The sequence below is a fragment of the Panicum virgatum genome, chromosome 5K (assembly GCF_016808335.1).
Source record: "Panicum virgatum strain AP13 chromosome 5K, P.virgatum_v5, whole genome shotgun sequence".
In the NCBI taxonomy this organism is placed as follows: Eukaryota; Viridiplantae; Streptophyta; class Magnoliopsida; order Poales; family Poaceae; genus Panicum; species Panicum virgatum.
This window is the reverse complement of record NC_053140.1, coordinates 12730015-12798778: the sequence shown is the minus strand read 5'-3', so window position 1 is coordinate 12798778 and position 68764 is coordinate 12730015. Positions and strand designations below refer to the sequence as shown.

At 42.4% G+C, this 68764-nt stretch overlaps 3 protein-coding genes, 3 long non-coding RNA genes, 2 other non-coding genes and 1 pseudogene across 16 annotated transcripts; 5 read left to right on the top strand and 4 right to left on the bottom strand.

The window, feature by feature from the left end:
• Positions 1-18833: 18833 nt before the first annotated feature.
• On the bottom strand, positions 18834-20708 carry LOC120710528 (taxadiene 5-alpha hydroxylase-like). The gene is made up of 2 exons (XM_039996190.1): positions 19763-20708; positions 18834-19654 (listed from the first exon to the last, which is right to left on the bottom strand). Exons 1-2 carry the CDS (start codon positions 20706-20708, stop codon positions 19155-19157), a joined length of 1446 nt encoding a protein of 481 aa, XP_039852124.1. The 3' UTR covers positions 18834-19154.
• A 10893-nt stretch (positions 20709-31601) lies between these two features.
• On the bottom strand, positions 31602-36056 carry LOC120706421 (bifunctional phosphatase IMPL2, chloroplastic-like). 3 transcript variants are annotated; one of them, XM_039991064.1, is made up of 10 exons: positions 35568-36056; positions 34574-34652; positions 34384-34478; positions 34254-34303; positions 33828-33952; positions 33656-33722; positions 33483-33572; positions 32438-32549; positions 32061-32165; positions 31602-31968 (listed from the first exon to the last, which is right to left on the bottom strand). In XM_039991064.1, exons 1-9 carry the CDS (start codon positions 35902-35904, stop codon positions 32095-32097), a joined length of 1026 nt encoding a protein of 341 aa, XP_039846998.1. In that variant the 5' UTR covers positions 35905-36056; the 3' UTR covers positions 31602-31968; positions 32061-32094. The 3 variants fall into 3 exon arrangements, with proteins under 3 accessions (XP_039846998.1, XP_039846999.1, XP_039846997.1); XM_039991065.1 differs by having other exon boundaries at positions 31602-31947; XM_039991063.1 differs by having other exon boundaries at positions 31602-32165.
• Positions 36057-39164: 3108 nt separating this feature from the next.
• LOC120706420 lies at positions 39165-44903 on the top strand. 7 transcript variants are annotated; one of them, XR_005688294.1, is made up of 9 exons: positions 39165-39912; positions 39970-40051; positions 42667-42716; positions 42844-42931; positions 43197-43353; positions 43485-43540; positions 43616-43742; positions 43831-44371; positions 44481-44903. It is a non-coding gene; the product is annotated as an uncharacterized LOC120706420 (long non-coding RNA). The 7 variants fall into 7 exon arrangements; XR_005688296.1 differs by lacking the exon at positions 39970-40051 and having other exon boundaries at positions 42798-42931; XR_005688292.1 differs by lacking the exon at positions 39970-40051 and having other exon boundaries at positions 39168-39912.
• Positions 44904-50403: 5500 nt separating this feature from the next.
• On the top strand, positions 50404-51659 carry LOC120706417. The gene is made up of 2 exons (XR_005688289.1): positions 50404-50636; positions 51338-51659. It is a non-coding gene; the product is annotated as an uncharacterized LOC120706417 (long non-coding RNA).
• A 1214-nt stretch (positions 51660-52873) lies between these two features.
• On the top strand, positions 52874-58912 carry LOC120706416 (formin-like protein 7). The gene is made up of 2 exons (XM_039991061.1): positions 52874-53470; positions 58373-58912. Exons 1-2 carry the CDS (start codon positions 53092-53094, stop codon positions 58423-58425), a joined length of 432 nt encoding a protein of 143 aa, XP_039846995.1. The 5' UTR covers positions 52874-53091; the 3' UTR covers positions 58426-58912.
• Positions 57457-57896, top strand: LOC120706419. The gene is made up of 2 exons (XR_005688290.1): positions 57457-57671; positions 57743-57896. It is a non-coding gene; the product is annotated as an uncharacterized LOC120706419 (long non-coding RNA).
• A 270-nt stretch (positions 58913-59182) lies between the features above and the next one.
• On the bottom strand, positions 59183-62246 carry LOC120706415 (annotated as a pseudogene).
• A 1209-nt stretch (positions 62247-63455) lies between these two features.
• Positions 63456-63526, top strand: TRNAC-GCA. The gene has a single exon. It is a non-coding gene; the product is annotated as a tRNA-Cys (tRNA).
• A 2882-nt stretch (positions 63527-66408) lies between these two features.
• On the bottom strand, positions 66409-66482 carry TRNAD-GUC. The gene has a single exon. It is a non-coding gene; the product is annotated as a tRNA-Asp (tRNA).
• Between the last annotated feature and the right edge of the window lie 2282 nt (positions 66483-68764).

Sequence of the window (68764 nt, the reverse complement as noted above, 5' to 3'; positions counted from 1 at the left end):
AGTTATCTAGACTAAATTTTAAGGCCCTTTAATACACCTACCTATCAGGCTCAGCTTTTGGTTCTTCATCTTGCAGTTTCACGGATCACTTGCTATTGGTAATTCAAAAAATTCCAGAGAACATTCAGCTGGACAATATTTTCATGGGAAACCATATTATTTGGGGAGATATGGAACCGTGTTTTTAACATGTAAGGGGTAGACAAACAAAGGGACCCAAATTGGTTTCACGATTTCTATGGAAACCATTATTTTTTCTATTGTTTTCGTAACATTTTGAATGAATCAGTGCATCAACTACCTCTGTTCATCATCTTGGCATCGCAGGGGAATTGAAGGGCCAGGCCTGGCTGCAACGAATCGCGACCCGATCGAGCTGATCGGTGCGGCATGCATGTAGTGTTGTGTGGCAGGCTGGCAGCCACGACGGTTAATTAGAGCGGGGACAGGGAGGATTAGATATTTTTTCTGGAACACGAGAGGATTAGATAGTTGCACGACTGCTTACAGGGAGACGAAAACACGAGACGCACGCGCAGAGGTGCATTTCTTTGCGTTGAGTCACAAGAACGTGTCATGGACTCACACTCTCACAGTGTAAGTGGCAAGGGAGAAGAGCTGGAGCGACCAAAGCTCAGCTCGGAGAGCTCCTTTTTTCAGTTATCTTTTCAAGCATGATTGCGTAGCAACAATCATGCGAAGATGCTAGGGTTATTAAAAAAATACAAGACTTGCTGAACAAGGTTTAAAATAAAAAAAATCTGACTACTACTAATTCCTGTCATGTTATCCTTACACATTAGTTATTGCAAAGTTGCAATACAGTGACCCTCGCAATGCCGTTGAAAAACAGCCTGTAAGCTCTACTTTGTTGCCATCCTCAGCTTGTGTCGTGACAATAATTGATGTCGTTATCTGATCATCTTTATTCATCTGCAGTGCAAGATGATATCCAGTCATCTTTACAATCGGTTGTAAACCTTCGTAACATTTCAAAGTTTCTCTCAACTTACACGATGCTATTATTATAGAAGTAACGTTCATCATTTATCATGGACCTTGGAATTTAATTATTAAACCATTATTTAATAAGCCTTTAGCCATTATTGTACCAACAGTCTTGTCTTAGCTTGTCATCCGTGAGCTGGGGTTTATTAAACCATTATTTAATAAGCCTTTAGCCATTATTGTAACAACCAACAACACGATCATGATCAATCCTGAGATCAGATCCACGACTTAATTAGAGGCCCTCCACAATGTGCTAAGTGGTGCCTGAAAAAAAAAGAAAACTAGGTCCCACCTCTACTACCAAAAGGGTTTGTAGGGGTGGTGAAAGGACCTTGATGTCGCCTAGAGGGTAGGGGTGAATAGGTGCACCTATAAATTTTCACTCAAACACAGCGGATAAAATTGACTGTCTGCCAAACCCGGAACTTTCGGGTTTCAAATCCGGAATTTCCAGATTTGGGCTAGACAGTAGGTGAACTCGGAACTTCCGGGTTTGTCTATCTGGAACTTTCGAGTTCACTCAGAACAGAGTGAACATAATAAAAGTAGTGCTAATAAATGAATGTAAATTCAAACCCCAATTGTAGAGTTGTAGAGTCTGATCAGAGAAGTTCCTTGAGCAGGTTCACGCAGATCCTGCACATAGGAAACAACAATATCTCAAAGACACAAGTGTCTAATGGAGAGCTCCTCAAATCCGTAAAACAAATGTAAATGCAATGAACACAAGGATTTGTTTTACCGAAGTTTAGATTCACCCCATGCACCCACGTGTGAATCCTAGTCTCCGTTGAGGAAGCCTATATCGACCCCAAGGTCAAGCTATTTCCTCCTTCCACTATATGACCATGCGCCCTCGTGGCACAAGATCGGTGCTGCAACAAACTTGCCGCTGCTCACCACAATCCTTGGGAGCTAACCGGCGACGCCTAACCGTCTAGGAGGCTTCACCTCCAAGAGTAACAAATGCGAATCACACAAATCACGGCTAATCTCAAGTGCTCAAGGTTTGCTGTGCTCTCTAGTGCTCTCAAGCATTCACTCTCTCAACCCAACTCAAGGATATACACTAATCACACAATCTCACAAAGAGAGGTTGGAGAGAGCTCAACTATGGCTACCAAGCTTCTGGGACAACCAGCAATGAACAGAATAAAGCCTGGAACAGCAGCCCACAAAGGAGGGGGCTAAGGGGTATAAATAGCTAGTCACAACAAAACTAGCCATTATATGACAGTTAGAACCCGGAACTTCCTGATTCTACAACCCGGAACCTCCGGGTTTTCAAACCAACTAGCCGTTAGTGCCACGTGTGCCAAATCTGGAACTTCCGGATTCCAAATCCGGAACTTCCGGATTTGCCCTGGCAGCAATGTTAAAATGTGCACGTGAGACTTTTGTGTCTCTCTTAACTCACATGGGTTACTTGAGCACTGAGACTAAACCAAAGATCATTGTGATGCATCCCTCTTGATAATACGGCATACCTAAATTCAAGATCAAAGATAAATTACATTTCAACTTCTTGAGCTTCTCTTTTTCATCCTATGCCGTGTGTTGATCAATCACAATCTGAGGTGTGCATCCAACTTGGCTTCTTTACTTTGAGCACATATTCCTTGAGCTAGTGACCTTGAACCTTTATCCTTGAATGAAATCCACTTCTAATTCAAGTCACCTTCCTCTCAACAAGATTCTAGAAAGATTGATACTTGCTAACATGAACACCATACATGACCAAGATTCTCCAAGTTGAACCCAAAGAACGTTTCGTCACCCTAGCATTGGTTCCTTGGTACAACCACAATTGTCCTTCTCCAATCTTAGTTCCTAGAAACCCATTTCCGAATTCCAACTCTTCATCCTTGCATCACATATAGCTTCATGTAGGCTTGTATCACATTTAACTTACAATGAAATCCATTTTGATCATCAAGCTATTTTTCTTCTTCTAATGAATAATGCTTCTCAATGTGAAATTCTCCTTGTCTCTTAGAATTCTTGGACTTGATCATTATCGGTTTCCTTGCTCATGCCAAGCTTTTACTTACATAGCCTCTAGAAACTTGCCTTTCGATCCCATCCATTTATTCTCAAGAGTCCTCTTGAACTCACATTGATTTTGCCATTACAATGAACATCATTTCTTTCATGCTTGCTTGATCATCAACTATCTCATACATTCCTTATGACAAGTTTCTCCAACTGTGAGACTATGCCTAAGCATACACTTTTGTCTCATTCACAATACCTTGGCTTGTCATTTTGAATTCCACTTACATCAACAAGCTTCATTTGGATATACGAATAAATTCTTTATCGTTGATACATATCCCAATTTCCATGGTAGCTGTTGCTTGTTAATATTCTCATACTAGAACATGTCATTCATCTTGTCATATGAGCATATGTCTTGAATCTTGATTCATTTCATCACATAGATTACAATTATGATAATCAATTCCTGCTCATATACTTAACAAGATAGTTAGTCCTTTAATCGTGGTGTCAATCAATCCACTAAAACACACTAGGGGCCGAGATGCACTTTCAGGTGGCTAAAAAGCTATTTTTAGGGGTGGGTACCGCACCCGCTCGTGCTTTTTGAAGCTAAAATCCTGTTTGCAGGAGTGGGTAACGTGTCCGTCCCTGAAACTCCATTTCTAGAGGCGGGTCATGCCCTATAGGGGCCGGTGAGGCCATCACCCGCCCTAGAAATGAATTTTTAGGGATCGGGTCACCCTTACAGATCGAATTAAAAACCGTGGAAGTAGCTGCTCACAGCAGCCGCCGCTGCCCCACGCCGCCGTCGTGGGCTCGGTCGCCGAGGACCGCGTACATGGATGTCTCAGCGGCGTCTCGCGGAAGCGTAGGCGAAGCTAACAGCGATGTGACATGACCTCTGTGAACGCGTGAGCAGATACCCGAGGACCTGCACTTCGAATCTCTAGGCAAGCAACACATGGACACAAAATACAGCTAATAGCAGGCTAAGTGAGGCTATAGCGGGCTATAGCGGCTAAATTACACATGAGTGCAAATAGCGGTACCATACCTCAAATAGCTATAGCGGGTTACAGTGGAAGCTATAGTGAGAGATTTAAAACCTCGGCTACCAGTCGGGCTTCTTCCTTCCCCGCTGCAGCTCTTCAATTGGCCGAGCCACCAACCATGGCAGCTCCCGCCGGCCGCGGGCGCATCGTCGCTCTTCCCGTTGGACCCGGCCGCCGTGTTCCACCCGTCCGCAGCGCGGCCGATGCCGTCATTCCCGGGCAGCCGAAAAGAGGAGGCCCACATGTTCCACCTCCGATCCCACTGGGGCATGGAGTCAAGCCACCGCATATGGACGAGCAGCACACTAGCAGAAATAGTAGCTTCTATGGTGTTTGGAACTTCATCATTGAACACACCACGTCCATGACAAAAATACCATGTTCGTTATAGGTCTTCGACGGCAGCCCTCGGATACCTACGCAACCATGACGAAAGTAAAACGCACATCATAGAACAACATGTGTTTCGTCATAGTTTACCAGTGCAGCCCTCATCCCCTACGGAACTACGATGAAAATAAAACGTTCGTCACAGACCAACATCTCATATTGTCAAAAAAAAGTGCGACATCAACTCCACGTATCAGGCTTTGAGTCAACTATGTTAACGCGGGTCCACTTGAGTTTATTATAGAAATTACATTGCAATAATGTCAAATGCATACAAAGGTTATAAATTAACTAAAAGATCCACGAATCAATTCTTGAAACTAATAGCAATTATTTTTTACAACTACGACTACAAGAAAAAAAAAAACTATCCATCAAACATGCACTACCAATCCATTAATAGTATCATACATTTTTTTTTCAATGGTTGTCTTTACCCGCGCAAGAGAGGAGGCTAGTTGGTGCATGTGGAGCTTCAGTGCCTGGCTTTGACCAGCGATGGAGAGGGAGGCCAACTGGAGCACAGGCGTCGGGTGCATCCGTGCATGGACCAGGGCTTACCACCGGCGATGCAAAAAAAAAAAGGGCTTACCACCGGCGTGCGGCCTGCACTGCTGCATACAGCCCGGGCGTCTTTTTCTTATATATATATTTTTTAAAAAAATTAAAAATATATGTCCGTTTTGAAAAATTTCGAAACTAGCCCCTGGTCGCCCGGCCCAGGGGCGACAGAACTTCAATGTAATTTTTTTTGAATTTGTAAAGAGGTCCCTGGCCGGGGATGGGGCCTGTCGCCCCCCCCCCCCCGCGAAAGGGGGTCTCCCACCCTATATAAGCCCTGGCCTCCATCTCCTTCTCATTTGAGCCCAAAAATTGCACCAAAAATTTAGAAAAAAAGAGAGGGATGAGGAGAAGAAAATCTGCCGAATTTCGCACTTGTGATCTACTGGTAACTTCCGTATGAATCCGTTGATATTGTATAACAATTTAATTTAATTAGCAGATTAGCTGAATTAGATTTGGTGCTTTAGAACACTCGTTTAGTATTACAATTTCAGTACTATTATAGATTTGTTTTTAAATTAATTATGAATTAGAATAGAATTATGACAGTACCTTATTGATATTGCAGCATAAGGCAATGACTGCCTCTAATTGTGAAGGATTTTCATGGACCGAAGAAAAATCTAGTATAATACTTGATATCATGACCCATCTTGTTATTAGTAAGAAGTTGGATCCGTTAGCGGATGGTACGATAGAGATGGTGTTGTCCAAAGTAGTAGAGTTTAAAGATTTCATATTATTTCGAGGTATTACAACGCAAGATGTAAAGGGACACCTCCTAGAACGTCGGAAGATATACATGAGAGTATGTGAACTAGCGAATCATCATAATATCATTGGATTCTTACAAAGTTCTTGTAAGATATGGATGCGGCCAGAGGTGTATGAGATGCACATTAAGATAACTCTCATTCAGTTCTAATCCCGTCCATCATTTGGAATCCATATGTTTGAAACAGTAACATTGTTGTTTAATTATATGCTAGAATTACCCCGAGGACACGGAGTTGATTAACAAATCGATACCAAATTTCTGTAAATTGGTATGTATCTTCGGTGGACTGATGCCGCAAACTAGGCGAAGGAGGTGGAGAAGATCTTCGGGTGATAGTACTTGGCCTCCACAAGAACAGATGACCGGAGGTTCGTCAAGTCATACTGCAGCACCTCAAGCACCAAGTTGTGTTAATTTGGATGATGACATGGATGACTTCATGCCCCCCAAACCATGGCCTCCAACACATGATGTTCCTTCCCCTGTACATGAACCTAGATCTAGAAAAGAGAGAAAGGGAAAGGGAAGAAGTTCGTCAAGTCATGTTGCAGCACCTCAAGCACCAACTTGTGTTAACTGGGATGACGACATGGATGACTTTATGCCCCCCAAACCATGGCCTCCAACACATGATGTTTCTCCCCCTGTACTTGAACGTAGATCCAGAAAAGAGAGAAAGGGAAAGGCAAGAGGTTCGTCGAGCCATACTACACCACCTGCAGCACCACCATCTGTCAACTGGGATGACGACCTAGATGATTTCATGCCATGATCTATAACATATGATGTTCAACGGTTCAAGATGTATTCGCATTTAGTATTGTTAATGTTGTATTATGCTTGTATGTATGTCTCGTACCTAACTTGCATTCAGTGGACATGTACATAATGTCGAGTTTGAATCATAGTTAGTCCTAATGGAGCAGCGAGGCATAAACATACCATCTATCGTATGTAATAGAAAATACGAGAGTTATCAGAGGCGAACGTTGAAGTGTACAAATAAGCGGTCCACAGCTATCTCATTACAAATAAGCATCAGAGATACAAACATCGGATATATCTAACCACCCCTGGGGCGTCGGACCCTCTTAGCCCTCTGCTGGGCACGGACATGGCCCTCGGAGTAGGTGTGACGATCCGGAGAGCTCACCTGTCGCTCAGGACGCAAAAGGGGCTGCGGTGTCTACTGCTGAGAGATCCCAAGTGGTGCTCCTCCTAGCTGTGAATACCGCAAGACATCGGGGTCACCGTGCGCGTCAGGTGAGTCTGGAGTCAAGTTGTCGAGTTCGTATAAGGTGACGCCCTCGTTATCTGGAACGAACATACTCGAAACAAACCCTGCGTAACATATAAACGTAAACCAACATATATTGCGTGGTAAATTAGTGAGTGTATTGAGATAGTGTTTTGTAACAGGTCGAAAGGAGGAAGAAGGTCCGGCGCCCGCATCGGGGTAGAATCCTACGCATAAAATGCGGATGTTAGCGTACGCTCGTGTCTTTCGTCATGACATGTAGAAACCGAAATATGAAACATAAACTAACCTGTGTAGGCCGGTATCTGTGGCCCCGGTACCATCTCTGGATACGGTCCGCCAACTGGTGGTGCCCCTCTAAGCATTCCAGTATGGCCGAACGCAGTAGCTGGATCGTATCCTGTTTGTGATATTAGTAAATATATAGCAACACTTGATCTAATTTTAAAGAGATATCTACGTTACCTGCAGTTGTGTAGTACTGCGACGTCGGCCCATGCACGGTCGCCGGACACGGGAACGACGACGAGGCCTGAGACGACCCGTGGCTATCTTCATACTGCACACGGCTTCCCAAGTTGTGCAGTACTGAACGCAACTGGTCACGCTGCCTCGACCATGCCTTTGTCTGCTCAAACTGGGTCATTGGGGATCCGGCACGTACCCTCGTCAGGTAAGTCGAGCAGTCCGTCTCCATTATGTTGCAAAGGTGAAACTGCATCTATTCAGTAAAGGAACAGTTACAAACACATGAATTATCTTATGAATATTAATATATATATATATATATGCAAATATGATCAAGAGCACGGCAAGCCACTCCTTGACAACCTACAAAAGTGGACCATGAAGAATTGTTAGATTCGACACGAATGTATGAGTCAAGTTCATTCATAATTACCTGTGGTCCTGGCGACTGACACGCTCCAACGCGGTGGGCACCGGAAACTCCTGGCGCTGCCCAAACTGTCTCATCAGTGCTGCTTGCATGTACTTCTGCCAGTCAATTCCCATAAATCACTTTCTACCTCCCAATTAACAAGAGACTGGACGGTCATCACATGTGTCTCCGGATCAACACGGAACCCACGCTGCAGCCACTTATATATGGAACCAAAACTCCTCTCCAGAGGTTTATCTATGGCGCTAGATGTGCACTTAAAGGCAGAAAGGTCTACTCCATTTGGCCCATACAAAATATTGTAGTCACCAAAAAATACTTGAAACTGTATCTTGCTCGACATATATGTATATCACGGAATACTTATCGAGTTATACTCTTTACTTCACTACCTTATTGAATAATTCATAAAAACTAAGTATGAATTTCAACTACAATATATAAGTATTCATAACTATGTGATGACACTCAAATTCTATACTGCATAGTCTCTAATAGTACTGTAATTATAATAATAAATGCGTAGTACTAATTTTCTAAACTAATTTACTACTACATAACTAAAGTATAATTAAACTCCTACTTAAATGGTTCTACTATAGCACTAATTAAATTAAATTACTCTACAATACCAATGGAAAAATACATAAATTAAATATACTTACCTGCAGATCACAAGTGCGCAATCCGGCAGGGCTTCGCCGCTTCCCTTCTCCTCACCCCTATCTTTTTTCTAGATTTTTGGTGGAATTTTTGGGCTCAAATGAGGAGAAAATCGGGGTCAAGGTCATATATAGAGGGAGTACACCCGGTCGCCCGAGGGGGGGGGGGCGACAGGCCCCCTGCGCGCCTGTGGGCGGGGCACCCCTTTTTGCAAATTGGAAAAAAAATTACAAACAGGTCCTGTCGCCCTTTGGGTGGGCGACTAGGGTATATTTTCGAAATTTTTCGAAACAGACATATATTTTTGAAATTTTGATTTTTTTTAAATATAAAAAAGAAAAAATCGCTACAGCCCGGTGCATGGTCCCCTGATTGGCCCATAGCAGGCGTCTGTGATGGGCCGACCGCCCACGACGCAGGCTGTGAGACACCACTGTCTGACTGTCTCCCATCGCACGGAAGGTGTATAGGAGTCCTCCAGTCCAGCAACGCCACGTGGTCAATTTAAAATGGGAAAATGGGAAATAAGAGTAGCAAGTGCTGATGAAGGATTCGAACCGTTCAAGAACGAGTGTACATGGAGAATTGAAGCGTCCCCTCGTAAAAAGTGATTTAAATGTGATACAAATATCAGTCTCAAAAAGTTAATAACATATTTATTATATCAGATGGTTTATTACCGTACAAACTGTCGAAGTAGTGGGTACTGAATCGCCACTGTCACGAGAGACAACATAAGTACTACAAGCCATACTAAAATGTCAACTAAATCTAAAATAGCATCAAAGTCTTGTGCCATTAGAAGCTTTCTGTGGAGACCCCAAACCACAGGCAAGACTGGGTGCAGAACGATCACCTACTCAATATTTTCGGGCATGAAGTCTGGATCCTCCTATGAAGCAAAATCATAAATATATAACGGGTGAGTACAAAAGTACTCAACAAGTCCAACCACATCCACGGAGGGGGTAACACAAATATGCACAGGGTAAATCAAGGATAAGGCTGGGGTTTGTTTGCAGTAAAACTAGATTTTACACATGCATGGATTTATTTTTGAAAAGAGTTTTTCTTAAAATAGTTTTTTACTTAACCGAATAAGGAGTAGGGTTGATCCTACACAAAGGATCTAAGTTTTATTGCTACCGGACTCTCCATCCGCAGTAGCTCACGGCACAACTGTCGGACACCTTCCAAAAACAACTCACACCACGAAAACATCCCTCCCAAAGATCTAGTTGTGTGACCAAACCGTAACTCGCCCAATACCGTAGGCACGGCTATTCGAATAGGTTTTACACTCTGCAGAGGTGTGCAACTTTATCCACAAGTGGGGTATCACAGTACGATCACCTTAGTGTCGGTGCAGATCCCAACAAAGTCATTACCCACCTTAGCTAGACCTGACTAGCCAACACAGACTCCACCAAGGGGCCATTCACCTATCACTGAGGTTTAGCCGGGGCATAAGTCACCATGACCTCATCCCTTCTCCTTAATCACCCGTTGCTCTCAGCTCTCCTGATGGCTATCAGACTAACTAGTGGGGTTTATGCTAAGCCGTTGCCACACACAACGGTCGAGTGGTTTGCACGATAGTTGAGTTAGGCAAGATGATACATCAACTCGGTCTTTAATTGTGACATGATGGATATCTCCCGACCTCCTTGCTCAACCACAAAGGTACGAGCCTCAAATATGAAAATTCACACAGAAATGCCATCCATCCATCACATCTTAACAATTCTATTCTTTTATAACCCACTTCCCGTTTCACAAAACTCATGCATTTTCCCTTTTTATAAAATATGTTGTAGCCATTTGAGTGTAATACAACGAGTACCGGGTCCTAAGCGGCGCTCTAGCGGCGATTAACATCCAAATAGAATAAATCATATTTAAACATTAATTTAGGCGGTTATGGAATGTTATAACAAATCAAGGGGTGGCTATCCAACTATGTTTTCAGCAGTCAAAGCATATGCAATTTTGTAAAACAGGCTGATAGATTGTGTTTATAAAACTGGGTTAAATATGCAATTAAAGGATGAGATTGAACTTGCCGTCTTCAAAGCCTTACGGGAGTTCTTGCTCGCGGTACGGTTCCTCAGGCTCCGGCTCGCGGTACTGCTCGGCGAACTCCTCGATGGGTTCTCCCTCGTTCACACCGGCATCTATGGCGCACACAAACAACACACAATAAGAAAAAAGAAATGGAGGTTTTATCGTTGAGCTCGAATCAGGAGAAATTTAGATATGAAAATTGGAAGAATATTTTTGGGAGATTTTCTAATGGCATGGCTAAAATAAAGTTGGAAATGGTATGGTTGAGTTTTGGGATAATTGGAGGATTTTTGACGCATGAAATAGTAGGGGGCGTTTAGGGGCTACACTGGGGTTCAAGGAGAGACGAAAATAGAATGAATGGATAGTATATAATTTAATAGGAATTTAGAAAAAAGAATCATTTAAATCGGTGCTTTAATGGGTGAGATATTATAGATATAAGATTGGGTGTTTAAATAATTTCGAAAAAGATAAAGGAATTAGGATTCTAGTTTGCACGTGATTGGCTTGGGTGGGTTTTATTTTGCTTGGGCCTCTCGAACAGGTACGTGGACGGGTGGCTCGTTGGTTTCTGGGCTGGGTTGGAAAATGAAAACTGGATGGGAGGGGGTTACGGAAAGGAAAGGAACATGGAGGGGGCTAAGGGCAAAACACTCTTTCTTCCTCCTCGAGACAGAAACAGGGGAGGGGGACGGCTCACTGCGCCGGTGCCGATTCCGGCGCTCCGGGGCACGGCGGTGGCTGGGGATAGGGGAAAAGAGAGAGGGAAGCGAGGGGGTCCGATTCTCCCACTTACCCCGAGCGGAGGCGGCTTGTGGAGGCGGGGCAACGAGGGCCGGCGGGAGGAGGCGGCAATGGCTATGGTGGTGGCTCTGGGGAACTAGAGGGGGAGCGAGCGGTGGTGGCCGGGGTTGTGGTGGTGGAGGCGCGGCTGAGGGGGCTATTTATAGGTGAGGAGAGGCGGTGGAGGAGGAACGCGGTGGCTGGCCGGCCGGCGGGCATCTCGCGGCCATTAATTGTAGCAGATCCGCCCAAATTAAATCGGCTTAAGTGCGCTAACTATCACCTTAATGAATAATCAAGTTTTCACGCACTTAAAACGGTGTAATCCGGCAGTCCGTCGGGTAATTTCCGATTAAACTACTATACTCCAGAATCACAAATGCACTAGAAGACTCGCACAAAGACGAGCACAGGTGATACAAGCATATCGAGATTCTCAAATTAATTTACAATAAGGGTTTTACATAAAGGTTTTGAATACAAACGACAGAGTTCAACGCAGCGAAAATTTTAAAATAGAGTTCGCAATACAATACGGTAACTACGAACGATGATACACGGTGAGCTCTACATCCTGCCCACCGATGTGATGCCAACCTGCCCGAACTTCACGGGGAAAACGACGCCCACTTGACGGTCCACCCAGGAGGAAGCGGTTGTCCAATCCAGGACGCACAGACCTCCTCGAAGTCAGCGGGGACACAACCAGCTCATGAGGGTTACAACAACAATCCTGAGTATACTAATACTCAGCAAGACTTACCCGACTATGGGTATACTTAGCCCAATATCTAGACATGCAAAGCTTTTTGGCTCTGGAGTTGGTTTTGCTGAAAAGCTACTAGTAGTAAATCCTTACTTTCAATATTTTAGTTCAAGTTTAGTATTCGAGTACCAACTAGGTTCACTATAGCATCTAGAGCACACATGGTGGATCAAATTATCTTTCCGAAACATACAAACCAAACATTTCCATTTTCGTTCTCATTCCACTTCTTTACTACGATGTGACACAGTGACCAAGGCTCTCATATCCGCAAGTCACGGCGAATCGATCCGATTTAACCTTGCAAGATGGACCTAACCAACACGACACATGTCAGCCCCGTCGAGCCACACACATCAACTGTTCCCATCATCACCCCGACGTCTGAATCACGCCTGCCAAAACCCGGGTGAGGAGCCCCACACGGTGAACACCCAGTGGACCTGAGGGCGACTGCAACACCCGCCATCATCCCACTCCCAGAGTAGCAAGTCGCGATTCAATGTATCGTTGCTAATCAAATAATGAGCTTACCGGTTTCGACTACCTCCTACTCCCGGCATGTGGTTAGTACTGTTCAATCCTCGATCAAAAATGCCAACAACGGTACGGTCCTCAAATGACACATGCGGAGGCTACTTTCCATTTATTTCATATCCAGAACCAAATTAATCTCCGCCCGGTCTTCATTTCTCTTTCCTCATTGATTCATTCTCAAACCACATTGTCATAAGTAACAAGATTCTAAAATCTCGCGAGTGACAGGAATCACTCGACTTCTACCGAGATCCTACTTAGCAGAGCATTTCTATCGACACCTGCATACTAGTATAGACCCTCAGGTACCTAGGGAGAGCATGCATACTAGATTTCCATACAACTCCTAGAACATAATGCACAAATACTTAAATAAACATTAATGTACTGAATTTATGGGTTATGCTCCGGGGCTTGCCTTGCAGGTCAGCGGGGTTAGCGACTTCTTCGGGAGCGTGCTCAACGGCGTCCTCCTGCTGCTCTCCTGCTTGCGGCTCCTGGATCGGCTCAGCGACCAACTCATAGACGGCTTCATTCGTGGCATCTAAACGTATCAAAAAGATGCCATGCAAAAGTCAAAACGATGCATGAAATGATACAAGTGCTCATGATACAACGCAAAGCGATTAAAAGAAGATAAAACTGGGTAAGCAAAACCAACTAGAGATTTTATTTATTGGCAAGCAAATAGAATCAAATTAGTTTCAAGTGCAGCCTATTTAGATTCGAAAGCAAGAACACAAGATTAAACTAAAACCAAGCCATTATTAAAAAGATACACCGCAGAAAATACTTTATTTTGCAGCCACTAAAAAGAACGCCGTAGCTAGGAACAAAATAAATGAAAAAACATAGCTTGCAGCCCTAAACGAGCCACCCAAAAATTACCAGCAAGACAAGACATCGAAAGAATATGCAACAAAAATTTACCAACATTTATTGATGGCTGAAAACATTTATTTTAGCCCTAGAATGAAAATCAAGCAATATTAGATCTACAAACATGCACATAGACTATGCTCCTAAAATTTTTTCAGTGAACTGCACATGTAAGGAGAAAGCTACTGCATAAATTTCATAATATTTAGACAAACAGAACAACCGATACAAAATAAACTAGCTTAAGCACAAACCAAATTTTTAGCAGGATCAAAATTGACATTCCACAAGCATGAGTATTTTTCCTCCGAAGATCTTAATCTAAGCAACCAAACAAAATTTATTTTGCATTTTTTTCATTACTCTAAATTTTTTATAATTTTTCAAAGTTTCCAGCTAAATAAACAAATTAAAACCCTAAACCCTAAACCGGGCTGATAGCTGGACCTCGGCGAGCGCGGTGCCGAAAAGGGAGGGGAAAAGGTTTGGGAAGCATGAGGGAAGCGCGGGGAAGCTCACTGTGGGGTTCAATCGGGCGGAGAAGGGCCGGAGGACGAGGATCGACGGCGGCGCGGAGCTTCCGCGGCCAACAATGGCGGCCGCGGCGGCCCAGGGGCCGATTCGGCCGGGGATTGGCACGAACGGGCACGAGATGGGGCGGATGAGGTGGAGGGCGAGGCTGGGCGGCTTGCGGCACGAGGAAATCAGGGCGGACGGCGAGGGGCGGTCGGAGCGACGCATGGCGACGAGCTTTGCTCGTGCTCGGACTCGGCTTGACGAGGACGAAGGGGAAAGATGGAAATGGATAGGGACGGGTGCTGGGAGCGGATAAGGTAGTGCACACGGATGGCGAGGATCATCGGCGCGTGCGACATGTGGAGTCGTCGGCGCCTCGCCGGTCGCGGTATGGCAAGCACAATAGAAGAACAGGGGAGAACAGTAAAGTTAAATGAATTTTGACTGATTTTTTCTCGTGTTTGACCATCCAAAACTCAAACTTTCATACAGGAACTTGAAATTTGGCCAAAATAGAAGTTGTAGAGGAAGAGAATATCTACAATTTTTGTTTTGGGCGAAAGTTGATTCGAGGCTCGAATCATGGAGAAAAACGCATTCGAACATGGCTAATTCGATGTTTACCACGCGAACTCGATTAACGCTATTGACCTTCTCAAGCCCGTAATTAGCGAGTTAACACGTGGTTAGCATCTTGATTAACACAGGGGTCTTACATTAATGGCGCTTGGAGCGTCGTGGAGCGGCGGCGCGAGCGGCGAGGCGGCACAGGGTGACGGGATGGCTCAGGCAGGTGCGAGCGGGGAAGGTGGCGCTGTGTTTGACAACGGGCGGCGCGGCGAGCATCCGGGCACGTGGGAGCAGTGCGTGCGCGTGGACAGGGAGCAGGAACATGCGTGAGCAGCGAACAGGAAGAAGGAAAGAGAAGAAGGAAGAAAGGAGAAGGGAACAGAAAAGGAGAAAAAGGAAAAATAAGGAACAAGGAGAAAAAGGAAAGGAGGCGCCGGTGGGATTCACGGCGTCGGTCGCGAGCCGGGTGTGGCGTCGACGAGAAGCGATGCGCACGAGAAACGAGAAAAACAGGGAAAGTTTAAACGATGATTGATTTCGGTGTCGGGACAGAGATTGGGTTTGGTGTCAGGGCGAGGCATCGCCGGAAAAGATTCGAGCTCGGCGATGAAAAAATTTTGAAAATCATTTTTAGCGAGTAATTTATTTGGGTGAATTTTCGGGATGTTACAACAATTGAGGCCCTATATTTAGCTGGTGAAAAGTTGTTAATTTTGGTATCGTAGTATATTTTGTTGTTACTTAACAAATAATGTTCAATTATGAACTAATTAGTTTTAAAAAAATTCATCTTGTGCTAATCAGTTAGATTGTGTAATTAGTTATTTATTCAACTGTATTTAATGCTCCATGTATGTGTCCGAATATTCGATGTGACAGATACTGTAGAAAATTTTTTGGGAACTAAACATGACCTGAGTTGCAATTTTATTTTTGGAACTTTAAGACCAAGTAGGTTACATAAATATATATTATTAGCAGCTAGACTGTGATGAATAGTTCATCTTTCTCTTTTTAATCTGGAACTAAAACTTATAACCCGTATTTCTCCCTCATAATAACCCCGAACTTGATGATTCTTTTTTCTCAATATTTCTAAATTCACACTCTTTTCATATAACCATATTTTCCAAATAGTAATTAATATTTTTTTTATCTTTTTTCACATGCCTTGTTTTATTCAATCTAATAGTAAATAGAAAAATGTTTTTTTTTGCATAGCAACTACAAATGTAACTTCATATTTTGTCATACTAAGACAAAAATAAGGTAGTAACCAAATTTGAGGTGCATATGAGTTCAACAATGTGTATGATGTATGCAAACTTCAAAGATTGACTTGAGTTATTAGAAACTATGTGAAAGATATACCCATTTATGAACAATCTATGCTCTCACTTTGTCAAAACCATCTGATATTTTTATGGCAAAGTTATAGACTTAAAATATATTTTCATGTCAATTTGTAGAATATTTTGAACAAATTTATATCTTATTACAATTATCCTATGGTAATTTTCAGATTGATGGTTCAATTATCACTAACAAACAATTGAATTATACATCTATCTTTGGGACATGAGCTGCACTGAAACATATATGAGTCTAAATATATATTTTTTTTCAATTTTTTTGAATCTTATAAGGGGTACACCTAGTTCAATTTTGAACTCAAGTAAGCACTTAAAATAATTGATGATTTCATTTAACGGGACAAAAAATTTAGCCTGGACATTTTCTGCTAAGGCCCAACCGCCCAAGTCACCCTGATCGTCCATCTTGAAACCAACAATTCGTATCGATATACTTAGGCCTCGTTTGTTTTTTTAAGTTGTTGTCACATCGAATATTTGGATGTCAATTTGAATGTTCAGTTGTCAACTTAATATAAAACTAATTGTATAAGTTGCAATTATGCTCTAAACGAATCTATTAAGGATAATTAATGAATGATTAGCAGATGGTTACTATAAAAATTAGTGATCAAATTATGAACTAATTAGGCTTACTAGATTCGTTTCGTGATTAAGTCACGACTTATAAAATTAGTTTTGTATTAAGTCTATGTTTAGTACTTCTAATAGAGGTGTAAACATGCGATGTGACAGGAAAAAAAATCAAAATGAGCCTTATAGATCTATAAGCAAGAACAAGCAGTAGGCAGAAGAGAGAAATATATATGGTGTATTGTTTTGTGTGCTTTGTACCAATGACTTAGATTTTGTCACATTTATAATTTGGGCTGTCAAATTGGGCTTGGCCCATAAAATGTATAGAATTGGATTGGACTCTAAATTTATGGGCCACAATGAAAATAAAATTTTTAACATGGGCTGAGTGAATAAATAAATGGGCTTGCAACTAGGTTTCCACATCATCATCCATGTTGACCTATTAGTGATCCATGTTGATTTATTAGTGACGTGGAGATTCTATTTGTGACGAATAGCTATCCTACGTGGTCATGATTTATGACATTTATTTTCGTCACTAATTTTTGGGTCTAGGTTGGGCCTGATGATTTGTGATGTTTATTTCGTCACTAATTTTGGACCTAGGTTGGGTTTTGCGGCCTTATGGGCATGTTTTGCGATGTTTTTTGGCTCGTCACAGAACGAACTATACTTCGGCGATGAAAGTTTTTTCGTCATAGGAAAACTAGTTTTGTGACGTTTACGAGCCTTTTGTCTTGGTGGAACAAACTTGACTCAGCTTTCATGACATACCAAATTTCATCATAAATTCGTCATGAAACTTTCTTTATGACGTATTTAGCTTCTACAGTGACGAATACCAATCGTTATCAATACATCGATTTCCACTAGTGAGCACCAGCAGCAGCAGCCGATGGGGCCGGGCGGCGGGGAGACACCCGTCAGCTACCTTTGGTGGCCGAATGGTTCGTCCTTCACTACGCTCACCGAGCACACGGACGACGCGAAGCTTCTATTCGGCGGGCCCGGCGGCGGCGCGGGTGCTCGGGATGTCGCCGCCGTCACAGGCTGAGAGGGGGAGGGAGGGAGAGAGAGAGAGGAGCGAAGGGGATGACCGGGAGAAAGAGAGTGGTGTGGAGAGATGGGGGCGACGGAAGAGATAAGGAAAAAGAGGGGGGCCAGAGAGATGGTGTGGAGAGGTGGTGGGCACGTTGATCCTGGGTCACTTGATTCAGCCAGCAACGTATAGGTTTGCCCATCATAAAAATTCTACCCGCCCCTACAATGATTTTCAAGGGCAGGTGACGCTCCCACCTGCCCCTACAAAATATTTTAAAAAAATTCTGAAATTTTGTGGTGTGGGGCTCGACGGCGCTGGGCTAGGTGGCGTGGAACTCGGCGGCGCGGCAGATGGGCTCGCCGGGCCTGTCCATTGGGTTTTCTTTTTTTTTCTTTTTTATTTGATTAACCGAGGCGGGTATGAAAACCACCTTAGTTAATGCCACTATTTACCGTGACGGTATCCCCGAGGCGGTTGCAAAAACCGCATTGGTTAATGCTTTTTGCCCGCCTCGGTAAAGTTTTCTATAGTAGTTATTGTTTATCGGGAAAGCTAAATGGCACCCGAGCATTTCTCCCATCCTCTGCACTCGAATTCCGTGAGTCCTGATTTTTGGACGGGAAATCCCGATCTCCGGCGAGCTTCTTCTTCTCCATCTCCGGCAAGATCTCCGGTGAGGTTAGGGTTCGGGGTTGGGGTTGGGGTTCCGGGTTTGGGTTTGGGCTCCGGCGACGTCCATGGCCGGACTTAGAGGGAAGGCCGGGGGTGGCAGGCCAGCCCGGCGGTGGTGGCGGGCGCGGGGGGCGGTGAGGCCGGCGGCGGCGGCATCGCCGGCCGGGCGGTAGAGGAGGCCGGTTGGGCCAGGCCGGGGCGGGGGCGACGACGGCCATGTGGTGGCGGCGGCGGCGACGACGACGGCGGGAGGGGCAGGCGGAGGAGCCGCGGGCGCGGGAGGGTCCCGCCGGAGCCCCGTGGCTGGGGAAGCAGGGCGGCGGCGGGGGCGCCTGTGCTGAGGAAGGAGGAGGTCGGAGGTTGAAGATGAACAGTGCAAGGACGATCCACCACCGTCGGATCTTCATCCGATGGTAAAAAAAATTCGGGTATGAAGAAGGGAAAAAATACCCGGGTGTGGTATAGACATCCCCTTGTTTATTTGTACAAGATATCAACTGATGCAACATGATATTATCTGATGGTAACCCGGTGAGTACCGAGTGAGTCTGCTTGAGCTGGGGTCTTAGTGAGGACGACACAGTCACACTCATACTTATTATTGTACACTAATTCACTAACATTAAACATTGTCCTTTGCCGTGTGTGGTGCCACGTCTTCCTCTTGCGTGACCATTACCATGCGGGCATCTTTCTGGTTCAACCGTGTTGGGCAAATTCTCTGTGCCAAGTGCCAATAATCTTTGTCCTGATCAGGGAGAGGACTTGTTCTCGAGCTCGATGGGCAGGCCGTGCAGCGGCGTCGGCATGGGGTCCCTGGCGTAGGTGTCCTCCTTGCAGCAGAGCTTCCAACGGAACCGCCTGACCAGGTACATCGTCACCAGCGTCTCGATCCTGGCAAACTCCATGCCGATGCAGATCCTCGGGCCGCCGCCGAACGCCACGAACGAGCATGGCGGAGCCGTCGCCGACGACGGCTGGTCCTTGAACCTGGACGGGTCAAACTTAGCCGGCTCGTGGAAAATAGCGTCGTCCATGTGCGTCACGCTGGCCACCAAGAACACCTGCCATCCTTTGGGGATGAGGTAGCCGTCGAACTCGGTGTCCTCGATCGCTCGCCTGAAGTTGCCGAAGACGGGAGGCACCAGGCGGAGGGTCTCCAGCGCGACGCGCCACGTGAACTTCATCTTCGCCAGATCGTCCCAGGTCAGGGCCTCGCCGTCGCCCTTGTTCTTTGCGATCTCATCGTGCTCTGCGCCGCCGGCCATGGCGTGGTCAGAGTTAGTTTTATTTATGAGATTTATTTCTTCGGGCTCTCGGTCCTCAAAACATAGCGTGGAAGAAGGGTACGGTTTATTACCTTGGACCATGGCAGCGAGGGTGTCCGGGTCGCTGGCGAGGTAGCGGACCATGAACGTCATGAGGATAGACGAGGTCTCGTGGCCGCCGATGAGGGTCCCCATGGAGCTTTCCACGACCTCCTCCTCGCTCAGCTGCCGCGCGCCGCTGTCGTCGGTCAAACTGAGCAGGCACGCGATGAGGTCGCTGCTCCGGGAGGCCTCGCCCCGCTCCAGCTTGGCCTTCGTCTCCCGGGCGATCCCGGCGATCACCCTGCGAGCCCTGGCGCTGGCCTTGAGGCTCCGGCGGAACGCCGTGAACGGCAGGTCCACGGGTACGGCCCACACGCCATCCAAGAGGTGCATGAAGTCAGCGGCGAGGGCGTCCCGGACGGAGCCTCGCTCGAGCCCGAAGAGCAGCGAGGAGATGATGTCGAACGTGAGCCTCTTCATCAGCGGCAACACCGTGACGGTGGCCCGGCCGGCCCAGCTCTCGTCGAGGTGGCGCCGCACCTCGCCGTCGATCCGGCCCACGTACAGCCGCAGCATGTCCGGCTTGAGGAACTCGCCCAGCGCGCCGCGGAAGCGCTTGTGCTCAGCGCCATTAAGGTCCAGGATGTTCTTCTCCCCCAGGATCCTCCGCACGGACCGGGGCTGCTGCATCGCCAGCGCGCCGCTGAAGAAGACGAACTTGTTGGCCGCGGGCCCCGTGAGGAGCACCGTCGGCGCGCCGAACAGCGACAGCTTCGACACCGGGCCGTACCGGTCGACCCGGTCCTGGATCCACCGCTCGGCGGTGTTGGCGCGCAGGGCGCCGAGGAGGCCGAGGCTATGGCCGATCACCGGCAGGCCTAGGGAGCCCGGGGGCAGGTTGGCCGTGCCCGGCCGTGGCTTCTTGGCTCTCGTTAGGAAGTGGAGGAGCGCGGGTAAGGCGATGGCCATGAGCGCAAGGAGGAGAGAAAAATCCATCTGAGCAACTGGAGTTCGGAGAATGGCCATGTATACCGTAGGCTTAAATAAAGAGAGTATCGCATCGCATATTTGCATTGCTGAGTATCTTGAAGATTCCGCGCGAGCGAGAAGACAAAAGCCTTTCTTCCAAAAAAAAAAAGAAGAAGAAGACAAAAGCCTTCTGTGTGTCACGCTCTGACAATCCAGTGAGTTATACATCGATTCACTGTTTGACCATTATATGCATATACGTAGAAATAGATAAAATTGCTAACATCACTCCCACATGCATACAAACATGAAACTAAAAGAACCATAACTCTTAAATCAAAAATTAAAATTATATTATGTTGCACGATTATATTTTTTATGATAAGATCCTCAAAATAAGAACATACTTGACTATGTCTGAATGATATTATTTCTACGAATATTTTTTAATAAATAAATATTTACAAAAAATATAAATATTGAACAATGTGAACAAATAAATGAGCAGATTAAGAAGCGCTAACAAATAATTTAATGACACAAACAAACTAGTTTACAAAATGAATAGAATGGCTCAATGTAACACCCCGGGTGTTTGCACAGTGTTTTAAATAGGTGTCTACATAGTAATTGTGTTTGTTGATATGCATCTTGTGCTTGAAATGCTTAAAAAGGATCTTTTTGTAATTATGAAAGGTTATATGTGTAATTATGATTTTATGCAAGGTCCTTTTTGCAGTTGTGTTGAATAGGTTGTGTAATTATAGTTTTAGTGGAGGGTGTTTGTGCAAAATTTCAGTGCATTTAATGCATGGTAGTCATTTTGCTTGTAAATCTACTTTTGAAGTGGTTTTGCATTGAAAAAGACAAAATTCCTAGAGTTTAAAATCCCTCTTGCGTTTTCAAATTTAGTTCTCTATCCTTTGGTCAAATAAATTTTTGCACAACATCAAAGTTGTAGCTCTTGAAAAATTGAACAACTTTCATGTTGGGCACTTTTTCATTTGAGCTTTGGTTTAAAAGTTATCGCTGTTTTACAGTGGGGTCCCTGGAACTTTTGGTAATTGCAAAACGAACCTTTTCTTCCACCTCCACCCCCCCTGCTCTGTTTTCTCTCTCGCCGCCGACAGCGCCGCCCGTCACCGCCGTGGAGCGCCTTCCCGACCTTCCCGGCCATTAATTCGCCGTGCGCTGGCTCCCACGCGTCGCGGGCGAGCTCCTCCCCCTCCTGTTGCCTCGCGCTGGACCCTCCACCCCTCGCCACGCACCCCCGCCGCGCCCCGAACCTCCCCGACGGCCGCCACCGCGACGCCGCCGTGGAACGGCTGCTGCAGAGCACGCCGCCCTCTTTTAGCGAGCGCTTAAGCACTACTTAAACCCCAGAGATCGATTTCGCCCGTCCATTTCCTCTCCCCTCGCTCCCACGCCGCAGAACGCCGCCGCAGCCCCGCTTGAACCCCGGCGAGCTCCACCCCACCGCGGAGCCGCCAACCCAGACCCGCTCCACCCCTACATCCCCCACCTTTAGCACCGCCTCGACCTCGCGCAGCTCCCAGGCCTTTTCCCCTCACCCGAACATCACCGGAGCCATCCCGCCGCCGTGCTCCGAGCCCGCTAGCCGCCGTCCATCGCCGACCGCCCTCCTCCAACCCTCTCCCGACGCGCTAAGTACACCAGGAGGTCCGCCCTGGCCTGCTCTCCGTTTCCCCCCAACCCCACCCTCGCCGCCGGCGATCGCCGTCGCCGGTTTTGGCCGGTCAAACCACCGCCCCCTGCTCTGACTCGGCCGGGGACTTGTTTGTTAGAATTAGAGAAAGGCCAGGGGGTTATGTGAATAGACTATGACTCATTTGAATAGTGCCACTAAGGACTGCTTTGTAATGTTTTTCAGTGAACTTTGAAATTCAATATCAATTCGTAGAAAATTCGTAAATTAGCAAATCTTGATGTTTTGGAATCCTCTTGAAGAGCTCTATGCAGTAGAACCATAATATGTTAGGCTTTAGTTGCAAGTTTTTGCTGTATAAATGGTTTTGTGTCACTAGATAAATAAATACTAGATGTTTAGTCTTTTTCTTATCTGATGCTTGAAAGCTGATATTGCTATGAAATTTTGGTGGTAGTTTACTCATGTAACACTAGCTTTGCTATAAAAATTTCATGGTCAGTTCTCTTGTGTAGCTATTTATTTGTTTTAATCTTTGTTTAGTACACTTTATTTATGGTAAATAGTTTATGTTTGTAATAAATCATGATTTTAATTTGGCGTGTTCTTTTTGAGTAGCTTAGCTTGTCCAGGAAGTTTAAGCTTCAGTTCATGGCTAGAACAGGAGTTAAAATTGAGTCTTGTTAAACTGGTGTCTGTTTTGTTTAATTTATATGAATTAATTCCGTGTATATAAAATCATGAAAATTCACAGTAGCTAGATCATCCCTGTGTAGATCTCATGTTAAATTTTGAGCTTCTGATCTTCTTTAGTTTGACCTGTGTAATTCTTGCTTGTTCTAGATGTTATCTGAGTAAATGATTTATTGTGTTTAAATGGTTCAATGTCTTGGCATGATTTTTACAGGGTAGATTACTTTGTTCACGTTCTGTTTAGTGTAATTTTGGTAGATTTTATTACTATTTGTACTCTGATTTGTTGATTTATTTACAAACCATGACTTAATTGTATAGAAAAATCACCCCCACTCATTTTATGAAGTTAGTTAACTTATTTTGTGATGTTGATCATGATGCCTTGTGTAGTTAAATTTGTTATTTAATTACTCTATAAACGATTGCCCATTTTTGTTTATAATGTTGTTCTTGCATTACATATAGACACGACTACCTTATCAGACGGGACGTACGAGCTGATCCCGGAATCTGACGAAGGTGATCTCGACGCTCAAGTAAACACTGCGGAACTAACTGAAGCCCCGAACCAAAGTTCGGAAGAGCCTAGCGCTGAAATAGTTAGCAACTACCGAGAAGGCAAGCCCCGGACATAACCTATACTTCAAATTAATATCATTTACTGTATTACGTACTTGTGCATTTACAGTTCTTAGGATTTGGATTGAAACCCTAGATGCATGATCCTAGGAACCTATGTACTGAACACTAGACTTGAGTTCGAGTAATTGCTAAGCTTATAGGAACGGTAAAAGTCGAGTGATTGCCTGTCACTCGCGAGCTTTATAGGAATTGCTTGTTTACTTTCTGTTATCAATATAAGGACGACGGACGGGGTTGTGTTCGATATCATGTCCTATGTGAGACCCCGTCTGTGTTGATGAACTTGCTAAGGTCGCGGTGTGTGGTAGTGCTGGTTAAGTTTTTGAAAGTACTAGTCACATGCCGTAAATATGGTACGCGGCAAGCCTAGTAGCCGATTGGACCGGGGAGTGGATATACCTCCCACTCTCTCAGTAGGGATAGGTTTTATTATATGTTGCGCAACACTACGACTTCTAGGGACAAGGTTCGGCCTTGGAGCCCTGTAGTCGGGGAGAGTGGCACTATCCACAAGCCGGAAAGAAAGGTTAACGGTTGTTTGGGAATGACCCGACGGTATTCCAGACGTGTGTGCTAGGTTACCCTTGCAAGGTTGAATTTCGATTCAGAATCGTCCGCCTCTCACGATGAAATGAGACTGCTTGATCTCTTTGCCATACAGAGTAATAAGAGCAACAATATTCTTATTAATCTTGATGTTTGCTTAGAAGTTCCACCATGAATGGTTAGTAGATGCTTACATAGAATGGTTAATCAACTAGAATCTTGCAGCTAAAACTTGAAAGTAAGGACCTACTCTTTATTGCTTTTCAGCAAAGGAAAACCAGAGCCTTACAAAGCCTTGCATAGTCTAGCTAAGGTGGGCTACTTATACCCGTTGTCGGTTAAGTCTTGCTGAGTATTAGAATACTCAGCCTTGCTGTTGAAACCCTTTTTCAGGTATGACTTTTGAGGATCAGGTCGCTAGCTTGACCTATCCTTGCTCGTTGCCTCCTGGCTGGTCCGTAGAATGGGATACGTCTTCGGCCGGCAATGACTATGACGAGTGATACCAGGCTTGGGCTAGCTTGGTATACTTTTGGCGACGTGTTGTAGTGATCGTGTTTCATCTTCCGCTGTTTAGACTCTGAACTTATAATCATGGCTTGTATAACTGCTTTACTTAAGTTGGCTTTGTAATAAGGTTTTCAACTGGTTTGTAATCATTACTATGCCTGTGTTGTAAAAATTTTGGTTGTAATATCTCTGGACTCGCCTTCGTGCGGGGTATGCTTGTTCGATCCAAGAATCGGTGGTTGTATCGGGACGTTACCCGACAGACCAAAAATTGTTCCGTTTGAAGTGCGTTTAAGCTAATGTTGCCTTTATGGTGATGGTTTACGCACTTGAGCCGGGATAATTTAGGCGGTTCTGCCACACTCAACACATGAAAAAAATGGAACAAATTATTTCTATAGTCAAAAAGATTATTATGCAAATGGAATAAATAATTTTAACATCGCGAACAAGTTAATCTTCAAATATGAACAAAATAGCACCACACGCTGGACAAGTAAATTGTACATAAACCATAGACCCAGTGACATCACGAACAAAATATTATTTCATCTTGGCGGGTTCTTCTGGCCTCCGGACTTAGAAAGGGGGGAGAAGGGGTGATAGGGAGGCCCGGCGGCGGTGGCGGGTTGAGGGGGCGGTTCGTAAAGGCGGCTGTCGTTGTTTTTTACCACCAGCTAGTGATTCTCATGGATTGCGTGTTTAGGTGCGGATGGTATGCAAGAAGACACAAGGACTATGCTGGTTCAGGCCGAATACCCTACGTCTACGTCTAGTTCGTGGCAATACGTGTATCTTTCATCAGTCTGCAGTGGGGGTGTACAAATACTTGAGAGAGGCACAGGTGCCCCAAGTCTCTAGTGTCGTGTGCATGGGTGTTCTTGCTCCCAGTCCTATGCCGCTGGTGGAGAGCTAAGCGCTCGAACTGTGTGTGTTCGGGGGGGCAGGGGGGGAGTTCCTCCCCCGCACGGGGACCCATCCCTTCCCTTTTATATGTTAAGGGAAGGATGGTGTACAAATAGAGAGAGAGAGAGAGTCATGTGTTCCGCGCTGGTGGAAATCCTCCTCTGTGCCACTGGGCCTGCCGTCGCCGTCCTCCTCCTCCGCGGCCGGGTCCATCGCCCCATCCCATCGCGTGATTTGCGACGCAAGGAACGTGGAAACCTCTGGTAGAGGCGTGGCACATGCCTACCCTGTGGCCTACCCTATCATAGGCCGTGACAGGGGTGCGCTCCATTGTTTACCACATCAAAGCACAGTCATCGTGCGGTGTGGGCCATTGTGGCCCCTCGCATAGGTCAGGTGCATCCCCGGCGTCGGGTTGAGGGTCTCCCTTCTCCCCGACCTTCAGTCAAAGGTCGGGCGAGGCGGATCCCTTCCTGATCAGGATCGACTCATGGAAAGAATATGTGGTGGTGGATAGGACAAAACTAGAATAACTTGGAGATCGCTCAACAAGATCAACTAGCATCTGAGATTACTCTACGGGTTTCTCAAAGAAGAGTATTGCTCAATTCTCATGTCATATCAATTCATCCCACTCAAATTATAGATTAAATGGTTTGTTTATACTAGGAACATCCATCTTTGTTGGGTGTGAACATAAGCGTAAATAAAAGTAAATGGACCATCATCTTAGTGGAGAAATTGAAGAGTCTTCTTTCGTTCTCGTGCAGCCACCAACAGCATGTGCAGTCTCCACTAAACTAGCCATAACTCCTAGCTTGGAAGTCCAAAAGATACACCATTTGTTGCGTTGAAAACTAGACTCATATATCTTTCTAATGATATAGCATATGAATGCTAAAACCATGAATATTAATGCCAAAAAACCACAAAATATACGATTAATTCTGCATGCTTCACTTGGCCTTATCATCCTCCCCCTGTTGAAAAAGAACTCGCCCTTGAGTTCAGATTGACAGGAGCCAATGTGATATTTTTACCATCCTTCTCAGAGATATATGTGTTATGCTTTCCATCATGCATAGTGTGCCGATCATACTACCAAGGCCTTCCTAGAATTAGTAGGCACGCATCTATGGGTATCACATCACAAAGCACCTTGCCATAGTAGATATCTCCAATAGTAAACTGCACAAGACACTACTTGTACACATTCACTTTCTGCGAATTCAACTGCACAAGACACTGCTTGTACACATTCACTTTCTGCGAATTCTCAAGCCAAACTAAATTATATGGATGGGGATGATCCACAGTCACAAGTGCAAGTTTCTCCACTATAGCTTGAGACACCACATTCTCACAACTTCCACCATCAATGATGACATCACATACTTTACCACAATTCCGTGTGCGAAAAATTCTCTTATGATACCAATCATCTTCCAAAATAGGATCAATATTCAGAATATGACGTGTCATGAGAAGTTCACCTTCTTCGGCACTTATGGTTATGCCTTTCTCTGATGGATCCTCATCAAAATTTGGTGGGGGATTTATCATCTTCAACAGCAAGAGAGTGTCTATTTGGACAATCTTGCATTTTATGACCCCAGCCCTTGCATCCGAAACATTGGACACCTTTGCCCACATCGTTGCCTTCCTTCTCAAATTTGCTACTAGCACCATTGGCATGATTACTCGCCGTAGTCCTGTTGCCGACTTCTTTTTTATTTACTATACATTTTTTCCATAAAGTATGATGGTAAAACCATGTCTTGGAGACGAGATTCTATCTTTACAGCAAGCTTGAACATGTCATGGTAAGAGTGATATGGCTGCAGCACAACAACATCACGAATACCCTTCCGTAATCCCTGCAAATAACAAGCATTTATTTGCTCTTCCTTCTCATAGACTTCGCAGTGAACAAGTAAGGAATCAAATCTCTTTGTATACTTCTCAACAGATAGGTCACCTTGCTGGAAGAATTGTAACTTGTTGTAGGCATCTTGGAGATGGCTTTCGGGCAAGAACTTCTTGAGTAACTCCTTTTGCATCTTCTCCTATATTCTAATATGCCTTTTTCCAAGCTGTGCACGATGACATTGGAGTTGTTCCCACCAAATGGAAGCATTCTTCCTAAGTTTGATACTGACTAGCAGCACTTTATCTTTATCAGGGATCCTCATAAGCAAAAACACGCTCGGTGGTATTTATCCAATCGATAAATCCATAAAGATCAAACTTTCCCTCAAATTCAGGAAGATCAATACGTAGGTGGAAATTGTTTCGATGATTGCCAATAACATTTTGAGAACAAATATCCTCTTCATCACTAGAATTATCATGAGGATCAACAAAAGAATCAATACAATCTTCATCTTCACTGCTAGAGTTGTTTTGGAAGCGTCAATGTGCATGGCGAGGAACTCCCTCGTGAGCAGCACCCGCAGCCAGCAGCTTCAAGACGCTCTAGGCGCTCTTGAATTTGGCGAAGTTGTTCTCCCAAACCTTCGAGGATCACATCACGGTGATCATGCTCGTGGTTGTTGTTGACGACCAGCCATAACCTTAAACTCTGATTACTAAATGTAAGGATCGACACGGGGAAAGGATATATGGTGGTGATAGAATAAAACTAGAATCACTCGAGATCACTCAACAAGATCAACTAGCACCAGAGATTACTCTACGGATTTCTCAAAGAAGAGTCATGCTCAATTCTCATATCATATCAATTCATCCCACTCAAATGATGGATTACATGATTTGTTTATACTAGAAACGTCCCTCCTAGTTAGGTGTGAACATAAGCATAAATAAAAGTAAGTGGACCATCATCTTGGTGGAGAAGTTTATTTCATTCTCGCACAGCCACCAACAGCATGTGCAGTCTCCACTAAAATAGCTATAACTCCTAGCTCGGAAGTCCAAAAGATGCACCGTTTGTTGCCTTGGAAACTAGACTCATATAGTTGTATTTAGCACAACAAACTTCTTTAAAAAAACCTAAGCAGGAGCACGACCGATGCATTTAAGGGACGAAGCAAGAGTTAACAACTAATACAAGTAGTTATGATTACATAAAACAAATAAATCTCCTCGACTCATTAAGACAGCACTAAGACACCACCGAAGTGCCACAAGCTATCCTTCTAAGATTAACTTCTTCTCTGATAAGTTGACAAACTTGTGGTGGCTGCAATGACTTTTGATCAAAGATCCTTCGGTTCCTCTCTTTAGCACAACAAACTGAGGATCGCATTCAAATTATCCACTTGTAGTGATGAAGGTAGGAAGAATATTATGAAAGGACCTAATACAGTATTGTGAGTTTTTCCCCAGATTTTTTATTTACAGTATAAAGGTATACTGCACCAACTTATTAATATAATTCCTTCTTTTCTTCAGAAAAATAAAATAATTAGTCAAACATAAGAAATCATTTTGGCTTTCATCGACCTTGGCATTCGCAAAGATGCAAACCGTTGGAGATATTAAAAAAAACAGAAAGATGCCCACATGGTAATGGTCACGCAAGAGGAACACGTGACACCGCACACAGCAAAGGACAATGTTTAATGTTAGTGAATTAGTGTATAATAATTATAGTATGAGTGTGACTGTGTCGTCCTCACTAGAGTACTACAAGATCCCAGCTCAAGCAGACTCACTCGACACTCACGGGGTTACCATCAGATAATATCTTGTTGCATCAGATGATATCTTGTACAAATAAACAACATCAACTGGTAGTATTTTTTGGCCTTTGTTACTGTCAGTACCAATTACTCCATCCATCTTAAATTATTAGTCATTTCAGTTTTTCTAGAAGCATAATTTTTATTATACATTAGATATATATTATGTTTAAATGTATAACAAAAATCTATATTTCTAGAAAAGACAAAACAACCAATAATTTGGGATAGAGAGAGTATTCGGCATTTTAGCTTTACTGGTGGGCGGGTGGTGGTTTTCTTTTTCTTAATACTAGTTGGGGAAGTTGCTACCTACTCCTTCCATCCTAAATTATTAGTCGTTTTGGTTTTTTCATGTGCATATATTTTATTATACATTTAGATTTATATTACTATGTTGAGGTGCATAATAAAATCTATATATATAGAAACATCAAACGACTAATAATTTAAAGGAACATATCAGGTGCAAATCTACTCATTCGTGCAAACCGTGTAAACTTCAATCTGGGTCACCGGATCAACATCCAAGGGCCACCGCAACAATAACAAGCTTAAAAAAGAAATTTAAAAGAGTACATACGTACTGAAGCTGGGCCAGTACCAAAGGCATCAGATGCGCGGTTTGATATTCCGATTAGACATGTTCCATGTAGCCAATCAAAAGTTATTGTTGTGCAGAAGTTCGCAGTGCAGGTGCGCTGATGGGAAGTAGTCCCTCACAGTAGCTCACCGGAAGTAGTCACTACAAGCATTCGAGCTGATGAGATCCCCAAAAGCTTAATACAAACAGGAGCGCTAATAGGGTGAGAAGTTTAGCCAAGATTCAAAAACTTAAGCAAAACTATAAGTACTAATATGTGCTAAAATTTAATACTAACTTATAGCTCCTTCAAACAGACCCATAGTTTGTCATATCCATGAACTGGCACACCTATCAAAGACCAACAACACGATCATGATGTTGAGATCGATTTGATCCACGACTTATAAGTTATAGTTGAACAGTTCAAGTACATCACCGAGGCCTTACAAAAGTTTTGATATATCTCGACAGTATCTACTCAATATCTTTCACTAGATCTTTTCAAGGGTGAAGGTAAATGAAGAATCAATCTTAAAATTCTTAGATTTTAAAATAAGACTATCATCTAAGAATGGAGGGAGTACCCGTAACAAAAGCGAGCCAGCAGACACGAGTGAGGAAGAATGGACACAGCTTCTGCAGCGGCGCATGAGTTCGATGAGGTTAAATTCCATTTAATTTTTTTACTACGCGTCGTCAGGCCTGCCACGACAAAATACTGAATACCTTGGCCTGTCGCACCCGGAATTTCTATCCATCGCATATGTGACTATGATCCGTCGCATCGCAGTCGCGTCGCCGCCAAATTAGGGTTACTAGGTTAAGGGAGGGGGTTGTCGGGGGTTGTGGTGTTCGCCGAACTTAGAAGAGGGGGAGGGGTGGTAGGGAAGACAGACGGTGGAGGCGGGTTGCGGCGTCCTGCCGCCGCCGACCAGAGGCAGTGGCCTGACAGCCGGTGGGCCAGGGACCGGGGCAGGGCGCAGGAGCTCGACGATGGGTGGGGTAGGGACAGTGGAATCTGACGGCAAGAAGATGAGCGATGGCAGGGCGAGCGCCTTCTGCAATGTGTCGCCCCACTCGCTCGCGCAAAGAAAAGAACACTCCCCCCCCTCCCCCGTCGCACCTGCTTACGCTAGACGGGTGCTCAAGATGGAGGCGGCGCAGCCGTCGCAAGGCCGCCGGGCTTGATAACCAAGGGTGTCTATTCCTTGCTCTTTGCGATTGAAATTTATCAAATCATAGAAGCCTTTGTTCCTCCTCCCATCCTCCGGCCGGCCGTCCTCCACCCTGCACCCACCCACCATGCATTGCCGCCTTCCACACGCCCTTCTTGCCCCGCCGCTGGCCACCACCCACCGGGAGTCCAACCCCGCCTGCGCGGCTTCGCGACCACCATCAGGCACTGCCAACCTCCTCTAGAGACGGCAGCCATTGGAAGCTCTGGCAACCCGACCCCGCCGCCTCGCCAAGGCCGCTCCCCCCCTCCCCCCAAGATGGAACACGCACAGTGTTACTAGGCCCACCTGCAGCGACGGGCATCCCTTTTTTGACTCTTATCCCACTTTTTTGAAGCATAGTGGTTGCACTTAGATCAACCATGACTTGTGTCTCTCGCTAAGGATACTAATTATTCACTAACATTCTGAGATGACTGGAACCCAAAATTATCAATTCGATTCTCTGCATTAAACCTTTTATTCTCCTTTCTGAGGAACGCCGACTAGTATTTGATTTCACACATTGGCATCTAACCTGTCGATCAATCTTCAACATGATCGGCCAAATTTACAATTAGTATCTTCAATCTTCAACTAGTATCTTACAAATCTTCAATAGATAGCTGTCATTTGGCGACGCCCCAAATCCAGGCTAACATATGCCTCGGCACGGTTCAAAGCTCAAACCAGTGCTGGAAATCATCTAAGCTTCCAATTCAACCAGCGTGCAAGCACCAGATAAGCCAGGGAAGAAGCAACACAAAACACGTTCTCGATTAAGCATCTCCAAGCACTGCAATGTGCAACAGAATTCCTTCATAGTTTACAGCCATGCTGCGGATTATTAGGGCAGGGCCAGCCGATTGGACACAGCATACAGGCGAAGCTTATTATTGGTTATATCACCTGCAAATTGTGTAGGGCTTATCTAAGCAGCAGGCTAGCGCCACTGCAGTGCATCAAGAGCCTGTTTGTGGACACGGGCGTCTCCAGCTGCTACCACGTTGAAACCTGCAAAAAGAACCAACAATGCAGTGTGACGAGAACTGAAGGCATGCTGACCAAAAGCAGTAAGCTGCGCAATTAAAGTGAAAATAGGACAACTTTTTAGTGTAACGCATGTTGGCACACAGGTTGATACTCAGTATCAAATTAATGAGAACCAAGATCAATGTTCACAAAGGGCCACAGTGTTATACTGTAGGATTGAAGCTGTGTAGAAAGGACCCATAGACAACAAAAAAGAATGTCATCAATCTTAATGAGAAGAATGGAGAGTATACTTGTGGGCCGTGATTCTGCAGTGACAGGCCAATGGAGCTTGTCCCCCCTCCAGTCAGTTATTGACCCTCCAGCTCCTTCAATGACAGGTACCAGGGAGAGGAAATCGTATGGCTGCACCAACACAATGAATTACCATAGTAACCTAACTTTCATTCACCCAGGCAGTAGATATATGTAAAATAGGCTACTGTTTTTTAAAAAGGCACATATGACCTCTTTTTTTCTTCCCCCAAGATTGTAGTGACTACAGTTAGGGGTGGTAAAGGGCCCAACATTTTGAACTAGAAAATCTAAGGATCGGGCCCTAAAAGGGCCGGGCTCTAAACATATGTATTTTTGAACTAAAAATTTTAAGGGTTTTATTGGACTGTGAAGAGGCCACTAGGGCCATGGCCCATTACCACCCCTAACTACAGTCATGTGAAGTCAAATGCAACTTCAGAAAATTATTTTCTGAACTTCTGTCCTTTATCATGAATTAAGATATTCGTCATATCACAGATATCTTTTCAAATGATTAAACAGCTATTCAAGCCTTAAATGATCCAGAAGTTCAGAGGGCATAGTTCTGGTGGTTATTTACAGTCCTGTAGCGATATCTACGACACAGATAATACTAAAAGAGGAAGAGACACAGATTCTAAAAGAGGAAGAGAACTTTCAGGCTTGCTACACAAAAGGACTGCAAGTATGCTAGTCATGCAGGATAGCTCAATATAGTATGCATAAAGCATCAATCCAGATAATAATGAACCAAACACATTCGAAATTCAGATGCCCACTGGTTTTAAGTAAACTTGAATGTTCTTAAGATGACTTGAGCGTTTGTGAGTTATGTATGCATAGTTGTCAAGCCCATTCAAGCAAAAAATTAAGTAATTCTATCTTGCTAACAAATCAGACATAGCTCTCTTGAACTGACATGCAAACAATCTATAGTCAAAACCGACTCTATTTGCTTGATTTTTGGGATGTTGACCCGTTCAGCAGTCACATACAATAAAAACAAGTAACTTTGAACTGAACACAAATTCTAACAAGTACCTTCAAACCTGATTCAACAACAAGATCCACAAAGCCAGAAGCCAGAAGAGCATAAGCATAGCAATCACAACCATAAAGTGGGACTTTCACCTGGCAATAGATATGGCAAAATATATGTGAATAATGTTGACTATTGCAGGAATTCAATGGAGCAAAATATGCAACGCCCATACCTTATTTCTTACACGAATAAATGCATCTTCAGTGTCTCCTTCAAAGAGATGTGGGCTTGTGGTATATCTGTCATATGCACAACACTGAATGGTTACACTGTAATGTATTATTCTAGACTGTAAAGATTTGTAACTGAATGACATCTAAATACTAAAAAAATAATATACATACAAGTAAGCTTGTGCTAGTAAATTACAAGAGCGAACAGATATTTCTTGTCCATTCAAAGTTGTCTGTTTCCCATCCACCCCAATCCATCGTTCTCGCAAGATTGGCTGGTCAATTACACCAATAACCTATGGGAAGGAAGTAAAAAGTCAAGCCTAACAAAGCAAATGGCAACATGAAATACCTCAAATCAGAAAAGATGCCCACAAAAAGCGTTTTTCAAGAAATTTCTCACAAAGATATGTTATGGTTAAAATTAACTAATGATTTAGAGAAGTTGAATCAAAACACCATAATGTTGATATAACTAACCATTAAATATACATATAATGTTATGTCGCTTATATAGTGGTGAGAAAGAATTAAGAAATAGTGAAATACCAAGGAAAACAAAGGCAGCTGGACATTAGCAAGAGAAAACTAGTGTACCGGCTTCCCATGGTGCAGAAGTGCTATAAGCGTACCAAAAAGAGGCTTGCCTGTAAACAATGAATTAGCAGCCATTATAGTTAATCTTCATTTAATTTGTTCAGTCATAATATGATTAAAGATCCATTACCAGTTATGAAACTTTTCGTTCCATCTATTGGGTCCAAAATCCAAACATAATCAGCAGAATCCTCCGCACACCTCCAACCATTCTCCTCACCAAAACTGCATGATTCAAGTAAATGTTGTAATTGCATTGTTCAAGGTGCCTCAAAAGTGAACAGAATATTGTAAACACAACACAAACAAAGCAATCTCACATGGCATGTGTAGGGAAGCCCTTCAGTATAACTGACACCATTGCTTCTTCCGCTTCTCGATCTGCAATGGTAACAGGACCTGGAACGTATTGAATAAATCCATAAGTTCAAAACTAACAAATATCACCAACGTATTATATTGTGTTCAAGACAAGTATCCTTTGACCTTATCAAACTAGTTATAAGGATAGTTGGTTTGAAGACACCATGAAATCAGCCCAGCGCTATTATAAAGTAATTATTGATGTTGGTGTCATATTCCTGTGTTTCATAACAAATTTCCAAGGAACACATAAGTGCACAAAGGTATCAACTGCAATGAGTGCTCAATACTTTGTTGATTTTGGAATGAATTACACCAGATGATACTTTCTTGCAGAGAATGCATAGCATCATTATTACTGTGTTCAATGGATACAATGTTGCACTCGCATCCCCCCCCCCAGCACCACCACCAACCCATCCACACACACGGCTAGAGTTCCGTTAAAAACATAACTATACAACGATGTAATCAGAAAGGGCTTTAGAACCCTTGAATCCTCCAATCAGGATATGAGCAGAACCATATGAAGGTTCCCTCAAGGGCACAGCTAATGAGCTGAGTAATTGGCACTGAATAGGTTCTACTGAAGGACGTCATCAATACCTCACTCCATTAGTTTAGTGCTTCAAGTGATTTCATACAATCCAAACTATTGTTTCATACTTTGCCACCATTCAGCTAAGTTTCAAATAATTGTGATCCCCTCTCCAATCAGAACCCGAACTATTATCTCCTTATAAACATCCTTTCAAACAAAGTATCCTCCTCTTGCAACAGAACTAGACTTGTCACTGTGCTAAGCCTTGTTATTTGACAAGGAGCAGAGAACAACGCACGCTCTGAGCCTCTGACCCAACAACTAGCACAGCCACACTATCCCCTAAACCCCAGCAGGACGCCGAACGAAAATACGAATTGCGTGGCAATAGGGGGAAGCATAGCACGCACTGTGGTCCTCCTTGTCGATGATCTCGACCCGCTGGCGGAAGTACTTCCTGAGCACCTCCCCCGCCGCGTCCGCCGCCCGCTGCGCCACCTCCACCAGCCGCTCCGTCGCCACCTCCCCCACCGCTGCCGCTCCCGGGCCGCCCGCCCCAGCGGCGGCCGAAGCCCTGACCGACCCCATCGCGGGGCGCCCGCGTGCCCGCACGACCGCGGACGGCGCGGACGAGGCGGCGGGGAGGCGGAGGCGGCGGGAGCGGGGGTTAGGGTTTGCGGAGGCCGGGCCGGGGAGGGGCGTGGCGGGCGGGAGGGTGGTGGTGGCGGAGGAGGAGGAGGAGAGCATTGGGGACGGGGAGGCGGCGGCGGTCGGGAATGGAGGTTTAAATGCCCGGGCCGGCGGTGGAGGATGACGAGCGGAGCACCGAGCACGTGCAGCGGCGCGGCGAGGTGGTTGGCTTTTGTTGCGTTCTGGCCGCGCGCCCGCCTGCCGCTTCCAATTCCAGCTGGGCTTTTTGGATGCGACGATGAGCCCAGCTTCACACTGGCAAGTGGCATCCTCGCACGGTATTTTTCAGGCTTTCAGCTTGCCCGCTTCAAGCCTTCAACGATTTCCGCACTGTTCCTCTCGTCTAAAATATGCATTATAAAAAATATACTTCATGACACAATTATGAAAGTAATTTGATATTGTAATGATCATAATTAGAGAATTTTTTTAACTTATAGCAACGCCATGTTGAGCTAGCATGGAAAGAATTCTTTCCCCCACTAGTTAGGCTCATATCACCATGTATTGCTACAATTTTTTGCATACTCCTCGTGCACCACAGTAAACTTAGAGCTAACTTGTCTCTAGATGAAAGCTAAAGCGCTCTATATTTTGGAATGAATAGAGTAAGCTCTTTATAGATTAGCTTTAGAATTATTGACATCATTAATTCTATAATTTTCTCCCAATTATCAAATGCATAGTTGCGTACTCTTTATCAGGTGAAAGTCATTTGCTTAATCACGATGCACACCAACTTCTGAATATAAACATAAGGCTTATTCAAATATGTATTCTGGTTGTGAATATAGGGCTTATACACATAGGAAATAAAAAATAATCAAGTCCATTACACACAAACTTCAGGTGAAATCTCTTATTAATTTCAGGTGAAGCCATTCACTTAATCACGATTAACACACAGCTTCTAAAATAAAATAAAAAGTACTAGAAGCATCTTTTTTCTAGCAATAGATTCCATGACATTTCAATCTTTATATCGGCTGGTAAGCCAGTCTCATCTAACTCCTGTCTTAATTTCTAAATTACTCCACAATCTAAATTAGGGCGGAGCTATATATAGCTCAGTGGGTGCCTATGCACCCACACCAAAATAAAAATTTAGTGTTAATCATCAATTTTTCACCATATAAATAAAAGGATAGCAACAAAATCATGGACCGCACACCCCCTCAATTCAGCTCTAGCTTCGCCCCATGTCTACAAACTGAGACAAATAGAACCAGTTAAAGGTTCTCTCTCTCTAAAACACAATATTGACACAGTTAGGATAATTGATCATCTATTACCGATTTACCGTGTCGAATTTTCTTTTCAGCCAGAAGTAGAGGTGAAATATACTACCGCTAGTCAAGAAAACTAAGAAGAAACATATATAAATAAAGCAAGTTGTTTTCCTGTGTGACATGTCATTGTATTCTCGTACCTTGACTTAATTGATCCAATGAGTTAAGGACCACGATGCTGCTGAAAAAATGAAGCACGGTAAAAAGTACACTTGGGGGTAGGAGACTGAGACGACAACCGAAATTGGGCAACGTGGCAAGTGCGATCATAATTAAGCTGGTACATATCCTTTTCGGGTTGGTCCTTTGTACAGCTTTTTTAGGCAATATCAACAGCTCTATTTATTGAAAAATAGTTATAGTCATTGGCAAAAGTGCCTCTAAAATAAAGTTTAGGGCACTACCATTCCAAATTACATGACTCTCATTCACCGAGACCCTCCTAGTACATTCATATGCTACTCTGTTAGCTTCTCGGCAAGCATAAACAAAGTTTATAGATAAACATAATCTAACTAGCTCCTGGACATCATGCCAAATGCTTGCAAGCATCGACCGCTCACCATCACGAGAATTTAGCAAACTTATAAGATTGATGCTATGTGATTCCACTATATAATCTTGTCAAAGCCCATGACGATTGCCACGCAAAGACCGTCCCTTGCCGTCGCCGCCGCCGCCGCAGCTTCAGACAACATGAGAAAGATTCTCGTAAAAGCGTACTTCAGCTGCCACAAAAACACCATGCTCATCTCGGATCACCACCTCACTAACATGAAAAGCTGCATCCGTGTTCACTTTGACATAACCAGCCTCCAGGGACCTTTCTTCTCTGTTTGTTTCCGACTAGAGTTGGTCTCTGAGTTTAGGACTGCCTCAATCATCTCCGATATGTGACGAGCAGCAAGTGTTGGACTCCATGCTTCTCTACCATGCTTCATGGCATTGCGGCCATACACAGGCCATAGCGACCAAACACCTGCTATGAACAGGCCAATATATAATATTTATTTTGAGCACATAATACCATCAAGAAGGTCCAAATACAGGTTCTCGGATGTAGAACACGAAATTCTCCCCTGTGAGCTCTCTTATGGCTTGCTAAAACTTCAAAGCAACCGGACATTCATTTACTATATGAAAGACTCTTCAATATTGCCACACTACTCTGGACAAAAGGATTCTCTCAACATGACGACTGCATGATTCCATCTTGCTTGGTAAGAAATTTCTCAATGTTTTAAATAGCGGGCTATAGAATTTAGCGGCAGAGTTCTCAAAACGCTATTAGCGCCGCTATAACCCGCTAAAACCTGCCATAGCGTGTTATTTTGTATTGTAGTTATTATAGCGGCAGCTATGCGAAAACCGCTTTCACACCGCTATAGCCCGCTATTTAAAACACTAAAAGTCCTACATGCTCTCCACCAAAACACTCGAATCTTTGGCGGAATATTCAGAGACCAAACTTTACGACACCAATTTCGATGACCACGAGAAGCTGTCGCTGTGGCATCAACATTCCTCTCAGCTGTCCCTATGCAAAATTACTTTCATGAGCCCAGGCACCCTGATCCTCCTGCAGAGAATTACTTGGTGGTATATGCAAAATTGATTCAGCATCAAAATGCAAAAGGCTCTCCCGAATTAACTCCTCATTCCCGAATAAAATCCTTTGTACAGTTGAAGCTGGGTGTGGCTGCATGTCAGCGTCCTCTTTGGTTACACAAGTCTTTTTATTAATTTTGAATAGTCTATACTATAAATCTATTCTATAAAGGATGAAAGAATTGGATTATTTTCTTACCTATATTAACCCAGCCACTCCTCTCACAAATCCTCTCTTGAAGGTCCACATGGAAGGGCTAGGTGCATGACAGGATTTGGTGGGAGGAAAAACACCATCAACGAAATTGTTTGTGCCTAAATCCCCTGTCTTTTTTTTTTCACCAAAGGACGCATACCCGCCCGCTCCCCCGCGTTACCCATGCCGCTTCCCCGGTTCCCCCACCCGCGCACCTGTACCGCCGCCTCCCCTGCCACACTCCCCTGACGCCGCGACGACGCCCCCTGCGACGACGTCCTGCGAGGGGAGGCACCGTCCCCAACGCCGCCGACGCGCCGCCCACGACGCCGACGCCCCCGACGTCGCGCCTCCGACGCCGCCGCCGCCCCCGACATCGCGCGCCCCCGCACCCTGCCACGCCGCCGCCCCCGACGCGCGCCCACGACGCCGACGCCCCCGACATCACGTTGCGACTCACCCGAGCCGTCGGCGCGTCGCTCCTTCCCCGCGGCACCCCGCGACTGCGCGCCCCCGACGCGCCTCCCCCCGACGCCTCCTCCTCCCTCGCGGCGCGCCGGCGCGCCCTCCCCTCCTCTCCGTTTGCACGCTCCTGACAGCGCGCCTTCCCCCTCATCTCCGCCTTCCCCTCCTCTCCGTCCGCACGCCCCTGAGAGGCTGAGATCAGCACGCCGCGTTCCTCGATTTCGACGTCGCCTCCACGATCCACCGCCATGGTCGTCGGTGGGCTCGAGCAGGTGCTGGTCGCCCCGCCCCCTCGCCATCGTCGTCGAGGATCCGTCGCCGACCCTCTTCGTCGCCGTCGCCGTTGCAATTTTGGTCATCGCGTACCACACTGACGCAATTCCTCCACGCCCCGCCGCGCGCTGAAGACGGAGATTCTCCACTCCCCATCGCGCTACGCTGGCGCCGTTCCTCCTCCTGTCGCCGCATCGGCATGGGCGCTGCGGAGGGACGTGTTGGTCGTCTCAGGTTCTTCACTAATCCTCATCTCCCTTTCTTTAATTGACTTTAATTGATGTGTTTTAGATTCATTCTTGCGCATGTCCGTGCAATGGAAGGATAATCATGAAGATGAGTTTTTGTACAGCACGGAAGTTGATCTATCTAGGTATCCTCTAGCAGATCGATCTTAGTAGAACGATCTTTGCAAGGCGATTGCCACATGCTCTGTTTGCTCTGTTCAGATTCAGTAACATCTACTCTGTTTGCTCTGTTCATGTATGAGCCATGTTTTTATGATAAAAGATATGATAAAAGAGCAATATTCATTATGCTCCATCAAATTTTTTGGAAAAAAATATACTACATAATATGTTAGTTGTTTGAGATTGCTGAACTAAATTGTTTGAGATGGCACTATAGGTAGATTACTGACAGTTATGATCATCTATGATTGGTATTTTGGTGCATGTACTTTTCGACGACTTGTAGGATCAAGGACACCGACTAGAGGGGGGTGAATAGACGGTTTTAAACTTCAAACACAAATACTAGACAAATTTAATTAGTAAAACAAGAGAGCTTCTATTTCTAGCAAAACCTATCACTAGTTGGGTTTGCAACCTAGGATGACAAGAGACAATCCAAGCACTAGGAAAGTAAATAGCTCAAAGTAAATTGCAAGGATTGAAATGAGCAAAAAAAAAAAACCGAGCTTGACACAAGAATTTTTTCTCGTGGTGTCGATGACTTGCCGGTCACCCCTAATCCACGTTGAGGTGGATTCAAAAAATCAACCGCTCCTCTATCAAGACTCCTCTTGATCTTGAGCCGGCTTGAATCAATGAACCTCTCCAAACTTCGATTCCACTAGAGTTGCTCTTCACCACTCCGGCGAGGTGAGCACAAAGACCTCTCACAACCAATTTCGGGGCTCCTCCACAATCTCCTTGAAAGACTCCACGAAATCAACTCCTCCAAGCTGTTTAGGGAGCGGCAACTCCCAAGAGTAACAAGTCGATGACGCTTGCATGAAGATTCCCTAGTGCCACAAAACTCAAACTCTTGATGCAATGCACTAAGATGCTCTCACACTCACAAGAATGCAATCCCTAAGCAAAGAGTGTGTGAGAGAGGGGGAAACCAGCTCTAGTATGTCAAGAAAGCTTTCAAAGAGGCCAAGAGGACTCCCCCACGGCCGGTTATGAGATATATATAGTGTACCCCTCGGGATCTAGTCGTTATGTTCAAAACGCGTGCAAACAGGGGTTTCACGGATTGTCCGCCTTAGACAAACCGGACAGTCCGCCGGTCAAAGCCAACGGCTAGAAACACAATCATTACGTGTCAGAGTCGACCGTTACAGCATCCCGCGGACTGTCCGCGCACAAGGGGCGGACCGTCCGCCGTTCACAAAATCAGACGGCTCAGAGAAGAAATGATTTCTGGACAAGCTTGATTTAGAGGGGCGGACCGTCCGCGCCTTTCGTGTGGACCGTCCGCGGTTCACTTTTGCTCATGCCCAGAAACAACAAAGTTTCTATCCCGACCAAGGTTAGAGGGGCGGACCGTCCGCCCTTGATTCCTTTCGCGCAACACAGAACCACAACCGTTCTGTCCAAAGCCGAGAAGTCAGGGGCGGACCGTCCGCCCAGCTGGGCCGGACCGTCCGCCATTGTTTCTTTCTGCACAACACAGAAACAAAAGTTTCTGTCCAGATCCTGTCAAGGAGGAGCGGACCGTCCGCCCCATGGGGCCGGACCGTCCGCCCCTAGCAGTCAATTCACGCTTTTTCAAATTTAGTCACCGTTTTCTCAAGACGTTGTTAGCCCTCATGCATGCAACATGTGTTTGAGCAAAATGGCACTATAAAACAGTCAAGCAAGGGCACAACGAATCCTCTTAATAGTACGGCTATGTATCCTATTAATCCAGTCATATCTCAACCACTAATCACCTGATGACCGGCAAAAATAGAAAAGCCCTATCATATATCTTTGCCTTGAGCGAAACCATCCATATCATCTCCAATTTCTTTTATAGCATCAACTCATGCACACATTCTCATGGACCAACCTTACATACAAATTCTCTCAAGAAATCGTTAGTCCATAAAGATTGTCATTAATTACCAAAATACGAATTAGGGGCCTAGATGCTTTCACGATTACTTCAAGCAAATGATGAGACGTCCATGTTACTGTAGCAAGTTGTTGTTTACTACCCCTCTTAGTTTACTAATTCACTTGATTGGTTATTTTCATCATGCATTATCTCTTAATAAATGATTCTGTTGAAAGTAACAAATGATTAAGCCCTTAACACGATTTTATTCAAAGTAATAAATGACTTTCTTTAGCAAGTTGGCAGTTTACTAATTGCAATCTTTGCACTATTGACGGTTGTACACATTCCGTGATGGTGGAACCATTGCTCTAGAAGGTAGAGCGAACAGAGGATTTATATGTAGATGTGGAAACACAGGAAAGCGGTTTTAGTGCTAGAGGCCGTGAGGGATGGCATTGTTCATCTACTTTGTTCTGTAGGATGCAATTCATGCTGAAGTTGGCCTCCCTGTCTACTCCTATGCCTCTCCATATTTCAAAATAGATATGTTAAATTTTATATTCCATACTTGTTGCCTCTTTATACATGGTTGTTGCCCAATATGGGTAGTGTTTAAAGATTATGAAATAGTGTTTCCATTAACACTCGGTTGAGATAGAGTATCAGCTTTTTTTGGTGAGAAGCTAATTTGTGTCATGCTGATTCTCAATTCTGTAGATGAAGACTCCAGACAGCTTTAGGTCAATCCCTGCTGCCTTAACACAGGGGTGCGTGTGCAATCTTGCTGCAACTCATTCTTTATTTTTATAGCTTGAGAATGCATTGATTCTTGCACCTCTTTTTTATAGTTTTTTCTCAGCACATAATAAGAGTGCATTTTGTTCTTCCCTTCAGCAAAGTGCTTCATGGAACTTCTCATACTTGAAGAAAAGGGGGCAGGACTGCAAGCAAGGGGAGCAAAATTGAACACGACCATGAGGAGGTACTATGCATGCATACTGTTGTTTGTTTAGGATGATTTCCCATGTTTAGATGCGTCTATTTTTTTTATTTTGCCTGCAACCACATATGTGTTGTTCATCCTAAATCTTTTGCAGTAGAGAATGATTGAATACCCATCCATTGTAAGCAATAGAAAGGCTCTGCATTTAAAAAAGGCTTCTATTATAACCATGATTGCTTGCAGTTTAAATATGATCACTTATGAAGTTAATATCCCTCGATTCTAAGTTCTTGTCTCCCCCTAGGATCTAGGCAAAAGTTATGTCTTTTGCAATTGGCGATTTGGTCAGTAGGAAGCGAGGATGATAATACTGCTGCTCCCTATCCTGAACCACTGTCTGACCAATTGGATAAATCCAGTGTTGGGGATGGTCTTCAGTTATTTGAGTTTCAAGACTGCAAGTAAGTTTTTTTATAATTGGTGTTAACTTGATTTTTCGATAGATAATATAATAGCTTTCCTTCGGCTAAATGAATGTTTTTTTAACAACAACCTCTCCATGTTTTCCTTTGCAATTTGACCATGACAAAAGTGTGGGATTTGAAGTGCCTGGCACATTTCCACCATCACATTTCGATTCTGCATCAGGTATGGCACCTTGCCCATTAAACTTTAGGGCAAGCCTTCGCATGAGATCTTTGGCAAATGTTTCTATGTTTTCAGTATCCATCAAGAGTGGGAAAATTTTCCTATTTGGCTGGCTCCAAAGTAGCTGCATGATGTGGTGCAGTATCCCCTTGCGTTATTCCTCACCTCATGGATTCAAGCATGTCATTCAGTCAAGATACAAGTACGTGATTGACTGGATGATCAAGTTATCGCGCATAATGATGTGTGTTTGATGGTTTTGCTCTCTAATTAATTCTCTGTACATGCAGAATTGGTAAAAGAGAGCCATAAACATTCAAGAAGTAAATCAAGCAAATATCTGCAGAAATTATAGGATCTAGGATGTTTCGCTGGGGAAGGTACTTTTGATGTAGGATAAATAGTTGTATACACAAGTAATAGTGAAGGTAAGCTCAACCGACTTGGTAGGCATATGACATTTCTAATGGACTGTTGACTGAATGTCGGGATCCATAAATGCCACCATCTCTGAAACTTTTAATACATATATGCAACAATGATAACAGGACTGACACAATCATATTTGGTGGCTGCAACTGTAACTTTCTAATATGTATTAGCTGCTGGTGCTATCAGTCCTCTGATGTTTAATTTCAAAACAATGTGCAATCTGAATTTTCAGAATGTATCCTTCAGTCTAAATCTTCAGACCTGTTTATTTTGGCTTTGACAAATGAATATGATATTATAGTCTAACTTGTCCAATGTTCCAGAAGGATTTTGTGGGAGATGCAATTAATACCATGAGCCTCAAGGATCGTAAGAAGCTAGAGGGCAAGCTTGAGAAAGGTATAGTCATGATCGAAACAATGTGAATACAACAGCTTGTTCATTAGATGATTTTAGTTGGAAGAGCTAGATCGTTTAAAATTGCCTAATGAAAGGATGCTTGTTGCAGGCGGCCTTTCATGTTTCCCCTTGCACACACAGACAAAGTGAAATCTCCTAATGCTGATTTTAAACCCCACAAGTAGATGGGTACCGTTAAACGCTCATGTAGAAGATTAAAGGAAATAGTTGAACCCCACAAGTAGGTCCAAAAAATTTAATCTTACATTGCATTCTTTGTAGAAACAGAGGGAGTACCCTTCTCTGTTAATTGAGACAAAACTATAACCAATAAAAGGGTTTGTTTCGAATTTGTAGTAGATTTGTCGAGATGAACACGCTGCATGCTTCTCCGTTAGAAGAATTACTGCATTATTGTATTTGGGTACTTGGGTACTATTGAGTCACAACTAGAAAGCTTAATCCTTGTTCTTCTGTGTTCAATGTGGCCGAACTTTGAAAGTTATTACAGGTCTGGTTTGGTTCTTCTGAATGTCATTGTCGCACAGGATATATGCACCTGTCTATGACCAATATGTTTCTATCAGCAATGTCAGTAAAATGAAAAGTATTTTTAGGAGTATGGTGTTATCTACCTATTGCTCTAATTATCCCAAATACATGGATCTGTGTATCTATTCTAAAGTAGAGGTGAAACTGAACAAAGGAAGCACACATGTTTGACTATCCCTTCCCATGTGTTTTTTATGGCACATAGAACTTACATTATAAAGTTGCAAATTATCCCTATGATTAAGCAGCCTTTCATGGTGAGAAAATCCTATTTTGTATATACGCTCACTTTGAGTTTAAGACTTTCCACTGTCCTAAACTAAGAACGGGAAGGAAGAGGGCGAGCGTATCCTCTAAATTGATCATGCTCAAATCAGCCCTTCCTGGGTTCCTGGGGTATTGTCTGTCCTGATAAATACAAAATTCTCGGAATAATATAATAAATATGAGTAAAGTATTGATATACTTGGAATTACAGAAGCAAATGCCAATGTACTAAAAAAAAGAAAAAATATCTAATCTAAAGGACTCATTTTCTTTTTTAGGATTAAACAAAAGGGTTCGCAAATAAAAGTGCTAGTGCCACAACCAGTCCATAAATTGTTAAAGTTTCCATAAAAGCTAGACTAAGCAATAAAGTACCTTGTATTTTACCTTCTGCTTCTGGCTGTCTCGCAATACCTTCTACAGCTTGTCCTGCAGCAGTACCTTGACCAACTCCGGGCCCAATAGAAGCAAGCTCTATGGCCAATCCAGCAGCAATAACGGAAGCAGCAGCAATTAGTGGATTCATGTTGAGTTCCTCGTGTCAAAAAAAAAGAAGAGAAATGGTTAAGGATACAATCAACCAAGAAATTATTACTTCGAACTTCTAAGCTCTATTGGTAGAAGTAACTAATAAGTACAAATAAATGATAATTGAAATCGTCCGAATTGCTTCGAGATCTCGTTTTTAGTTTCTAATCATTATAGGTTTGTGTAAATCCATATGATTCTCATTATTCTATTTCTCTTTCTTTTCAACCGATCACTCTTTCATTCCATCCCTTTTTTTTACTCTTCGATATCTTTGAGTTCCCATTTTTTCTCCTTCATCTAACACAATAAAAGACAAAATACAGGAAGAACCTTTACTGAAATCGAACTAATCCAAATCCAATAGGAATCAAGATATACAATTGATAGCAATATGCTGCATAGAACTAGATATGGAATCCAGTTCCCTATAGAAGGGAATTCCATATATCGGATTAGATAATGAATCTAACTTAGGAATAAAAAAAATCCCATATACATTTGTTTCTTCTATTTTGTTTGTGTATTTTATCATTTTTTATGGAATCCGATTCTAAAATCATTCCTTAGAAAGCCGCACAAAAGATGACTGTCTTATAGGCATTAAGGATATAGATCTAACCTCACTCCCCCCCCCCAATGCATATATAATTTACCTCTTCCGTAATATAGTCTATTCTTTCCCCTACAACTCTAGGTTGTATATTCATACGCATTTCGAACTATTTAGTTTTCCAACTAAGAGGATTATCCGGAATCATGCATGAATTGGGCTAAGCTAAAAAAAAGAGACTATTTCGAAAACTAGTCACTTCAATGATGGCCTTCCATGGATTCACCTATATAGGCTGCGGCTAACATTGCAAAAATAAGAGCTTGAATACCGCTTGTAAATAATCCAAGAAACATGACCGGTATAGGGACTACTAAGGGGACTAAAGAAACAAGAACAACAACGACTAATTCATCTGCCGATATATTTCCGAAAAGTCAAAAAGTAAGCGATAATGGTTTTGTGAAATCTTCTAGGATGTTAATGGGTAAAAGGATTGGGGTTGGTTTAATATATTTCTCGAAATAACTCAATATGGAAATAGACGAATTAGTATTCATTTGATCTTGATCCTTGTGGAGCTAAAAGGATGCTATACTGGATCTGCACATACTTACTGACAATATCCATAAATGGCTTGTTTTTGGTAATCGACGAAGATTACCATATTGATATTCGGGCGCATGGTAAACATCAGTACTCCAGTGCATTTCCCCGTCAGATTCGGAATAAATATGCTTTTGTATATTTTCTTTAAAATGCAAAGTGGACGTTCCGGCACGAATCTCCGCAATTACTTGTTCTGATTCTACATATTGATCATTTTGCACTAGAATCAAGCTTTTTAACGGAATATTCACACTATGTAGAATATCCTGACTCTGAATAGTTACATGCAAGTCTATATAGCATAGAAAAGCAGGTTGTCCATGACAGGTACGTGTGGGGTGAACCAAATCCTCATTGAATTGGATTTTTTCATTTGAGGGGTATCTACAAGGTCGGCAGTACCCCCTGTGAATACTCCGCCAGTATGAAAAGTTCTTAGTGTTAGTTGAGTCTCTGGCTCCCCCAATGGATTGACCTGCAATAATACCTACAGCTTCCCCCAATTCGACCAGATCCCCATGAGTGGGACTCCGCCCATAACATAATTGACAGATCCAAGATGTGCTCTGGCAAGTAAAGGGGGTTCTAATATATATTGGTTGTCCTCGAAACGGTTGTGCTTGAAAGGCAGTTATGAATCGATTGACTAATCCAATTCCAATATCTTGATTTCGAGCAGCAATGCATCGTGAACCTATATATATATATATATATATATATATATATATATATATCGTCTGCTAATACACGACCAATTAGTGTTTGGACAAAAAGTTTTTCCGTCATCCCATTTTGAGGACTCACAGAAATACCTCAGATAGTACCACAATCTCTTCTACGCACAATAATATGTTGAACTACTTCAACAAGTCTACGTGTAAGATAGCCAGCATCCGCTGTTCGTACAGCAGTATCTACAACCCCTTTTCGGGCTCCGTAGCAGGAAACTATATATTCTGTCAAAGAAAGTCCCTCACGTAAATTGCTTTGAATAGGTAAATCAATCATTTGTCCTTGAGGATCCGCCATTAACCCTCTCATACCTACTAATTGGTGTACCTGAGATGCATTTCCTCTGGCTCCTGAAAAAGACATTAGATAGACTGGATTAGAAGGATCCGTTATTTGAAAATTCGAATTCGTTTCTTGTTTCAAATATTCACTTGTAGCATACCATATCTCAACGGATTGGCGTAATTTTTCTACCACGTGTACAACACCATAATAATAGTGTTTCTCCAAAAGAAAACTTTGTTGTTCCGCGTCTTGGACTAACCATCCTTTAGAGGGTATTGTTAAAAGATCCTCGATTCCTAAAGAAATCGATGTAGTAGTGGCTTGATGGAAGCCCAGAGTCTTTATTTGATCCAGTATATGGGATGTATATCCCATTCCGAAATGATCTATTAATCTGCTAATAAGTAATTTCATAGCAGTTCCGTCTATCTCTTTATTATGAAAGACCAAGTTGGCCCGTTCTGCCATATATAAGTACCCCCTTTTTTGGCTAAGTAGGATTCGACAATGAACTTGAGTCGGTGATTCGAAAACTTAATTTACTCCCTTTCCTCAATCTCAATCTGTATTTGAGAGGCAAAAAAGATGGGACTAACGAAATCAGAATGCCCCCCGAAAGGGGCATCGCCGAATCTAACTTCCTTATTTAGATAGTGTATGAATAGGCCCGACTAAATCCTTGTATGGCTTCCTCTATTTCTCTATAAAAAGAAATATGACCAAGAGTGGTTCGAATGTATATAGAACAGATTTCTTTTTTTCTATTTCCCACTACCAGATAGCATAAATCTCATGATAAGTCCCAAAAGATTCATATTGAACTTCAATCGGAACTTCTCTTGACCCAATGATGCATTGATCTAGTTTCCATCGGAGCCACAAGGGACTGTTTAAACCGATTCGTTTCTGTCTATAAGCTCCCAATGCATCATAGGAACTAGAAAAATGGGGTTCTTTATCTTTCGTATACTTATAATAATTGTTATTATTGTATTTTACTTTTTTATTTGGAGAGTTTTCGCAACTATTATATCTATTTGCACAAATACCTCGACGGTTTCCTATTGTTAATACATAAAGTCCGATAAGCATGTCTTGGGTTGGCACGCAAATGGGATCTCCAATAGCGGGAGACAGGAGATTCATATGAGAAAACATAAGTAAACGGGCTTCCGCCTGAGCTTCCAAGGATAAAGGTAGATGAACAGCCATGTGATCCCCATCAAAGTCCGCATTGAAACCCTTACACACTAATGGATGTAAACAAATAGTACGCCCCTCTACTAAAGTGGGTTGGAAGGCCTGTATGCCTAATCTATGCAGGGTTGGTGCTCTGTTCAACAGTACATGATGTCCCTGCATAACTTCTTGAAGTATTTCCCATACAATGGGTTCCTTTTCCCAAATTTTCGTTTTAGCGATCCTGACATTAGAAGTAGCACGTTTGGTGATTAAATCGCAAATTACAAATAGCTGAAAAAGCTTTATTGCTATCTCTAGAGGTAATCCACATTGATGTAATGAAAGCGAAGGACCCACAACAATGACAGAACGCCCCGAGTAATCGACCCGTTTCCCAAGCAGAGTCTCGCGAAACCTCCCCTCTTTACCCTCAATTACATCTGAAAGTGATTTGTATACTTTATTGTGACCATCCCTTGTCGGTTGCACGCGGGACCCACTATCAAGAAGTGTATCCACGGCTTCTTGTACCAATTTTTCCTGGCACATTACTAAATCTGCTGGTGCTAATTCACTTCTTTTTAATAGATAGGCAAGGTTGTTGTTCTGACGGATAACTCTCTTATAAAGTTCATTAATATCCGAAGTCACTACTTTATCCCCAGACCTATAAACAATGGGTCTCAATTCAGGAGGAAGAACCGGTAATAAGCACAAAACCATCCATTCTGGTTCTACATTTGTTTGAAGAAAATGTTTCGCCAATTGCATGCGTCTAATCAAAAAAACTTTTCTTATTCGTCTTTTTCTATCTTCCCATTCATCTCCACTATACCCCTCGTCTTCTAATTCTTTCCATTCAACCAAGGAATTCTCTATAATAATTCGCAAATCCAAATCCGCTAATTGTTCTCTAATAGCACCTGCTCCTATCGCAATTTCCCGATTTCGAAAAGTTGCAAAGCCTGGGGTAGAAAAAAAGAGAGAAATACTGTGGTTACATGATGAAATTTCATCTTCGAATAAACCCCGTAATCATAAGAAAGTAGGGTTTTTAGCGCTGGGCCTAGCAAAAGAGAAATCGCCATGTACTAGGCCCTCCAATTTCTTAAGGGGTTTATCTAAAAGATTCGCGATATAACTAGGAAGACCTTTCAAATACCACACATGAGTCTGTAATATCCCAAATAAAAAAAATAGTCGGTTGACCAAGTTAATAAGAAAGAGTGAAAAGTTGACTTTTTGAACAACAACTAGGATAGTCGATCGGGCACCGTGGCTGGAGCTCGTCGAATTGATTCCGTTTGACTACTCATATGTCCCCTTTGGAGATCGGATGAATTTATGGCAAGCAAATCAATCTAGACCGTCGGATGGCATTAGGTTTATTTTCCTTCCCTGCATCCTTTTTGTTCCACGCCATGTTGTTTCCTGCCGCCGCCACCTCTTATTCCCGCCTCTTCTGTTCCTTGTGCTTCCGCCTCCTGCTCTTCCCAATAGGTGCCATTGATTTCTAATCCAAGCATTTGTGCCATGGGTTACTGGTTCCTATCGCCGGTAAGTGAAGTCTACTGATCTGATCTGCCCAGCCGATTCCCCTGCATTGGACCTGACCTGTTGCAATACAGCAGCGCGATAAGGATCTAGGGAACAGAACGGGAGAGAGGGAGCGTGCAAGGGGATAACAAGAGAAAGATTAGGATTTGTTTATTTACTCCTAAGCTCGTTCGTCTCTTGTAGTGAATCCTTTAGCTGACCATTCTGACCACTCAATTTTGGTTATGTCAAATCTTTTTAGCCTGATTTATTCAATGAATTTCTAGAATTAATTGGTGGGGAATTTGATCCTGCTCTAACAACGAAAGTTGTAGGTTTCGTCGATATCTTTCCAATGGCGCTGGTTTCACTCAATTCCGATTAGTGGTTTAGGAGTAATGGTCAAATTAGTGCTGCTGCCCGACTAGGTTAAATCTGTGCAGATATCTGTTTATCTATTTTCGACCAAGTTAGAGTCCAAATTAGCCCTTTCGCCTGTAACAAAAGATGCTGGAAATTTTCTGTAGATGTTCGAGATGTATTTGTTTGCTGCGTTTGCTTAAGAGAATCAAAGGTTACGGTCATATCAATGAGCCAGCACCTTATAATCGAATTTCTGGATAAACCTAAATTAGATTAGGTGGGAAATTAATCCCGGCTATTGTAATAAAGTTTATAGTCGTGTATCTGGTGCTAGTTTCTGAACGTGGATTAATGCACAGGTTTGCAGAGTTCTAGTGGCGAGCGCGTAGCACCGGGTTCTCGCCAAGGTTAAGACAAGTGCATGACGAACTGTGTGTTGGCAAGTTGGTTGCCATTCCTTTTCTTATGATTTCCAATTGTTTTATCACATGTTTATTATATTTAAGTCCATGAGTTGTTCATGTTTCATGATTCAAGTTTCAAGCTATTTCTTAAATTCTATTCATGTTCCGGTGGATCCGGATGTGCAATTTGGTTCTTTTATTCATGTTCCTGTGAGTAAGTGCTGGCCCCACTTGCTCGGATTTACCGGTAAATGCTAAGGATGTTTCAGGTTGTGTCCGTTTCAGACGGAAACTACTGTTTCATGGTTTTTCATTTGTTCATGGTTCATGTACGTTCTTTTCGGTTCTAATTGTACTTGCTGAGTATTGTTACTCACTCTTGTGTTTTTATTACTTTTTGGTAGCCTCCGGATTGTGGAGACATCCGGGGTGTTACAGTTGGTAATCAGAGCTAGGTTAAAGTCCTTTTATGTGATTATTGGTTGATAAATAACAAAAACTTGACATAGGTTGAAGTAACTTAAATTGACACACTTGTGCACAATAGGATGGGTTCATGGGTTGCATTGCATTGCATTTGCATTCTTGTCTTTTATTCCTTTGTTTATTTATTTTCGATATGATAACATGTTGTTGATCATGTCCTTTTTCTTGTTTGTTGGGTTATAGTTTTGCCACCGAGAGGGAGTGCTCGTGTAGCTCGTGGTCGTGGTATAGGCCGCGGAGGTGGTCGAGGTCATGGCTGCAACAACGAAGAAGTGAATCAAAACATTGGTGCTGAAAACAACGTAGATGGAGAGGTTGCAGAGCAATCGGCTGCTAGAGTTGTTGCCACCGCCAATGTTGCTCCTGTTGTTCCAGTGATGACTTTCACCAAATGGACATCCCTGTAAGTGGAGAAATTTGATGGATCTGGGTCACCTACTGATACTGCAGACCGGCTACGCAAGGTGGAGAAAGTCATGGATGGATGTAGGATGACTCCAGATGATAAGGTTTTCTTTGTGCCACACCAGCTGACGGGCTTTGCTGATTTATGGTGGGATGGTGTTCGAGAGGCTTGGCCTCCTGCCCACGGTGCTATCACTTGGGAGGTCTTTCTAGAGCAGTTTAGAGCTAAGTATTATCCCGAGTCTTTCAGGGATAGGATGAGTGATGCTTTGAATCATATCTAGCAGGGAAGTAAGATAGTGGATGAGTATGAGAGGGAGTTCACTAACATTGTTCGTTTTGTGCCTAGTGTTGCTAGAGATGAGCGAGAGAAGGCCAGGAAGTTCTTTAGAGGACTTAATGCTCGATACAGAGAAGTAATGGGTAGGAACCCACCGACTACTTATCTTGCTGTAGTGGAGGAAGCAAGAGGGATGGAGTCAGAAATTCAGCTTACTGAAATCCAGTAGAATCGTTCTGGGAATGTTGGCAGCACGGGTGGCGATAAGAAAAGGGCTCCTCAGGAGGAAGGGGAGAGAGAGTCTTCTCAGTGACCTCCTTTCAAGAAGTTCAAGCCAAACCAGAACTCCCAACCATCTCAGTCATTCAAGCCTAGACAATCAGGGGGGCAGTCCTCTTCATCATCGCGTCCTGCGGGATCTCAGTTCTTGCGCCCAGTTCCAGGACAGGGATTGATTTGCTTCAAGGATGGGAAGCCTCGCCATTCTTCAGAGTGTACTTTCTCTGGAGCATATCGCACTTGCGGCAAGGAGGGACACATGGCTGTTGTTTGCAAAAGGAACCCAGATTCTATTATCAAGTGGCAGAAGTCTAATTCAGCATCATCTGCAGCTAGCTCTCGAGGTTCAGCTCCTTCAGTTGGTGCTCCACATGGTGCGGTTCATATGATGGCAAGTGCTCCTCCAGCCCCCTATCAGCAGTTCCCACAGCAGTATGTGCCAGGTTACTACTGGACTCCATCCCAGTCACCTGCACCCCCTGTTCCTCTTCAGTTGACTACGCCACCTGCACCACCTCAGTTATCCGCTCCATCCTTTGTTCCACCACCTCATCAGATCGGGGCAGCTACTTCACACCCCAGTGGAGTTTACACCATGCCTACTTCTGCCTCACTGGGTCGTCCTGATGTAGTCTCAGGTATTCTCACAATTGATTCACATGATGCCCTAGTATTATTCGATTCTGGTGCGACTTTCTCATTTGTTTCACTTGATTTTGCAAAGAGGGCTAGTCTATCTAGTCAAAATATTTCTCAGTCGGTTCATGTTAGCTCTCCTGGAGGTTTGATTTCTAGTTCAGTGGTGTGCCGGGTTGCATGATATCTATAGATGGGGATGATTTTGTGGCAAACCTAATGGTGATTCCATTACCAGTCTTTAATGTGATTCTTGGCATGGATTGGTTGCATCGCTATCATGCAGTAATATCTTGTTTCTGGAAGACTGTTTCCTTAGAAGCTCCTTCTGGCAGGGCCGTACCGGCAAATTCGAAGGCCCTGTGCGAAACTATGAACTGGACCCTAGTACCATCGTTGCGCCTGCGAGTGCCCAGTGAAATCCAGAAGGTGGAAGTGCAGACGTGACTTGTGCCGTGCCTGGCGAGCGGTTATAGTGGAAGCGAAAAAGATTGCACTGCGATCTGCAGATTTGATTGAAAGACAATGGTCAAGCGACATATTTCCTCTTCTATGACATATTTGGGCTATAGTTTGCTTCGTATTGGATCAAAATATAACTAAAACAAAATCTACTATATAACTATACCTAGTATACTCGTTATATTTTGGGGGCCCTAAAATTTGGGGGCCCTGTGCGGTCGCACGGCCCGCACGGGCCTAGATACGGCCCTGCTTCTGGCCAAATTATAACTTTTCAAGCAAGTGCTCCTTATTCTTTAAATGTAATGGCGAGTTTATTTCCTACATGTCATTCTGTGAAATCTGGATTTCTTTGGACACTAGCTGAGAAGCCAACCAAGTCCTTCTTGATTGAGGAGATTCATGTGGTTCGGGACTATCCTGATGTATTTCCTGGGGAGTTGCCAGGAATGCCTCCCAAGCGTGAGGTAGAATTTCGTATTGATCTTATCCCTGGTACTCGACCGGTTTCCTTGGCACCATACCGTTTGTCTCGACCTTTTCAAGAAGAGTTGAAGAAGCAGTTGGATGACTTATTGTCTAAGAAGTTGATTCGATGTAGTGTGTCTCCTTGGAGGGCTCCTGTCCTCTTTACTAAGAAGAAGGATGGGAGTTGGCGCATGTGCATGGATTATCGTGGGTTGAATGCTGTTACTATCAAGAATAAGTATCCCTTACCTCGTATTGATGTGTTATTTGATCGTCTGAGAGGTGCTAGGGTGTTTTCCAAGATTGATCTGCAGTCTGGTTATAATCAAATCCCTGTTAGAGAAGAAGACATCGAGAAAACAGCGTTTGCCACCATGTATGGGCACTATGAGTTTAGAGTTATGTCGTTTGGCTTGACAAATGCACCTCCTTACTTCATGGAGACAATGAACAACATGCTGCATCAGTTTGATGATTTTGTTGTGGTATTCATTGATGACATACTCATTTTCTCCAAGACCGAGGAAGAGCATGAACAACATTTGAGGCTCGTACTTCAGACATTGCGGGATAATAAATTTTATGCCAAGTTGAAGAAGTGTGAGTTCTGGTTATCAGAGGTTAGTTTCTTGGGGCATGTGATAAATCAAGAGGGTATCTCTGTTGATCCAAGTAAAGTTTCCACAGTTGTAGAGTGGGAAAGACCAGCAAATGTCAAGGATGTGAGGAGTTTCTTAGGCATGGCTGGTTATTACCGGAGATTTGTGAAGGATTTTTCTACAATTGCTAAGCCATTATCTATGCTCACACATAAGAATGTGAAGTTTGAGTGGAGTAATGCGTGTGAGCGTAGTTTCCAAGTGTTAAAGGAGAAGTTGGTGACTGCTCCTATTCTCACTCTTCCTGAGCCTGGTAAGCGTTTTACAGCTTATTCTGATGCTTCCAGAATTAGACTTGGGTGTGTCCTTATGCAGGAAGGGAAGGTAATTGCCTATGCGTCGAGGCAGTTAAGGAAGCATGAGGAGAATTACCCCACACATGACTTAGAGCTTGCTGCAGTTGTATTTGCATTGAAGATATGGAGACATTACCTGTATGGAGAACCTTGTGATTTTTTCACTGATCATAAGAGTTTGAAGTATATTTTCACGCAGAAGGATTTGAATTTAAGGCAACGGAGATGGTTAGAGTTGATCAAGGATTACGATATCAATATCCAGTATACTCCAGGCAAAGCAAATGTTGTGGCTGATGCTTTGAGCCGCAAGTCAGTACCCCTTGCATTGAATTGCTTAATATCAGAGTTTGAGTGGATGGACATTTCTTATTGTTTTTCTGGAGTATCAGAAACAGAGACATGAGTTATCCTTGAGTCTGCCATACCCGAGCGGGTGTTGGAAGCACAACAGCATGATCGATTATTGCGAGAGGTGAAGAAGCGTATTAGTGAAGGTAGAGTGGGTGATTTCACTTTAGATGCTTCTGGGGCTATTCGGTTTCGTGGTCGTCTTTGTGTCCCACAAAAGGCTAAGGTGAAGGATGATATTCTACGATAAGCACATCGCTCACCTTACACGGTACATCTAGGTGAAAATAAGATGTATCAGGATTTAAAGAAGAGTTATTGGTGGAAGAGAATGAAAGTTGATGTAGCAAGATATGTGGCTTCATGTGGCGTATGCCAACGAGTTAAGGCTGAGCGTAAGCGCCCTGCTAGAAAATTGCAGTCACTGTAAGTTCCCTTGTGGCCATGGGATAATGTTACCATGGATTTTGTGGTTGGTTTACCACGTACGCCGAAGGGGGAAGATTCCATTTGGGTTGTCGTTGACCGTCTGAGTAAGGTTGCACATTTCATTCCTATTCGCTCCACGAATTCTGCAAGTGATTTGGCTCCTATTCACATGAAAAAAATTGTGAGGTTGCATGGAGTACCTCATACCATTATTTCCGATAGAGATGCTAAGTTTGTCTCCAAGTTTTGGGAGAGCTTACAGAGTGCCTTGGGCACGAAGGTGGTACTTAGCACTACTTTTCACCCTCAAACGGATGGTCAATCTGAGCGTACCATACAGACCTTGGAAGATATGCTGAGGACATGTATCCTATCTTGGAAGGGCAGCTGGGAAGATCATTTTCCACTAGTTGAATTTGCCTATAATAATAGTTATCATGCTAGTATTCAGTGCGCACCATTTGAAGCACTTTATGGAAGGAAGTGTAGATCACCCCTTTGCTGGGATGCAGTGGGTGAGAAGGTGGTTTTAGGACCAGATTAGGTCCAGCAAACAACTGATCGGGTGGCTGAGATTCGACAACACATGCTAGCTGCTAAGAGCAGGCAGAAGAGCTATGCTGATGTTCGAAGGCGGGGCTTGGAGTTTCATGTTGGGGATCAGGTACTTCTCAAGGTATCCCCCACCAAGGGTGTTGTTAGGTTTGGTACTAAAGGAAAGCTTTTCCTATAGTGGCACAAATTGGAAGGTTGGCATATCGTTTAGACTTACCAGACTCGATGAAAGGCGTGCACAATGTGTTCCATGTTTCCTTGTTGCGAAAGTATTTGAGGAATCCAGAACACCATGTGATTTTGGAGCCAGTGACCATTGAGCAAGACTTAACCATTGAGGCTCGTCCTGTGAGGATTCTTGAGGAGTCTGAGCGAGTGTTAAGGCGTCGGACACTCAAGTATGTCAGGGTTCTCTCGACAAATCAAACCGGGCGTGAAGCGACTTGGGAGCTTGAGTCGCAAATGCGGGAGAACCGGAGAAGTATTCGGAGCTGTTCACGACCGGTGAGTATCCTAGTTTTTTCCTATGCAATGTTGAATCCTTATTCCGGACAATCAAATAATGAATTCGAGGGCAAATTCTTCTAATCGGGGGGAGAGTGTAATATCCCAAATAAAAAAAATAGTCGGTTGACCAAGCTAATAAGAAAGAGTGAAAAGTTGACTTTTTGAACAACAACTAGGATAGTCGATCGGGCACCGTGGCTGGAGCTCGTCGAATTGATTCCGTTTGACTACTCATATGTCCCCTTTGGAGATCGGATGAATTTATGGCAAGCAAATCAATCTAGACCGTCGGATGGCATTAGGTTTATTTTCCTTCCCTGCATCCTTTTTGTTCCACGCCATGTTGTTTCCTGCCGCCGCCACCTCTTATTCCCGCCTCTTCTGTTCCTTGTGCTTCCGCCTCCTGCTCTTCCCAATAGGTGCCATTGATTTCTAATCCAAGCATTTGTGCCATGGGTTACTGGTTCCTATCGCCGGTAAGTGAAGTCTACTGATCTGATCTGCCCAGCCGATTCCCCTGCATTGGACCTGACCTGTTGCAATACAGCAGCGCGATAAGGATCTAGGGAACAGAACGGGAGAGAGGGAGCGTGCAAGGGGATAACAAGAGAAAGATTAGGATTTGTTTATTTACTCCTAAGCTCGTTCGTCTCTTGTAGTGAATCCTTTAGCTGACCATTCTGACCACTCAATTTTGGTTATGTCAAATCTTTTTAGCCTGATTTATTCAATGAATTTCTAGAATTAATTGGTGGGGAATTTGATCCTGCTCTAACAACGAAAGTTGTAGGTTTCGTCGATATCTTTCCAATGGCGCTGGTTTCACTCAATTCCGATTAGTGGTTTAGGAGTAATGGTCAAATTAGTGCTGCTGCCCGACTAGGTTAAATCTGTGCAGATATCTGTTTATCTATTTTCGACCAAGTTAGAGTCCAAATTAGCCCTTTCGCCTGTAACAAAAGATGCTGGAAATTTTCTGTAGATGTTCGAGATGTATTTGTTTGCTGCGTTTGCTTAAGAGAATCAAAGGTTACGGTCATATCAATGAGCCAGCACCTTATAATCGAATTTCTGGATAAACCTAAATTAGATTAGGTGGGAAATTAATCCCGGCTATTGTAATAAAGTTTATAGTCGTGTATCTGGTGCTAGTTTCTGAACGTGGATTAATGCGCAGGTTTGCAGAGTTCTAGTGGCGAGCGCGTAGCACCGGGTTCTCGCCAAGGTTAAGGCAAATGCATGACGGACAGTGTGTTGGCAAGTTGCTTGCCATTCCTTTTCTTATGATTTCCAATTGTTTTATCGCATGTTTATGATATTTAAGTCCATGAGTTGTTCATGTTTCATGATTCAAGTTTTAAGCTATTTCTTAAATTCTATTCATGTTCCGGTGGATGCGGATGTGCAATTTGGTTCTTTTATTCATGTTCCTATGAGTAAGTGCTGGCCCCATTTGCTCGGCTTTACCGGTAAATGCTAAAGATGTTTCAGGTTGTGTCCGTTTCAGACGGAAACTACTATTTCATGGTTTTTCATTTGTTCATGGTTCATGTACGTTCTTTTCGGTTCTAATTGTACTTGCTGAGTATTGGTACTCACCCTTGTGTTTTTATTACTTTTTGGTAGCCTCCGGATTGTGGAGACATCCGGGGTGTTACAGAGTCACTGGACATGCCAGTTTTATGTAGCCCATTTGATATCTTTTTATCTGAGAATCAACAAATTCTACCCCACATTTTTGGCAAAATCTTTCGTCTTCGTTTTCAGCTACGCTCGCTCGAGAATTTCCACAAGCACAAATTCCGCTTTTTATGGGTCCAAAGATTCTTTTGCAAAACAATCCATCTTTTTCTGGTTTATCGGTTTTATAATGAAAAGTGGAGGGCCTTGTGACTTCGCCAACGACTTCCCCATTAGGTAGGATTTTTTTAGCCCAAGCCCTTATTGGTTGAGGGGAAACAAGTCCAATTTTAAGTTGTTTATGTTTATATTGGTCAATCATAAAATAGAAATAAGAAAAGAATTTATATTTATTCCGATCAAACATCCTCCCTATTAACCTGGAAGTTCTTCTCAGATACAAGGAAATGGTTCAGTTCTAGAGCTAAAGATCGTAGTTCTCGAACGAGCACTCGAAAAGATTTTGGAGGATCCTCGTGATTAGGCACTCTTTTTCCCCAGATCGTAGCATTAAGTATTTCTTGGCGAGCTATAAGATGATCAGATTTATAAGTATCTCTTGTAAAATATGAGCAACACCAAATCTTTCTAAAGCCCAAACTTCAATTTCTCCTTTTTGTTGTCCCCCTTGCTTAGCTCTTCCTCTAACAGGCTGTTGGGTAACAAGTGAGTAGGGCCCAGTAGAACGTCCATGAATTTTTTTCATCAACTTGATGAATTAATTTTAAGATATAGGACTTCCCTATTAGAACAGGCTGTTCGAAGGGATCTCCTGTTCTTCCATCAAATATTCTGCTTTTTCCCGAGTACTCGGGTTCAAATACCCATGGATTTTTTGTTTGTTTACTAGCTTCATATAATTCCGAAAACACAACTTTTCTTGAAGCCTCTTGCTCATATCTTTCATCAAAGGGTGCTATTCTATAATGTTTCTTTAGCAGATCCCCTGCTAATCCGAGCGAGCTTTCAAATATTTGTCCCACATTCATTCGCGAGGGTACTCCTAAGGGATTGAAGACCATATCAACAGGTGTTCCTTCTTGCAAATAGGGCATATGTTGCCTAGGCATTTTTTTTGAAATGATCCCCTTATTCCCGTATCTTCTTGCTACTTTATCCCCAACTTTGATTTCACGCTTATGTAAAATATATACACGAACCATTATGTCAAGGGGGTCCCTCTAGATCCATTTCAAATCGATAACGCTCCCTCTTCCACCTATATGTAGTTTGAGAGAAGTTTCTTTTGAAGTGGATACCTCAAGACCAAAAATAGCCCGTAATAATCCAGCTTCCGCGATATACGACGATTCGCTCGCTATCTGAGGCGTTAATTTACCTACTAAAATATTGCCAGTTTCTACCCAGGATCCCAACTTCACAACTCCATTTCTGTCCAAATTGCAGAGTAAATGTTCTTCTAGATGTGGTATTTCTTTAGTGATTTTTTCAGCGGAGCCTTGGCTTGTCGTATCCGTCTGAATTTCATATTTTCGGATGTGAAAAGAAGTATAAATATCCTCATATACCAAACGTTTGCTAATTAGTACTGCGTCTTCAAAATTGTAACCCTCCCAGGGCATATAAGCTACTAAAATGTTTTTTCCCTAAAGCAAGTTCCCCACCAACTGTAGCTGCTCCCTCCACTAAAATTTGCCCTTTTTAATGGATTTACCCTGCGGAACCCGAGGTTTTTGGTGCATACAAGTATTTTTGTTAGAGCGCCAATGGGCAACTAAATGAATACTTATGGTTTTCCCACTACTTGATAAAAGGATCTTATGACTATCACTAGAAATTATATTTCCCTCGCATTCGGCTATAACGGAAACCCTCAAATCTAGAGTTGTTTGGCGTTCCAATCCAGTTCCAACAATGCACTTCTCGGACCGAGAAAGTGGAACTGCTTTGCGTTGCATATTAGAACTCATTAAAGCCCGATTCGCATCAGTATGCTCAATAAAAGGAATGAGAGAACCCCCAATAGAAAAATATTGGAAAGGGAAAATACTTCTAACATGAATATGTTCCCATGCAATAGTCAGGAATTCTTGACGGTATCTAGCTAGAACAACCTGTTCTTCCTGAATACCCTGATTCAAGGACAAAGAATTTCCTGCTGCTATCATATAATATTCATCTCTATTTGGTGATAAATAAACCACCTGTCTCTTTTTTTTTGCCTTCTCAGATATTTCATAAAACAGACTCTTTATAGATCCCCACCAGTGATCTATTCTCGCATGAATAGCTAAAGATCCGGTAAGTCCAACATTGATTCGTTCGGACGTGTCAATTGGACAAATACGCCCATAGTGACTCGGATGAATATCTCGGCTCCGAAAACTTGCAGTTCTCCCCGTCAATCCTCCAGGACCCAAACAACTCACTTTTCGCCCATGAACCGTTTGTGTCAACGGATTGGTTTGATCAAAAACTTGAGATAAGGGATATGTGCCAAAAAAAGGTCTCATAAGTAGTTATTAATAAAATCGAAGTTGAAGTTGGAGTTACCAAAGTTTGTGGAGTCGGTTTCGATTGACGCATGAATACTCTATGGATAGTTTTTTGAACCGCATGTTGTAAACGGCCAAGAGCCTGTCCGAATTGATCTTGTAACAGATCCGAATATGTTTATTTTTCAAGTGATTCATATCGTCATCGTCAAGTATACCCGGTCCAAATTTCATTCCAATCTACTGATCCGTAGTAGCCAATACATCTCGTGGTACCAAGAATGTATTGTTATGAGGGATATCAAGATTCACTCTCCGATTCATATTTCGTCGACCAACTCTTCCTAATTCACATTTTTGTTGAAAAATTTTCTTTTGTAATTCCTCGCATAAGGACTCCGAAAATACCAGGTCCCCACCTACACAAGCAAATTGTTGATAAAACTCCAAAATAGCTTTTTCTTTTGACTCAATCTTCTTCTTCTCCTTAGCATTCGGGAAAGACAAGAAAATTTCGGGGTAGGAAACATTATCTAAAATTTCTCTTAGATTTAAACCCATAGCTGATGATAGAACTAAAATGGATATCTTTTGTTTTCTACTCACACGAGCCCATATCCTTTCTTTTTCATCAATTGCTAATTCCGACCTTCCTCCCCAATCTGATATTATAGTCCCGGTGTATATGAAAATTCCCTTATGGTCTAATTCCGAGCGGTAATAAATGCCAGGACTTAGCAATATTTGATTGATCACAATTCAGTATATTCCATTTATTATAAAGGTTCCTAAGGAATTCATTATAGGAATGTTTCCAATAGAAATGGTTTGCTTTTGCACATCGAAACCAAAAATTAATCTCGCAGATACATATAATTTGGAAGAATATGTGAGTGATTCATATACATCATCCCTTTCTTTTATCGAGGGTTCTAGCAATTGATATCCTTTCACAAATAATTGAAATGCAATTTCGTGATCTGGATCTTTAATTGTTGGAAACTTCTCAAGTTCTTCTGCCAAGCCGTGATTAATGAATCTACAAAATCCCTCGAATTGGATCTGACTAAATCCGGGTATTGTGGACATTCCCTCATTTCCATTCCGGAGCATTTTAATCATAAGTTTCCTATTTATCGAAGAAAAATTCCATTATCAGCTCACTCTTCATCAATCCCTACGGATCAATCTAGCAATCATGGAATCTATATTCTGTTTACTGAATCACATGAAATTCTAGGGAACTCCACATATGTATTTCATATATGTATTTCATACATATGAATAGAGACGATTTCGACGAAAATTCAAATTTAGCAGGGGTAGAAATGGAATAAAAATGAATTGATAAAACAGTCCTAGAAAAAAATTCTGCCACTTAAACTTTATGATATTTTAAAAATATTGGGTAGCAAAGATTTCTCATTTTATCTCCTTTCTATGAAAGGGATAAAGCCATAATAATTTATAAGCACTAGAAAGCTTGACTTTAGTTCGATTTAGAATAGCATGCTTAGTTTCATTTTCAAAAAGAATTTGAAGGCTCTTTTTTGTTTCGTAGTAGTAGAGAATTACTGGAAAATAAAGGATTTTGTTGTAGAATCCTAAAATAAAGTATTTACTTTATTTTTTAAGTACTTGCCAATCTAGTTATCCACCTATCTACATATCCTTTCTTTTATCGTAATTGCACTTAGGTGGTCCAAGAAGGCCGAGCCCTAATCTATATCAGAGCAAATTCCCTCTTTTTTTATTCAAAATATTTATGAAAAATGAAAGAACGATTCTCCATAGGGATATGTACATAAGGGGGATCCATAGATAGTAATGTTGTTTGGACCTGGAGTTTCCCTATATACAGATTAGGGAAACATTTACTCAATTTTCTTATACCATTAAAAATAATGGAGGGGGTACCAATTTTAGAGTCGTTCACTACTGCAATTCAAAAAAATAAAATTAAAATTATAGTTAATGGTTCTAATTTGTTCTGAATTTTGCAGCCTTTGACTGGAAATCCACTTTTTCTCCTTTGTCATTTCAATATAATAGAAAGGAAAGGGGTTTTAGTAAAAAAATGTGGATGAATACTTGTTCTTTTCTCGATTTTAGATCGGATTTTTTGGCGGCATGGCCAAGTGGTAAGGCAGGGGACCGCAAATCCTTTACCCCCAGTTCAAATCTGGGTGCCGCCTGATCAATAAAATACTTAGGATTATAGTACTGATCAAACACTACAAATTCCTACCTCTATAAGTTGGGGCACGAGAGTAACTAGGTCTGGCGATGCTGGATTTTTAGAATCCATACCATAGTTCTATCCTCAAACTAGATTTTGTTTTGTCGGCAGTGGCCCAAACGGCTACCAATAAGGATGAGGTAGCGTTACCTTATTCTTTTATTAATTTAAATTGATTCAATTTGGGAATTTAAAACTACGAGACTAAGATGTCAGAAATCTTCGTATCCAAAGGTTCCTAAGGAGCAGTCTTTTTTTTTCAATCTAAGATTGAAGAAGGGACTTCGCGAAGAAATATCAAGACTTCCTAATTATCATACATTTTTTATGGTACATCTTACTACATACACTTCGTACATCTTATGCTACCCAGATACACTAAAGTAAAGGCTACTGATTCTGTCGAGAATTAGATTGAATAGGCTGATCAAAAAACAATTTCGGGGTTGTGGATAGGGCCCCCTCACTCTTTCATAGAAAGATAGAAAGCGGGGCAGTAGGGTTTAGGTAAAAAAAATATGGGTAAGGTAGGTATCCAATAAATATTTATCTATCCTAATTTTATGGTATATTCTTATGCCCTTTGCTTATAAAAGGGGAACAAACGGACGAAAAAATATCTCTATTCCCGCGTCTTCTATTCAGGACATCCCCCTACTCTTTTTTAGGGAAAGGGCTATGTATCATATTTATACTTAATGCTCTCCAATTCTACCAGAAATCATATAAGAATTTGTTAGGAGTAAATTCCTTTAACAGATTAATACATAGTCTTAGGGCAGAATAGAATGGCCTTTTGACTCTGTACCCTTGATCCCACTATGATTATTTATCAATAGTAGAAGAATTCCTTCATAGAAATAGGAGACATAATTTGCATGGATATAGTAAGTCTCGCTTGAGCTGCTTTAATGGTAGTCTTTACATTTTCTCTTTCGCTAGTAGTATGGGGGAGGAGTGGACTCTAGAGATACTACCAATTGATTGAGTAGTCGAATTGTAGTATCAACTCTTTTCTTTAATTGATCGTTTTGCATTAATAAGCTTGGCAAACTTTTTTTTCTCTTTCTTTAGTTTTGTTTTACTCTTGTAAGAAACTCTTTTAAGAAAGTAAGAAAGAGTCGTTCTGTTCTACTATGTTCTACTCCAGTATAATAGAATAGAAAGGGCGATTATAGTAATTCGGAATTTCTATTCTACTAGAAGTGGCGAATAAAAAGAAAGTTCTATACATAAGAAAATGAAACTTTCTTTTCTTACACGAAGCTATTCACAACATATCACACATTTTCCAGTTATACTATTTTCTTATTCTTAGAAAAATTTTTATGTTTTTTTGAAGGATCTCGATTGAAGCATCTTGCACCATTTTTAAGCATGAAAGATTCGTAGGTTTTTTCCTTTTTCCTTTTTTTTCTTTTACTATATTCTATTCGCGTATTATTTTTCTCCCCCTCCGTGGATGCGGTGAAAAAAGCAGTTGAATTAGACTACTATTTCAATCTACTAATCGATTCTATGTAGATTCAAGATAATATAATAGAAAGAATCTAAAGTGTGGTAGAAAGAACTATATGTAGTTCTTTCTACCACACTTTATGATTCCAACCGGATCCTTTCATTTAAGATTTGGATTTTTATTTTCTTTTATCCCTTTTTCTTTTCTTCAATAATTAATTGGAATTCCAATTAATCATTTTGGCTGGCTATTTTTACATAAATAATAAGTAAAAAGGCAGTAGGAACTAGAATGAATAATGCAGTAGCAATAAATGCGAGAATTTTGACTTCCATAATCTCTTTATTTTTTTCACAATAACTCGATATGTAATCCCATAGAGAGGAAAAAGGGGTATCCTGTAAATTTAAGGGGAGGACTTGCATTCTGATAATACTGAATCAATTCAATATTATGAATATTGGATTTATCAAATCAATTTATGCTTGATAGTGGGATAATATAACATAGGAGGATCCCTTATCCATACTAAGACCAAAATAGGTTTTTTGATTGGATTCGAAACTCCCTCTATTCTATTTTTCATTATTTTCGACTTTTGCTTTTCCATATGTATAACCCAAAATCCTTCTTATCTTATCCAATTTCCCTTCTTTTTTCTTATAGTTATAGTTATACATACAATTATGTATGTATGTATGTATTATATGACCTACTTTCTATGGGTCACATAGACATCCAAATAAGCAGTAGAAGTAGAAATGAGATGGAGAAAAGGGGATCTTAAATAAAAAGGATCCAATATTTAAACTTAGGAAAAAGAGTGTTTACTTGGTTTTTATTTTATTAGGTTACTATCAATATCTGCTTTTTGGGGTTTAAAAATGAAAGCAGATCTATAAAAAAAAGGAGTCGCAAATGGAGTGAGAATAAGGTAGATTCTTTCCAATTATTCATTGAACATGCACAAACAAAGTTGGAACTAGAAAATGGAAGGGGTGTGCCTCCGAAAAGGAACTAATTAGATGAAATTCATTCTCTAACAATAAATGAATATGGTTTATGTATGGATTCCGGTAAAATACCGGTACTCTATTCCATAAGAGTCGAATAGGAAGTTAAGATGAGGATAGTATCATCATAAAAATAGAGTAATATCCTAAATTATACTAATCCACGTATGATGGCCTTTCCTTCTCAACCAGAAGTAGTGAAAAAAATTCCTACACTGCTCTTTTTTACTGAGAAATGTGAAATAAAAAAAGTGAAGTAAGGGTACCCCATAGATATTTGATGTTGCCTCCCCCCTCCCCCCCTTTTCATCAAAAATTTCCATGAAAAAAGGAAAGATGAATTTTTCTATTCATTGAACCCTAGTTCGAGACTGACGGGGCTCGAACCCGCAGCTTCCGCCTTGACAGGGCGGTGCTCTGACCAATTGAACTACAATCCCCGTGGGGTGTATGGCATACTTAAGAATCAATACGTGGACATATAGGAATCTTTGCCTATTAGGCAAGAGAATAGAGTCATACAAAGGTCAATCTTTGCCTATTAGGCAAGAGGATAGCAAGTTCGAAATTCTGTCTTTTTCAGGCGGTCTACGAGCGGCTGCTCAATCTATTAGTTATGAAATACCATTAACTTTTTGTGTGCTAGCAATATCTCTACGTGTGATTTGTTAAAATAGGATTGTTTTCCTCTAAAATACATTGAATGCTTATCTTCCTTTGCTTATTCTGTATTGGGGTTGGTAAGTTAAACTGGATAGCTATATGAGTGAAGCAAAACAGCTTATTAATTTGTAGTAAAAATACAAAATCTCATTTCCTACGTACAAGAAAAAAGTTCGAGTAAACATAAGCAGTGTAAACTCTTTACCCCAAGGTTGAGATTGTTTGATTAGTCATCATATCTTGAAGCGGGCAAGAATAAAGGATTCACGATATGGAATTCCATTACTAGAATATTTTGAGTTATTACTATAACTTATAACCATAAGGCAATCCCTCAAAAGTTAGTGAGGGGTTAGAAACACTAAAGTACATACATGATTATTAATGAGAGAATCTAAATTTTTGGACATTTTTCCTCATAAAAGGAATCGTAATAAGGACTTGAAACTGGTGGAAATGATCAAGTAGTACTTTCTTCGGATTCCGGTCTAGAGTATGTTCCCATTCACTTGTTAAAGAAATGGCTATCGAGAACGAATTAACCCTTTATTCTTTTTAAGTATACCCTTCCCCGGGAAAGAAGAATAGGACAAAAGATATGGAATGCAATACAAAAAAAAAGGATCTTTATTTATTCTTTCCTTCCTTTATCCCTATTTATACAGAATTCCTCATGAACTAATACCCAATTCTTTCCATTTATTAATTGCTATAACGAGTGTTTTATTCCAATATTAAGTTATTACCTAACAAAGAAAAATTATATATAAAGGATGAGATCAATTCGGAAGCACTTTTTTTATTCTAGCAGATGGAATTACTTTGGTCTAATTTGGGGCTTTCCAATCAATTTTCTCTTACCTAATTCTATCTACGCCCAGGGGATAATACCGAAATGAAATAATACTTCCCTTTTTTATGATCATAGAGGAGCCGTATGAAGCTAAGGTTTCATGTACGGTTTTGGAAGAGCGATGGGAACTGTGATGTTATCACCGACTATGATTATCTAACAGTTCAAGTACAGTTGATATAGTTAAAGCACAATCCAAATATGGTTTTTTTGGATGGAATCTTTGGCGTCAGCCAATAGGTTTTCTAGTTTTTCTAATTTCTTCTTTGGCAGAATGTTTACCCTTTGATTTACCAGAAGCGGAAGAAGAATTAGTAGCAGGTTATCAAACCGAATATTCTGGTATTAAATATGGTTTATTTTATCATGCTTCTTACCTAAATTTATTAGTTTCCTCTTTATTTGTAACTGTTCTATACTTAGGCGGGTGGAATTTATCTATTCCCTATATATATCCTTTTTTAAAATTTTCCAAATGAATAAAATGATTGGAATTTTGGAAATGATAATAGGTATCTTTATTACATTAACTAAAGCTTATTTATTTCTCTTCATTTCTATCACAATAAGATGGACTTTACCCAGGATGAGAATGGATCAATTATTAAATCATGGATGGAAATTTCTTTTACCTATTTTTCTGGGCAATCTCTTATTAACAACTTCTTCCCAACTAGTTTCACTATAAATAAGACCATACAATAAGAGTAAGAATATTTTCAACACAAAAGTTCTCTCAAACAAGAGAAAGAAACATACCTTTTTCATATATATTTAGAATATGTTCCCTATGCTAACTGGGTTCATTAGTCATGGTCAACAAACAATACGTGCCACAAGATACATTGGTCAAGGTTTCATAATTACCTTATCCCACACAAATCATTTACCTATAACGATTCACTACCCTTATGAAAAATCAAATACATCGGAGCGTTTCCGGGGGCGAATACACTTTGAATTTGATAAATGCATTGCTTGTGAAGTATGTGTTCGCGTATGCCCGATAGATCTACCTCTTGTGGATTGGAGATTTGAAAAGGATATTAAAAGGAAACAATTGCTTAATTATAGTATTGATTTCGGAGTTTGTATATTTTGTGGTAACTATGTTGAATTTACCAGGCAAAGATTCTTAGTGAGAAGCTCTCGAGGTAAACTCAAATAGGCGGTAATGATTTATCCATATACATCTAGAATTTTCTT

Coding starts and splice junctions, on each gene's coding strand:
- LOC120710528 (XM_039996190.1), bottom strand. CDS start 20,708: ATGGATTTTTCTCTCCTCCTTGCGCTCATGGCCATCGCCTTACCCGCG. Junction 19,655..19,762: donor CCTCGCTGCCATGGTCCAAG/GTAATAAACCGT, acceptor CCGGCGGCGCAG/AGCACGATGAGATCGCAAAG.
- LOC120706421 (XM_039991063.1), bottom strand. CDS start 35,904: ATGCTCTCCTCCTCCTCCTCCGCCACCACCACCCTCCCGCCCGCCACG. Junction 32,550..33,482: donor TTGTTGAATCAGGTTTGAAG/GTACTTGTTAGA, acceptor GTGTTGGTGCAG/CCATACGATTTCCTCTCCCT. Junction 32,166..32,437: donor TGCAGAATCACGGCCCACAA/GTATACTCTCCA, acceptor TTCTTTTTGCAG/GTTTCAACGTGGTAGCAGCT.
- LOC120706416 (XM_039991061.1), top strand. CDS start 53,092: ATGGCTGTTGTTTGCAAAAGGAACCCAGATTCTATTATCAAGTGGCAG. Junction 53,471..58,372: donor TCGTCCTGATGTAGTCTCAG/GTATTCTCACAA, acceptor ATTAATGCGCAG/GTTTGCAGAGTTCTAGTGGC.